General features: G+C 34.7%; 1 pseudogene; it reads left to right on the top strand.

Moving 5' to 3' along the window:
* The first annotated feature begins 15,277 nt into the window (after window positions 1-15,277).
* Window positions 15,278-62,839, top strand: LOC100616948 (ubiquitin-conjugating enzyme E2 J1-like; annotated as a pseudogene).
* The last annotated feature ends 9,250 nt before the right edge of the window (window positions 62,840-72,089 follow it).

Raw genomic sequence — 72,089 nt, 5'->3', positions numbered from 1 at the left:
AGAGGAAATAAACAATTTAGAAATAATATTAATTTCTTAATTTTTAAATGTAGTTTTTTCTATATTTTATTTGTTAACCTTCAAAATGAACAGTTAATATGGTGTTTGGAATAACTAATATAGGACTTTGTTCACAGTAAGTCCAAACTATTGTTTGAATTGAATTATTATAATATGTTATATATAGGTTGCATATAATATATAATATACACTATAGAAATAGATTAAATCTTTCCCCAAATTGGTCAGAAAGACATTATCTTCATGAAACATCCCCTTAAACTCTGTGATACATGTAACATACTTTCCCATAAATACATACAGAGTTTGAAATAAGTGGGTTGAAGCTTAGCTTAGAGAACACATGGCAAAGGGGAAATACACAGATTCTAGTTGCTTGGTGCTATTTTCTTCCCCCAATGGGACTGCTCATGTCATTGTCTTCTATTAAAGTTTAGACTTTCTTCCAGACACTTTATAGATGAGTGCCTGATAATCAACTTGTTCAAATTAAGGAAGGGGATATGAAACTAGAAAGCAGATAAAACAAAGATTTTTGTGAAAAGCTTAAAAGGAATTCTAAGCTCATTATGAGTTTGTGACATTATTTAAAGGTAATATCCTAATTACAGGTTAAACACTATGATGAACATCAGCATCCTTCTGTGAACCAGTCACCTATCTCAAACATACAAAGGAAGTATCAGAGTAAAGAAGGAAAAGAAATACATTTTATGTGACTGGTTCCCCTATCATTAATCATTTGTCAAGACTATTACTCTATGAATATGCGATAGGCTAACAGACACAAGGGAACCATATTCTCCTTTAAGCATAAGCATAACTAAATGAAAATATCTGAGGAAGAGGAAACAGAGATTTTTCTCTGTTCTTCCTCCAGGAATTTTTCTAATAAATAATGCTTTCATGAAAAATCATTTAGTAAAAGCATATAGGAGACAATATAGCAATTGGGCATTCCCTCCTTAAACCTGGGATATTTGCTCACAAATATACACTGTGAGAAAAGTGTACCTGTCAAGTAGATATGAATGGGGAGAAAGACACACACACATGTATACTGGATAAATGGAAATTTTGAGCCTTTTGACTTCATCCTCCAGAAGTCTCTTAATATATCCCAAAATTCCCTTTTCCTGTGACCCTGCATTATCGGTGACTGTATTTAAGTGGCTGTAACTCTTCCCTCTTTCTCTCTTGGACCTTCAACCAGACTGAAGTCAGGCAGTTGTTTTGTTTTAGTTATTATTATGTCAACATGGAAATCTGGAGATCCCCAGTTTATTTAGTTTGAGGGTAGAAACCCCAGGTTTTGACCTTGTCACAGGAGAGTTTCCCCCTGAGGGAAGGTCCCATTTCACCAGACAATAGACATTCACTTCAGCTTTGGTGCAGTAGGTAGTGCATCAGCTTCATAAGCTGAAGGTCCCGAGTTCCATCCTTGAAAGGAGGGTGTGATATACTGGGAAAGGCTTCTGGAGACAAAAGAGCTGCTTGACTTTGGATGGCCTCTACCTTGCACCTGAATGTCTATTGTCTGGTGCAGTGGGACCTTCCCTCAGGGGGAAACCTCTCTTGTGACAAGGTCAAAACCTGGGGTTTCTACCCTCAAATTAAATAAACTGGGGATTTCTATATTTTCATGTTGACAATTAATAAAACTTTATAAAATGTAATATTTGATTATTGATTATTAATTTTAAAACCCACAGTTTTGACTTACCACAAAGCGATTACGAATTCTCAAAAAATGTTTGAGCAGATAGCCTTACGGTAAAGATAGTAAGTTTGCCAGGTCACTGTCCACCATGAGGGTCCAGTGGCAGGGTGTGCCTGAGCTCCTGCCCTGCCCTGGGGTCTGCCGCTGCCTGCTGTTTCTCCTGTCCATCTACTTGGCCATCATCTCATCACTCTCCATCCAGCATGGAGCCTCTTTCCGAGACCAGACCTGCCACAAAAGCCTGCCAATCCCAGCCATTTTTTTCCACAGAGGTTGACATATAAAAATCATTCCACCCCAATCCCTTTCCAGACTCCACATGTGTGTTTCTAGCCTACCATAGCCATTTTTCAGCGTGATGAACCCCACACCTTCTAATTTTCAAGAAGCATTTGTTAAGCCCAGCCTGGACTTCTAGTTTACAAGGCTGTTACTAAAGTTTTTTTCACATGGAGGGCAGTTAGTTCCAAATCAGTAGATTTAAAGTTAGTTCTGGGGAATAAGCCTGATTTTTTTCCCTTCTTTCTCTTGAACCAAAACACCAAGGAGAAGTATTTTTTCTCTCATATGCAAATACACTATTGTTTTCTCTTTCTGTTTACTCTTTATACAAACCCCATTCAGCATCTAGCATGCTTGAAACTCTGAAACAACAGTTTGAGCTGGTAGAGCTAAAAAGTACAGTTTGGATCTGCTTAATTCTTTTCCTGGTACTTTTTATTTTTATTGGAGATTTCCCACTTTATTTCCTTCTCCTCAAGAATATGCCACAAGCTAGGCTATTTCAACTTCAAACCAATCTGAAATATTTTGACCAAGTTCTAAAAGTCCTAATTGCTCTCAACATGCAGAGTGGAGATTTTGCCCTGTGTTTCTATAAGGAAATTCAGACCTCTGACAAACAAAATCTAAATAGAAAATAAATATGGGGGGGGAGGGGAAGGAAACTTTAAAAGAGATCTGGAAGCTTATTGCTAACATTATTTTCCTCGTATAATAGTGAACAAGTCTATTGGGATTGGTGAAAAGGATTTTAACTGCACTGCCTGCACCTTCTTATTGTTTTATTGTATTTACTGAGTGCTTTAAGGTTTAAATTTTTTAAAGTTTATCTGTTTTAATTTAATCAATATCTTTCTGTTATACTGAATCCTTTTAAGCTATGTTTTGCCTATATTGATCTTTAATTTGTACCTTTACCTTTGCTGAAGAACAGAAATAACATTGTAAGCAAATGAACATCTAGCCCAAACCATTTTCACTAGATCCATGGAAGATGACTTGTTGCCTTTGTGTACTGTCACATAGATGATGATAGATGAAATTCATCAAAAGCTATATACAATCTTTAGAGAATTAATAAGCTAAGAATTTAATTGTAATTTCAAGGGGTCTTTAGAAATAGTTTTACATAATTAGTGGCTTCTGAATAGATGGAATTATATATATATATTTATAATAAAGAATGCTGTATTAAAGGTAGAGAAACAAAAAATGTTCCTAACAAGGTGTTTCTATGAATCAAGAAGATGAAAAAAAAAGCTCCTGCAAAACTCTTCATTTTAATTTACTTCCAGAAGAACAATCTAGATTTCTTGATGATGTTCTAGACCCAAATAAGTTTTACTTTGTTTAAAAATATGTTGGCCAAGGTTGAAAGATTTGCTATATCTGTAAAAATTGTGACAAATATCCATCAGTTCATAGGTTTTTTAAAGTCATACAGCAACTTGTGTGAAATGTGATAGTGGGTTTGTTTGCTATTATCATAACTGGGCTATTGTGAATTTGGGGGGCTTTGAATGTGCATTATCTACTGTATTACTATTTTATTCTGAAAACCATTTGTACTCATGCATGGCTGACACAGTAAAAAAATTTAAAACTTTTTAATTATTTTTTTCCTTGCATGTGCAATATAGTATATGCTTTTTATTTTTTCTTTCCTTTTTGTATTTGAAGCACATGCCAACAGTATTGAGAATATTTTTCTTTTTTTAATTTTGCAGTAATATAAATTTTAAATACACTTGTTCTAATATTAATGCATATCCAAAAGCTTTAGACTATAAAAATGATGCCCTTGATTGATTAAAAGAATTATGGAACTTTGCTTCATGATTCTTTCTGATTCCAGAAAAAGGGAATATACACAAGAGCCACTGTACAGTGCTAAAGAAGCACAGAGCAACTGCATAGTGCCTATGGAGCCCAAGGTCAAAGAGACCAGATTCCAGTGGGATTGATGAAATTTTGAGTCCAGAGAAGAGGACTTGAACTTGTTTGGGGTTTGAGGTTGTGGCTATTTAACATGTGTTAAAGGCAGGTCTTCCTTGTCCCACATTCTACCAAGTATCTCAAATTTGGCTCCTACATGGCTCCTATAATGTATTTAATAGTGTGGCAAACTTTCTGTAGTCCTGACTACTGATTGGGTAAATGCATAATTGCTTAAATAATTTTAATTGGGCCCTGATTCAAGGACCTATTATAGATTTGTTTTTCTTTACTTAGATTTGTTTAGACATAAGACTTTTACATTTTGTATTTCATCCACAAGTTATTATTCCCTTTTATTTGGATTTTTTCATGATTTTTATTTTCTTTTGCAAATTGATTCATATGCCTCATAACACAGCCATGCATCCCTGAGTGATCCCTGTATTTGTTATTCTTCACCTCAGGGGGGCCAAGTTATTGTTGTGAACTTTGATTTAAATTTGAGCAATGTTAGGATAAGAAACTTGCTACCTCCCAGAATCCAGAATGTGCCATGAAGATAGATACCTGCAGAGACCACATGCTATTCCAGAAGATACAGAGTGAACTTTGGGATGTGAATTGAACTATGGGGGGTTGAAATGTCTTTGTTTTGAATGTATACTCTTATGCCAAAGTGGACTGCCCCCAAATTGGCTTTTTTTCAACCTAGTAATCTTTGTTTTTGTTTTTTGTTTTTCTTTTTATCCACAAATTATTGCAATTTTTAAGTTGATTATGTTTCTATGATACTTTTGGGGAAACTGGTTTCCCTATAGGATAACAGGGGGAATATGTATAAATGGAGATTTTGAGCCTTTGGACTTCATCCCCCAGAAGTCTCTTAATATTTCCTAAAATTCCCTTTTCCTGTGTCCCCGAGTTATGTGTGATTGTATTTAAGTGACTGTACCTCCTCCCTCTTTCTTGGACCTGTGACCAGACTGAAGTCAGGCAGTTCTTTTGCTTTAGTTATTATTCATAAAACTTTATAAAATACAATAGTTAGTAGTTATTATTAATTTTAAAACTTACAACACACATGAGTTTTGTATCATAAGCTTTCACTTTTGGATTTTTCTGGGATGTGAGCATTTTCTAGACCTCACTACTTGCATTTCCCTTATTTTTTGTTGTCCTCATGAGATATTCTATTTTTTTCATAGCAGTGCTCTGCTGGTTTCATGGTCACTATTAGGTATGACTCTAATGAATAATTATTTATTAAACTCTTACTTACTCCAGGCTTTCATATTCACCTATACTCAGTGTCTTTGAGATCTGCTCTCTCTCTTTTCGCTTAGAGCCCAGAGAATTAAGCTACAGCTACTTAAGTGAAGAAGAAAGGCCCTTTGTAAATCAGATGAAGGAAAAAACAAAACCCTCAGCTATCTTATTTCTTAAGAAGAGTATGCCAGTTTCAAGAGTTCTGGACAGCTTTTCTCCCCAGAATGAAACTGCCTTCAAGGGCCAAGCTCTTTCTAAATACAGAACATGACAGCTACTTAAATAGAAATCACAGAACTTAATCTGTTATGAATTTTACTCTGTCTAGAGCTCTGTCCCACTTAATCTCATATATGGTTAAAAAGTCTTCACAAATTTCTACTTTATCTCTTGAGGTGGTCCTTTCCTGTTAAAATCCATTCTTTGATAGGAATATGCCAAGGAAATATCATAATACTTATGTGGATCTCAAGTCCTGGGGATTTTATTTAGCTACAAAATTTTTCTAGGTTTCTTATACCAATGAGGAGAGGGAAGATAAAAACAATGACAACAGAGAGATAAAAATTTTTCACAAGACAATGTTGACTACCCAAATGCTTGTTACCAAATTCCTGTCTTTATCATATATCTGTGGCCCAATATCTAGTCTTTGAACCCTTTATTATTATTAATTATTATTATTATTATTATTGTTAATTGACAACTTTTTTGTTAAAGGGAACTTAGCTTCCAACATATTGTAAAAGTAAATGTTTTTTTTTCTTTATATATAAATAGATACAACCCATGGCTACCTAATTAAAATGGAATAGAAAAATTCAACCATGTAATGGGATTCTTCAAATAAAAATTTTAAAAAGAGCTATTTTGATCTGAATCACATAATTCTTTTCTTTAATTTTCCATTTCCCTTTGCATTTTGAAGATCTTGATCACTATGGGTAAGGAATGGACAAATAATCAGTCATATATCTGTAAGATGAGAGTTTAAACTACCCCCAAAGTCTCTGATTATTCTTTTCCCTTCTTTTCTCTTACTATATCCTTCATAAGCACTGAATGCTAGATCAGTGGTGTTTAACTTAGAAACAGGGGTCACTAATTGATAGATAAACATCTTTGTGGACCACATATTGACTAAATTTTAAAATGTAATATTGTGTGAGATGGAATTGAGTGAGCTATTCTCAGAATGAGTATTCAGATTAGAAATGCTAGCTAATTACTTTTTGTTGATTGAGGGCTCTGGGAAAAGCTAGGGAGGGAAACTGATAAGAGACAGAAAGTGCAATGAACAGTTCTGTTGCTCCCCTTACCTCACCTGAACTAGGTTGGAAGCACAGGTGTTTTGGTTTGTACAGGTCAAGGCCTGGGGGGATCAGGAGTGGGATGATAGGTAGGGGAAGAAGGGGGAAGAAGGGGGAAGAACCTTGTGTTGGGAATTTATATTTATTGCCTGTTTCCTGCCCAGTCAGTCAGCACGTCTAAGCCTATCATTGAAGGTTTATCTTTCATAAAGGGAATAACAACTGCCTTTTTACTCCTACCTTTTGTTTCCAGGTTTTGTTTATTTGAGTGAGTGTGGCACTTGTGCTTATTTTTGAGTGGGACACTCATTTTGTTCCCAACACAATATTATCCAAATTTATGGTATTTTTATTTATTTTGTGAAAGATTTTCCAATTACATTTTAGTCTGTTTCAGGCAACATTAGTGAGTGTTGGGACCTTTTTTCACACCTCTATTTTAGACAAAATGACCATCAAGATAGTATCAGATTCTCTTTTTCCTTTTATAAAAATATATTGGTGTATTTCCAGTTCCTAGCACAATTTCTGGCATATAATAGACTCTGAATTCATGTTTATTGATTGACCTAATGGGTCCCTTATTCCTCATTCAACATTCTGTCAGTCTCCAGTATTAGAACACTCTCCTTCATTTGTAAAGGGTTAGCCATCTGAAGACAATTGCCCACTATATGGAGAGGCACATTGAATGTTATGACTGTGAAATCTAAAGCTAAAAGTCACTAAGAAGCCACATTGGGAAATGAACCCATATCTTTTCAATATGAACTCAAATACAACTTTCTTACCAGTACTCAATGTTTTTTCTATAAAGTGGGAACATAATAATCCTTTAGGAAAATTATACATATATAATGTCATCAAATAAATTTGAAGTGAATTCTTTTAAGTGTAAGATCTCAGGGGAAACTATCATATGTGGTTTTTCTGACATGTGCTACAGATAATAATTTGATAATCTATTTTCAATATATTTTTAAAATATTTCTCTTCTGAAACTGACAATAAAAGTAGATAGCTTGAAATGGCAACAGAATTCATTGTCATTCCTGTTGTATTTTCAGCAAGAATGACAAAAAAATTACATAAGGCACAGGGACTGAAAAGTGACACATCTATGCAGGAAATACAAAGTGAAGGGTAATCCTGTGAGGAAAAATAATCTGACACAGTTATTTAGTGAGCGCAGAAAGCGATGAGGTAGAAAGAGACCAAAGGACAATAGTAGACAGCCAATTAGAAATGGCTTTTAAATGTGTTTCCTCTTACTTTAGAACCTGAAGTTAATGTCTTGCTTTGGGCAAGAAAAGAAACACCCCATATGGAACTTATTAAGTTTCTTTGAAAACAAAATTATTCTGTAAAGAAACAACTAAAAGGAAGAGGCTTCTGGGTACAGAATTCAAATAAAAAGGAATCAGATTATCAAGGTACTGTCTTGTCAGGTATCTTGTGATGGTGCTATGTACACAAACCCTTCCAGTTCATTCAGCTGTTCACTTACCAGCTACAGTGATTCTGGTTTATTAGTTAGTAAAGGTAATTGGTGGAACTAAATGGCCTGGGATAACTCTGGTATAATAGCCCAACAGAAGGTATGCATTGTGTAATAGTCAAGATACAGTAATATTTGGGCTGATAATTTTGAAGGTCAGGATGACTTAATTTGTCTTGGGAAGCCCAGGCAAAGGGAATTTATAACTCCTATTTTTTGCACCTTTGTACTGGTTGTTTCCTATATTTGGAGTGCATATATAATAGTAATCCCTCTCAGATCCTTCCTTCAATAGTCAAATCAATTCTCAGTCTCTGTAGTGTTAACAAGGATTTTGAGAAGTGACAAAATGGATCTGCAGAAAAGCAAGAGGCTGGGAACTTGGTAAAATGCCAATCAACTGAGATGGAGACAGAATTCCAATGGAATCTTGAAGGGAATAGTTAGGGAAACCCAGCTGCCTGAATTTCACTTCCTTCTCTGACTGTTGGAAAGAAAAGGTGGAAGAAAACCTTTCTTTTTAGTCATGCATTATCTATATGACTGAGTGCTGAGAAGACTTTTGGGTTTAGCTCAGAAGAAACCCATCAACCATTGCTGTTACCATCTCCCTTTAGGGAAAGATAATGTTATTTCCTGGATTTGAATATATCTTGAACTCTTCAATCAACAGGGATAACTTAAAATATATAGGGAGACCCCATTTTCCTCTCACCCCTACCTCTCCCTACCTCCTCTACCCCAAAGAATAAAAAACCTCTTAGTTAAAATATTTGATTGTGGGAGTTAGTTATTAGAGAAAACCTTCAAATTTACCATTTCTGAGAAGAACTTCAAGACAGTTGACAAGGGAACAGGAAGTAGGGTGGGGGGCAGGGAGTGCAAGATCCAGTCTTTCCCCTAGTTGGCTTCCTGGTGATAGAGTTCTAGCATTTCCTATTACCATAATTTTCCTAATAGTGGTAGCTACTACAGTAGGAAGGCCTTATTGTTCTCCCCTAGCTCCTAGTTCCTTTCCCTGTCAGATTACCTTTCATCTTCTCTGCATATATCTTGTATTTGCATAGTTACTCACTTGTCAGTTCCATTCAAATGTAAGGTCCTAGAATGCAAAGATTGGTTTTAGCCTTTTTCTTTGGATCCTCATAATTTAGCATAGTATGTGGCACATAGCAAGTGCTTAATAAATGCATTTTGATTAATTAATAGGCATTTATACTTTAATGACAGTGGTGGTAGATTAACTTTTTCTGAGTACCAACATGTTAGTAAATAAAAATGAGGTGAAATTAAGAAAAAATTATGAATAATAATAGGATTTAAATCTAGTATTTGAAGTTCTCAGTTTACCTTTCCTCAATCGCAGTCATTTAACCAGTTTGGGGGTAATAGATAGAGGTAATAATTTTGGGTTTAGTGTACTTTGGTTTCCGTGGTAACACTTACAGATATTAAAGGCCTTTAAATGGCTATAAAACTCTCTACCCTATGTCCTGAAGTCAGTTTTATCAGCTATCTCTCTTTATCTCTGGGAACAGGAGAAATGGAAGGATAAAGGGAGTTAGTATCTAGTGACAGCAGTAATTTGTCACTTTCCTTTTCCTGAGGACTAAGTAAAAAAAAAAAGACTCACATGGTCCAAAAATTGGGATGTTAGGCACAAATCTATGACTTCTGTTGTTCTTATTTAAAACTCTGCCCTTCTCCTCTGTAGAAACTATGTCAGAAGAGATATAGTATTCTGTGAAGGGTCTAAAGAATGAGTCCCTTCCTCTTATTTCAAACTCCAAATTAATTTCCTTCTTAAATAGCATGACTGCTCAGATGCAAGGAAATATTAGGAACTATAAATTAATAAAATAATCATTAAGCAAGGTTTTGTCCATATTGACCAGAATCATATATGCAAATACATGTGGAGACACATGGAAAGAATAAGGACAACATTGAGAAAAAAACTATTGTTTGATTCAGCATTGTGGATTTCTTTTGCAAAACAATTCTGGCATGTTCTAAAGCTGACAGGCAAAGATTTGGTGGTAGTAAGCCTTTGACACTCCCTATTATGACCACTATCACTCTAAGAAGCAAAAGATTACAGATTTACTCCTGTGCTGCTGGTTGCAACTTAATAATCACTTAATAAATGCTTGCTAATGAATTTGATGGAAGGTGTAAACAATGGAATATTGCCTGGAAACAGAATTAAACTATTGATGATGTGAAAGAGAGAAATGCCAAAAATGAATAAATAAAACTGGATTTGGAAAAGTTATCTAAGAAAAAGATGAGATGGAACTTTGCTGCCATTGGGGGATGGGAATGGAACATACCAGCCAAGTTAAAAGGTGGAACAGTTGGAAAACTGCTGAGTTCTTCTCTCCTTGGCTTGAAGAGGGAATGAACAAAATTCCTTACTGAGAAGACAACCTATATCCACTAAATCCTTTACTGAGAAATAGAAAATCCAGACCATTCATCTATTATATTATTAGGATAGAGACTTTTCCCTTGGGGGAAGGCAAGAGCCTATCCTGAAGAGGATTCACAAAACCATATCTGTAAGACAAGAAGTACCAACATCTTGAGCTCACAAAGACATTAAAATGGTCTGGGACTGCTTCAAATCCCCTGAAACCAGCTATAGGGGGGAAATAGTCAGGGATTTCCTGTTTCCTTTATCCTCATTGATACCTTAACACTTTCCCCAATAAATAGTTATTTTTGTTTTACTGAGGACTCAACCATCTTCATTGTGCTAGAAGGGGAATTACAAAAAATATCAGCTAAAGAAGAAAGAGACTGACTTACCCTTTGGCTCTAGTCAGACCTGACTCCATAGTCAAACAGCTCTACCTGGAAGAAGGGAGAAGTGGTGCTACCTTTTATCTATTCCCTCTTTCCCAAGTTTCTGGCAACACATTGGTTCCTTCTTGATTTCCCCACTAGTACAATGACCCTTCTTGTCAGAAAAAGCTAACAGAAAAAAAGTGTTATACAAGTAAGTACTGTACAAAGATTAGCAGGATGAATTCTAAAGATATTGTAACACTTATTTGTTGGTCTCTCAATTTTAGCAGTTAATCAATTATTGCCTTGCATTCGAATTTAGCTATTTCATGCATTGGGATTAAAATTTTGCTTGAGTATAATAAGATATAGTGTGTGTTCTTGTGAAAGGGACATAATGATAAATCCTACCCAGTCTAGACTTGCAATTGTTTTACCAGATGAGTACATCAGCATCACCACTTTCTCTAAGGCTGAGTTCAGTGAAGATAATTAAGAAAAACAATTATGACTGGTATATTGGAACTACTTGCTACCACCATTCCACCAACACAGAATATTTTGGAGAAAATTAAGAGGGAAAAGGATTCTGTAGGACTCTATTTAGGGAGAGGAAGTATAGTTGTGGTGATACTGGTTCCCCTCATACCTAGGCTTCCATAGATGCATTCATTTATGATATTCTGTTAATACAATGATTCTTAGAAGAATCTAATCACTCAGTCTGTGTGGACATATGAGGCATTTCATTTTTCTAGGGCCAAGTAATACAATCCACATGGAGATGTTCTATAACGTTCACTTCATTTTACTTTGTTTTAAACAGTAATAAGCCCTTACTGTGTGTAAAGGTCTAATGGAAGTGAATAAGTATAGAAAAACAAAAACAATTCAATTTCTACTCCTAGAGGGTTTATAATTCTTATAAAGGTAGTTTAGAGGTAGCTTAGAATACATATATTATAAATATGTACAGAACACAGAACATATGTACATATGTATGTGTCTATATACAAAGAACCAAATATATAGGCAACACAACAGGAGGTAATTTCTCTGGATTATAAACTGAATCCCAGGAGTCTTCTCATCCTGGATACATCTCTGTTCCTGAACTTGTCCTGTCTCAGTTTCTAATGGGTGAACTCTTTTGTTGAACCTCCATTTAAGGAAACATCCAGACCTTCACTTCTTGCTTCTGTGCTTACTCCACTTGTGACTCTAGACTTTTATTAAGACTTTGATTCCACATAAATATCTCCATCCCTATCTGAGTTGGGGGCTATTTTATATTCTAAGAATAATTATTCTTTTATCTTATATTTGTATTCTAGTTTTAGTATAGTGCTTGGCACTTAGTAAGTGCTTAATATAATTTATTTTCTATTTATTCTATTGCTATATCTATTTATCTCAATAAGTAGAGATTATTAACAATTGTAGAGATGTCTCATTAGTAATAGGAGGTACCTGAATTGTGTTTTGAAGCTAGCTAAGAAAGATAAACAAAAGAGGTGAAAGGGAAATGCAATTCAGATGTAGAAAGTACTTGCAACAAGTTACAGAAGCAGAAGGTAGTATATCACATGTGGAAAACAGGTAGTAAGTCAAGTTTAATTGGAACGGAAGGCACATAATATAAAATGATCAGAAATATGAGTGGGGACTGTAGGTTGGAAAGATTTAATACTAGGCTGGGAATTGTTTATTTTTTCCACAGCACCATTAAGGAGACACCGAAGATTTCTGAGTAGGAGAGTGACATGGTCAAATGTCTATTTTAGGAGTTTCAATTTGACAACAATGTGAAAGACAGATTGGAAAAAGGAGAGATTGCTGAATCTGTTCAGGTTATAGGAGATGGAGGTTTTAAATGGAGGAGAGGCTTTGTGAGTAGAAATAAAAGATATAAGAAATGTGATGGCAGAAAAAATAAGACTTGGCAATTGATAAAATATGAAGGCAGTTATGACTCAGTAATAATGAACAATGGACCTGGATTCAGGAAAACCTGATTTCAAATTCAGCCTCAGATACTTATTAGCTGTGTGACTTTGGCACTTCACTTAACCATTGTATGCTTAGGAGGCTAATAGGTGGTTCAGTGGATTTGGATACTAGGGTCAAAAAGACTTGAGTTCAAATTTGGTCTCAGATCCATCCTGGCTATGTCACCCTAGGGAAGTCTCTTAACTTTTGATTATCTGACAAAAGGAGCCATTGGATCCATTGAAGAAAATAGCAAATCATTCCAGTATCCTTGCTTAGAAAACCCCCATGTATAGCTATGGTCTATAGGGTTAAAATGAGCCAGATATGTCTGAACTATGGAATGACAGCAATAACAACAATAACAAAAATATAAAGGTTGATGGAGAAGAAAGAGTCAAAGAACTCAAACCCTTGACAAGATCCTCTATTCTCTTCTTCTTTATTCTCGTCTCTTGTAAAGGGAATGCAAACCAATAAAATGTTCTATTATGATTTAGTATGTAATGCAATAGTAGTTGGCTTCAAAAGGGACATTTTAAAACATTTTGAAATATTTTAAATCTATGTAGTCTATTATTGAGATGAGAGACACCAGAGGGTTCCATCTCAGTAATATGTTTGAGATTGTCTTTCGACATTACAAGGAGAATGTCATTTGACTGGACTGAGTGGAGGATAGGAAGATAAAGGTAATTAATAAATTTCCTTCTCTGGAGATTAAAGTTGCTCAGTGTTCCTAAAACCCTGGGGTTATGTAATGGTTAGTAAAATGGCATAGTTTATCAGTCCATAGTCCATAGTATTTGGAGGAAATTTTGGCAATCAAGTTTCCAGTACACTGTTCACTGAATTAGATCAGTATCTTCGTGGAGTTGGGGAGAAATACATTTTGTGGGGAATCAAGTTTTGATTAGGAGTCTTTTTGTAGTTGGCTGATGATGCTTTGTTTTTATTTCATATTCAAATGTTTGATGGCAAAACAGAGTTCATTATCTTACCATCTAAACATAATCTCTACTCAAAATTCCATTATTTTTTTCTTTTTGGGACAGACACTAACATATTCCCAATAATTTAGGGCTATGACTTTAGGATCATCCTTAACTCTTCAATTTCTTTTACCTTTTTATCTATATTCAGTTATTTGCTGAGATTTACAGATTCAGCCTCTAGAAAATCTCTTGAATCTTTTTCCTCTGTTCAGTCACATCTCTAATTCTGGACCTCTTTACCTATCATCTTGGTTCCTGAAATAATCTTCCATTTAGTGTTTCTGCTTCCAGTTTCCACTTTAATACCTTCCATTCTCCAAATTATTGCAAGAAATCTTACATCAAAGGTAAAGGTTTAACCATATTTGCCTCAGAAACATTCATTGGATCCTCATTGCCTGTAAAATAAAGTACTAACAGCCTCAGATTTAAGATTTAGCAGCCTTTAATATCTGGCTTCTATTTACCTTTGTAATTCCTTTTAATACTATTCCTCTTTATACTAGGCAGATAAATTTTTTGAGTAATCATACAACTCTTTTTGGAAGCCCTTTTAAGGTGATTGATATAATCTTCACTATGATAACTCCAAACATGAATATCTTAAGGGTCTCACCATATAAAAAGAATTGCTTCAAACTATTCATCCTCCAATACATGGGCAAAACCTTTGGCACACAAATATCCCTATTATAAATCTTTTTTGATCTTAACAGTCTAGTGGTCACTGAACAAACTTACCTCTATTAAAGATTTCAAAATTGTGTTATGATTTTTGATATAATCTTGAGGCATCGTATTATAGCCTTAAATGAAACATTTTGTGAGGCAAACTTTTTAATCAACAATGTAGTATTCCATATTCTCTATATCTTGAAGTCAATTGTTTGACAAACTATAATGTGCTCTAAAATAGTATTTGCAAACCAGCCTATTATCTTCTCACATATTTGTGGAGGATTCCCTTAATAAATGCATTTATTTTCATAATTATTTGGTAGAGATGGGAAATAGACATATAGGTTAGTAGTTAATATTTTTAAAGCTTGGTGAAGTTTTGTTTCTTATGTTAGAATGGTATCCCTCCTCCCACTCCCAGCATCATCCCTTATGAATAATAGTATTTTTTAGAGAAAAAAAGTCAGCAGAACTCTTCAATACTAAATCTGAAGATGACACATGCAATGTGTAACGCCCATTTGCCTTTGATATAATTTTCTTACATTAACTTGATTTTCTTGGTAAGTCATTGTTCTTGCCATTTACATTTTTATAGTTACTATTTATATTGTTATCTTGACTCTGCTTAAATCACACTGTATCATATCAATCTCTTCCCACTTGTCTGGATTCATCATAATTTCTTATATTACAGTAATATTCTACTGTATTCTTATTCCACAATTTGTTTAGCCATTCTTAAATTTATAGGTATCTACTTTGTTTTTAATTCTTTGCTATCATAAAAATGTTGTTATGTTTTGGACTTTGTGGGGATGTAGTAGTAGGAGTAGGAGTAGGAGTAGGAGTCATTGTTGTTGTCTTCCATGATGATGATGATGATAATAATGATGGTGTTGATGATGGCACTGGTAGTCTTAGTAGTGGTTTTGTTTTGCCCTCAGGAGATACAGGTTGGTAGATCCATTTCATAATAATGATTAACTCTTGGCAGTCCTGTGCAGAGGTTACTCTGAGCAAACACAGACCTTTCCATAGTTTTCAAAGAGATGACTACATCTACAAATTATTTCTGATCTTTTTATGGATGGCAGTGTTTGTCTAGTCAATCTTAGGGGATTTTTGAGCCAAACACCCCAAATGACAGAAGACGTGGCATCTGAAGGTGATGACTTCTAAGAGGAAAGAAGAAATTTTGCCATGAAGGTGTCTAAGTTACTACCCTACCCTTGAGTACACCCTACCACTCCACTACAGATAACAAGCAATGAAGATCAATATGTAGCCTAATTGATGAGCTAAGAGCACAAGAGAACACTAAGTGGTGGGCAACAGCATCTCAAAGAGTGATGAGGAAAAGCAATACAAGAACATAATGGCATAATTTCTGATTTCCTTACATTGACTAGATTCAGAGAGATCTTTTTACAGACAAAGAATGGAACAATGTGGGAAATATTTGATTGCTTCTATTGGGAGTATCAGATGGGGATGTCTAAAATGAGTTTTTGTAACTCACAGATTTCCTCATGTTTAAAGACTGTTTTAGGCTTTCATGATTTTTTGGGGTGGGGCAGGATCTTAATGTACACAATATTTTAATATTTTAAATAGAATTTATTTAGTATATGTGTTGGAAGTAAATAATTTAATACAATTTAACTATATATGTGTGGTGGCTTCATTATTGTATATTCACATAATTAAGGTCCCTGGGAATGTAATGGGAAAGGTAGAAGATTTAGCTCTGATTCCATCTCTACTGGAAGTCTTTTACATTCTTTCCCCTATACCTCTTCAGTTGCCAGTGTTTTTCCTTTTATACACTATGATTTTCCTTTGACTAAGAAGATATCTCCTATTTATCTATATATTTACAAGTTGGACCCAGTTATTTACATATTGTCTCCTCCTACATATGAATGACACTAAATTTTTTCTATCTTTCTTTGTTTTCCTACTGTTTAAAATGGGGCCTGAGACATAGTAAGTATTTCATAAATACCCATTAATAGACAGACTGGTAGTCAGGAATCCTCTAACAGAAGAGAGATCCACAAATACATAGAACATACCTTGATATAAATGAGATAAGCATTGCCAGTCAGAGAAGGGAAAAGTTAAGTTGTCCAGTCATTTCCACCTCCTTATGACCCCATTTGGGGTTTTCTTGGCAAAAATCCCTGAGTGGTTTATTATTTCCTTTTTGAGCACATTTTACAGATTAGGAAACAGAGTTACGAGACTTGTCTAGTGTCATACAGCTAGTAAATATCTGAAGCCACATTTAAAGTCTAAACTTCAGGCCTGCAGTCCTGAGCTATGTGGCTAGGAGGTCTAAGTATCTAGCTCACTGCAAACCATGGGAATTTTGATGTTTCCTAGGAATAGCCTCTGGTATTTGGTGGAGTACATAACTTCATGGCTACATAATATGGCCATTGACTATGCTATCCACCTTTTTTTTTGAACAGTATCTGATGTTTAGATAGGACAAAACTCATCCACACTTCCAGGCTAATCTGGAATTATTAAAAAGGTGTTTACTTAAATAAATTCTCATTAGTCTGTACTGTGTTGTAGACTTGTACTTGCTCAGTGACCCGCCCCCCCCCCCATGTATTTTACTTTTGTAATTTTGCTTGTTCTTTTCCAGGTTAAATCCTGTTCTAAAACTCTTTTGTATGGAACTCTTTTCTTATTAGTGGAGATGAATGCCCTACCTTAAATAATGAGGGGCAGGCAGATTTGGTGAGTGGGAGAAAGGAATATGGAAAAAATTTTCCAATTAAAATAAAATATTTTTCACTGGGGTGTAGGTATTTGTGTGTGGGGAATTGTAGCCAGTTTTTCTGGTAAAGACCTCATATCTCAAACATCTAGAAAATTGCATTAAATTTATAATAACACAAGTCATTCTCCAACTGATAAATAAGAAAAAAATGAATAGGCAATTTTCAGAAAAGAAATCAAAGCCATCTTTGGTTATATGAAAAAAAATGCTCTAAATCATTATTAAAGGCAAATGAAAACAACTCTGAAGAATCAATGCTTATCAGATTGATTTATAAAACAGAAAAGGAAAATGACAAATGTTAAAAGATGTGGGAAAATTAGGACATTAATAAATTGTTGATATAGTTGTGAAGTAGTTCAAATATTCTGGAAAAAGATTTTGAACTATGCCCCCAAATCTATAAAATTGTATATATCCTTTAATCGTGTAATATCACTACTAGGTCTGTATCAATGGCTGAAGAAAACATGGTATAAGATGATGATGGAATTCTATTGTGCTTTTTAGAAATGATAAAAAAGGTGTTTTGGGGGTGGGAACTTGAGAATACATATGAATCCATGTGAAGTGAAGTGAATAGAGCTAGGAGAACACTGTACACATTAATAGCAATATTGTAAGGTTATTTAACTCTGAAAGATTTACCTATTCTAATCAAGACAATGATTGAAGTTCCAAAGGACTCATGGTAGAAAAGAATCCACCTCCAGAGAGGAAACTGGTGAATTCTGAATGTAGACTGAAGAATACTAAAACAAACTTTATTTTTCGGTTTCATTATTTTTCAATGTTTTCTTTGGCAACATGGCTAAAACAGAAATATTTGTTACATTCCTTCAAATGTATTGTCAATATCAAATTGCTTGACATCTCAAAAAGGGGATAGAGATAGGATAGGACAGAATTTAGAAATAAAAATTAAAAAACAGTTTTAGTTTCTTCATAGCTTATGGAAAATATATAACAAAATATTTTAAATATTAAAAACAAATTATCAAAAAATAAAATAATAAGTGGTTCAGCATGAATATCACTCTATTTTTAAGCTGCCAAAAGCTTTAACTATGGCTTGATACAAATGTAATGCAAATGGAATTATTCGGTCAGTGGACCATGTAACTAAATTGGCTTAAAATGGAAGTATTGATTTTTATAGAGATCTTCCCAATTACATTCTGATCCTGGAACTGTGATTACCCAACTTAAATTTTATTCTTCTCTAAATTATATGCAAATACACTGAGTGATTGGTCTCTTCCAAACTCCTGCTGCTTGTCAATATGTTTTTCCTCATGGTGCCAGAAGAGCAATTGAAAGGCATATCTTTGAAACTGGAGAAATAAAGTTAAATTGCAATGCCAATTATCATGAACTCTGGTAGAATGAGAGTGAAAATATCTAAGATTACTATTTTTACACTCAAGAGTTCATTTCATATTCATACAGTATCAGTCTTAAAATGGAGAGGAACATAATAATTGAACAAAACATTTTTCTTTGTCTGGAAAATAAACATGTTAATTTATATTAGGGCCTCACACTGTGTCAACATGGATATTAAGGTTGTTGTTGGTGGTGGTATAGAATAACTTAGGCAAATGAATAGAAAATGAAATGCCATGAGTATGGATACAAGTAAACTTAATTCAAGGAAAGGGATGAAACTAGAATCTCTTGCTGATATTGCAAATATGAATGAAGAAAATGGAAGACAGGAATCATTTACTAGGTTAGGATATGTATGTATATATATATATGTGCACATATTTACATATATATGAATATGTATATATAAGTGACATATACACATATATCTATAGAAGACCTCTTATCATTGCAAATTAAAATAAGGTATAAATTGAATTTGGGCACAATTCAGGAATCCATTTAATTCTATATGGGGAAATGGCCATAGCCCTTTCAAGTTAAGAACAAGAGAAATAATTTTAAGTACTTTGTTCACAAAATTTGAATCTATGAAATTAACGGAATTATGCTTTGAAAATCCTCTTTCTTTTGACAGAGAAACTTACATTATTCACATCATAGAATCATAGAGTTTTGGTGTTTCAGTTATCCTTATCAATGTCCTAATACTTCAGTTCTTCAGTATTTTATTTCACTCATTCTTGATTCAGATCTTTGACTTTATTTGTGTGGGGTCATACTTCACTAATGGTGATTGCCACTGCTCTCCATGTTTTGTCCAGCCTTTGTAATCCATGCTTAGGTAAGTTGGTTTAAGCTCAAAACCTTCCAGATAAAGATTTCTCGGTATAGTATTTGAAAATCCCCTGGCTGTGATTATGCTAAAATTAGAAACAAAAATTGAAATTTTAGGGTGAACTATGGACCTAACATTGACAGTAATATCAAGAGCCTTTTACAGCCATTTATGATGTTTGTATATAATTCAAAGAAAATCAACAATGATTTTTCAACCTACTTTTAATAACAATTCTGGTCAACGAAAGTACAAAGATGAAGAATCTTCAAAGAATTTGTATTTAATTGGGAAGATGGACAACTAGAGGGACAGCTGAAATGGTTTTAATTCCTTCCTTATGTGAGGAGCAGGAGACTACATCACTATGAACAGAATGCTCTAAGTTCCACCAGGGAGAGGCACAAGTTATGTATTCTTGAGCCAACATTCCCATTTTTTTACCAGAAGAATGTGAAACAATGAGGTATAAAACTGTACTCAAATGTTAATAAATCATAAGTAGCATATACAAGGAGACTAGTTTATGAGTTATATATTAAGGATTTCAATTTGTGAAATAAAATTTATAAATTTCTCAAAGAATGATGAAAGAATTTTAAGTAAATAACAAAATTTTATATTTTCAAACACTTGGTGAATGATTTTGTATTTACATTGCCCTGGTAAGAGGAAAAGAAAGCTAAAATGTTAGAATTCAAGAAGATAGAAAATTGGAGCCTTTAAGAGCATTAGGTAGGTTGCTCATAATTATTTTGCAATAAAATCCATAGAGAAATTCTATTCAATCCTTAGCATTTCAACAAGAAATATCTTTTGCTAAAGATGGAAAAGACAGTTGTGTGTTGCTTTGTCTGGAAGAATTTAAGGTGTAGGTGCTGATAATATTCAAAAACCTTCAAAAGGGTACAGTTAACTTTTTTCAGTATTTCCTGGTAACCAAAGAGATTGACTGAATAATCTTTTCTGTCATTATATAGATAATTCTTACAAACAACAGCAGTTTAAACATGCTTCCTAATTGCTTCCTCTAAGTTATCAAAGTTATCTTGTTGCAAAAATCAAATGAATTACTTCAATACCAAAAAGAAAAGTGAACCTTCTTTCTTTCTTTGCTTAGACAGGGAAGAATGAGGGGAGAGACTTTCATATTTGTTCCATTGAAAATATGTAATGATGTTGTAGTTGTCTTCTTTATAGACACATATCTATTGATAAAAAGAAATCACTGTCCTTTTTCCAGCCTCTCAAAATAATCTTTGTTTTAGAATAATCATTTGCACCTACTAGCTGCATATTATGAATTTTGACTTGACCTTGTCATGAACACAGCATTAATTTCCAATTTCTCTATTGCACTGAAGAAATTGTTTGGTGAATCAGATGGCCACATATATAACTGATATATTTCTAATGATGTTTGAATTTTGCTCTCTAATTGCTTTAATGATGTTGAAAGACATTATATTAGTTGTTTGGTTTATTTGCTTGTTTTGCAAATGCATGGTGACATCACTAGCATTAACATTTCAGATGATTAAAAGAACAAAATAGTTTTATACTATTTTTACTTTCTATTTTAATAAGTAAAAACTGTTATGGGCAGCTAGCTAGTACAGTGGATGGAGTATTGGGTTTGTAAGGGGGGAAAGCATTAATTTTTAAAGGGTTGGACTGCATTATATAAGCATGTGGTCACCAGGAATTTAATTTATTCCAAAGAGATTTATTTATAATTTATTTACAAAATGTAGAAAGAGTGAGGTAAGAAAATCAGAGAGAGGATTGAATAAGATATCTAGCTCAAGCACTAAGTAATTTACTTCTGGCCCCTAGTCTAATCTGTGTGGAGAGTTGGTTCTTAGCTGGCCTCAGTAAATCTGAGGACCTTGGGAAAACAACTCTATCAAGAGGCTAGTGTCTCCTGAGGATAGTTTCTTCAGAAAATATCCAGGAACGGAGTCAGCTCTTTCACTCACCATGTGTGAGTCCAACAGTCTCTTCAGGAACAGGGTCTCAGGTTTAGTCAGGAGATATCTCTTTCAGACTCCACTTCAAAGAATAAAGAAGTGTCCCTCACAAGAAGTGACAACTCCTTTTAAAGATGCTTCTTTTGTGTCACTTCCTGTGTCTTCCCCTAATTTTATGTCTACCAATCACAGTTGAAGCTTTGTTTTAAGACTGCCCTGGGGCAGTTAGTTTAATTCTGATTCATCACCCACTATTGTACACATGGGTCACAGACCTCCCACTTAATGATTAAGTAGGATGTTTATACTTTTGGTGAATAGATCTAAATATGGGGTAGATCTCCATATTCGACTTTTAAGTATGGTGTTTACACTTTTGAAGATTAAAATCTAAAAATAGGCAGGGTTTACAATTTAATCTTCACAGGTTCAGAATGAAGAAGACTCATCTTCATAAGTTCACATGTAACTTCAAATACTTGATAACCATGTAATCCTGGGTAAGTTACTTAATCTTTTTTGTCTCAGTTCTTTGCCTGAAAATGAGAAAAAGGAAAAGGAGAGCCACTCTGGTATTTTGTCAAGAAAACCCCAAAATAGGATCTTGAAGATCGGACAAGACTAATATAACAACTGTGACATTATGTAGCATGTTAAAAGAGTCTTTCCTAAAAGATATCTATGTATTTAAATTATTTTAGAATTCCAGTGACCAGCTAGCAGAAATAATGAACATATTGAGTTCTTATATTTATATGATAAGGTAAAGAAAGGTAAGAATAAAAGGTGTGATAAGAGAAGAAAGGCAAGAAGATTGTTCTTAGAAATGCTGAATACAAATTTGTAATATACATATATAGCTACTGTGAGTTAAGAAGTGCCATTAAAAACAAAACAAAATACAAATGTTACTTTTATAATGTACCTCATGATATGAAAAAAATTCCTATGTATTATCTCAGTTTACTTTTCTATATAAATAGGAAATTAAATGAGATGATTCCTGAGATTCCTTCTGGTTCTGAAATTTTGTGATTTTTCTGAATTATATCTAATTAGTCACCAAGTCCAGACAACTGTAGTTGCAGTGTTTCATTCCCACCTTTTTTTTTTAATTCCTTCAGTTGTCACTATAGTTCAGGTCTTTATTAATTCCCTTTTGGAATAATACAATGGCTATCCTCCTTGATATACCATATTCCAGTCAGTTCTGACAACTGTCCTTGTCTGTATATATTTACTTAAATGAATCTCTAGGCTTATAATCTATTTGTCTTGCATCCATTCCATTCATTTTAAACTCTTCTTTGTCACCTACTAAATTGTAAAGATAAATTTTTAACAAACTCCTATTTTAAAATTTAGTTTTCTAGTAAATACTTTTGGTCCTGGATGAACAAAATCAATGTATAGATCTGTGCCTTAAGAGATGGAGAATAGTGGCAAAATTAACATACCAGCAAAAGACATTTAAAATGGAATGTCCCTTATTATGCAATATTTGAATGATAAAATCACAGAATGTCTAGTTGAGAAGGCCTTGGAGACCATTTAGTTGGTCCAGCTCCTGAATTTTGCAGAGGAAAAGCATATAATTTATGTAATTTCCTCAACATACCTTAGAAATTTGGTAGTAGATCCAGGATTAGAAACTATTTCTTATGAAAGAATGTTTTTAGAGAAGAAAATGTAAGATATGAACATCAAAAGTGACATAACTCACCACATTTAAATTATTTGTTTAAAAATGAATTTAAATAATAGTTTATATGACTTACATATATCATATTTTTTCTACTTTCAGAAAAATTTTTATTCAATAAAGTTTTTTTTAAAGTGGAAGAAGAGGAAAAGTCCAGAAAATTAAAAAAAAGTTTTAAGTTATATTATAAAGATTAATTAGTTAATTAGCTCCATTAAAGAATAAGTACTGGGTAGAAATAAAGATTTTAGCATAGAGATAATTTACATCTTACATGAACTCTTTTAGCAGAGGGAAGAATGTTTGTGGGGTTCCTTAAATGGAATTTCCAGAATCCCTCAGGAGAGGGCAGTTAGGAATACTGGACCCTGTCTGGGAGGTGACTGAAAGAGGAGGTATTTGGAGAGTTTTTCTGAGAACCCTCTGAGAAAAGGGAAGAGACTTGACTTGGAAAGCTAACATCTTGGAAGGTGGGAAGAGAATTATTGGAGTGAAGATCAGTTCTCCAGAAAGGGAGAAGATGCTGCCAATAGGAAGAGCTGTTTTGCTCTCATTGAATCAGTGTGAGGGTCTGATACCTGCTGTGAAGAGAGAGAGAAAGCTATTTTTGATCTCTAACTGCCATTCTGGATCAGTTAGGGAATACATCTAGTTATTATAATTAAAGGAGATTAATAATAATAAGCATATATTCGAATAAGGTAGACAGATAGATTTGGGGGTTTAGTTAATCATTTGAGAATAGTATTAAGGAGAATCACCTTTGATAATTAAGAAGACTTCCCTTGTGGGAAAGATTGGGTTCTGGGTTATTATTTAGATTTTGTAGTTTTAGGGCAATATATCTCCTACCTATCTGTATTTCCTTTTTCTGTCCCTGATCCTTCTAAATTAGTTTAATAAACAGGGTTTTTTGTAACCTGTTTCCAGCAGAATTCATCATCTGCCAGTCTAACAAATCCTACTACCACCACCAACTGAATCTCCCTATCAGTGATAGTTTGTCAATATTTATTGACATCAATACGTAGTAGATCAGTTTCTAACATAACAATATGCAATACTTCACATATTGCCACATTTGGTTTTTGATGACTTAAAAAATCTGTGATTTTCTATTCAATTCTTATTACTCAAAACGTCTGTTGATTCCAGTTCCAAATAAATATCAGTCCAACCTGAAACAGCATAGAGAAAATACAACTAAAGCAAAATGCCAAGATAAATATATATCCCAAATTTACTATCATTGAGTTGACATGAGACAATAAGTAGTTGTAATGATGAGATACAGCAAAGTTAATTAAAATCAAAATTAAATATAGGAACAATGACATGTTTAAAGGTATTAAGCTCTCTCTATATTTTAGACAACTAAAGAAATAGGAACTACAATATTAAAGTAAAAGTTCAATGATTTAAATTGAAAAGAAAAAAAAGGAAAGGCTTTACAGGATCAAACTTTTAGAGCTAATGAGGGCATTAGAAATACCATGCCTGGCACAAAGTAGGTGCTTAATGTTTATTGAATGACTAGAAACTGAGGTTCAAAAGTCTGATATTCCTGACTCTGAATCCAGCAGTCTATTCAGTATAGATTAGTGATTAAGTGTATATTAATTGACTAGTTCAATGAACCTGGTGTCAGCATGGGTAGAGTTCCAATCCTTCCTCAGATACAAGATATAAGACCCTAGTCAAATGACTCAAACTGTTTGCCTCAGTTTCTTCATTGGTAAAGTAGGAATAGTAATAGCACCCATCTCTGAGTGTTTTTGTGTACATAAAATGAGATATTTGTGAAACTGCAAATTTTAAAGCACTCTATTAATACTACCTGATAATGCAATTATTATACCCCTCAGCTCTGAATTCAGCAACCCCTTATCATACTATGGTCAGTAAAGTTAAGGGAATTGCAGACATGAGGAGAATTTAGAAAAAAATGGCATATGTCAGAATTAAATGAAAAAAGGTAGAAAGCATACTTCTTATTTGAAAGCTTTTAAACATTTTTGAAAAATTATCATATCCCTGGGGCACAAAGAAATTATAAATGACTTCAGAAATAAAGGAAAATTTGAAAGTTATCATACCATATCATAACATAATAAATATAGTAATCAGCAAAGGAAATGGATCAAAATAAAGAATTGGCTTTTAATGAAACTTGATATATTCTTTATAGATATTGGAGAACAAAAAATAAATGTCCAAACCTGACCAGATTGTAAAAACAATAAAATGTATTAATGATAATGACAATGTAAATATTACAGAGCAAAATTTATGGACTGTAGCTAACATATTTCTCAGAGGTTAATTTGTATTTGTGAATTCTTATATTGACAAAAGTGAGGGAAAATATGACTAATGGTTTGACTTTTAATTTAAATAAATAGAAAACTAACAGATTAATAGACTATAACCAAGCACAAACCAAACAAGAAATCATTATAAAGTAGAAATGTAAAAAGTTTCTTTTTTAAAAAGGGAATTGAATAAAATAAAGATGTTTAAAAAGATAATTATGGTTTATAAATCTTCAGGAAAACAATTAAAATGATAAAAAACTAATATTGGAAAAGTAGGGGTTCACAATGGATACAGGTCAAAACACATGTCTATACCTATAGATGCATGACAAAAACAGAATGTAAAAGAGGGAAATATATATCAATCTAAAATAATTTAACAGAGAGAAAATTATAGACCAGTTGGCAGGAAATATTTGAGTAGGCCATTAATGAGCACTCCCTTTTAAAAATCTTTCTACAACCAAGTATGACTTGTGACTTGTATCAAACAACAAAATAACAAACATTAAATACATAATATAATAAATTTTGAAATAAAAAAGGTATCTCCACTACAATAGCCAGGGCCTTCACCAAACAAACATGGACCTTTTTTTCCTAATCATTGAAAGCACCTGGAATTAGACTTCATTTAATATAGAACTCTTCATATATTATTTGGTTGAGAATTTCTTCCAACTTATTCAAGATAGTTAAGCATGTTACCATAGCAAAATCTAAAATTACATTAGTGCTACACCTGCTTCTCATCACAAACATTTTGAAGGATCTAAATTTTTTACATTGCTTTTAATTGACTATGCTTTTGCTTTTAATTGCTTTTAATCTTGGATTAAATTTAGGTAGTGACTTTCCATTTAATTTGATGTTTTCTGTAGTTAGAAAGGTACAATCTCATCAAGACTAACTTTTTATTTAGTCTTCTGAATGAAATTTACATACAAGTATTGAAAGACTTGATTGAAATTTATAGTCTAAATCATTGCCAGTTATATATCATTTGTTCCATGGGGTTTTGAAAGCAAATTGTGTTAAGAGAAATAATTCTTCCTTCCATTCTCCCATCTCTTTTCATTTGTATTCATAGCAGTGTTTTGGTCTTAAAATGAATTGACTTTAATTGAAACTTGATATGTTCCTGATTAGATATTGGAGAAAAGGCCCCATAATTAATGATATAGCTGAATTCCTGGAAAGTTTGCTGTGAAATGAATTTCTATAATGTCAATCCTGCATACTCATTGGTCCCCATCATAAAATGTAGCATGAGTACAGCTGTTAAACATTTTTTTCATCTCTGGACTAACAAAAGTACCTTTGCGATTTTAGTAAAAACATTTAAGATAAAGTGAGAAATTATGAGTTTTATAAAATATAAACCATTAGCAACATTGTTGTAATAAAAATAAAATAGCAACTAATGTTAAAGATGCCTTACTATACCTTTCTTATTGTTTCCACAGTCGAGGCACAAGCCCTAAAGCTTTAATAATTAGACAAAGCCTTTAATTCTATATTCAAGATCATCATTATGATTCTTAGCACTTGCCTCATTATCACTTTTTTCATTATGAGCATTAATTATAAAATAATGGATTTGGAGAAATGATATATTCCAAACTCATTTTTACAGATAAAGAATTGAGTAGCATCGAGGTGAGCTAAATTGGTGACAACTATTTAAAGGTAGATCTAGGAATTGAACTGAGTTGTCAACTCCTAATATGTTCCTGTTTTCACTGTTTCACTTGGCTCATGAACCCCTTTAGGAACTTTTTATCTAGTAAAAACTGTAATGTTTACTAAACTTACCAGTAGCTAATAGTACATATGAATTAAAACTTCAAAACTTAAAAAAAATTTTTAAAAAAATTAAAAAAAAAACTTAAAAACTTAAAAAAAATTAAAAATAAAAAAACTACAGTTTCTAAATTCTGCTTATATGTGGAGGTATACTTCAGTTTCATTTTGGGTCTAATTTATTAACTGGCTATATGCAATAGAAAGCTACTAATGGGGATATTGAGACTTTCTTGTTCAGCCATTCCATTGGGTCCAACTCTCCATGACCTCCTGGACCTAATATGCAAATTCTGCCCATGGGGTTAACTTGGCAAAGATACTGAAGTGATTTGCACTTCTTTCACCAGTTTAATTAAGAAAATTAGAAAAACAATTAGGAATTAAGACAAATAGAGGTTAAGTGACTTACTCAGGGTCACATAGGTAATATGTTTCCAAGACTGGATTTCAGCTTAGGTCTTTCTGATTCTAGGCTGAGGTCTTTTGGAGACAGAATTCATGGCATCTATCATTCTAATATGTCAAGGGAATTAATATAGCTGAAAGGAGGGAGGCCAGTTGAGTCTCATGACAAGGATAGGTGGGAGAAGGCAAGGTAGAAATCATTCTCTGAAAGAGTCATCTAGATGCCTCCATGGAGGTCTAGGTAGGTCAATTAAATTCTTGTACTTATTTCCTTACTCAAGCAGTTCTATAGCTTTCCCTAATACAATTATCATGACATTTATAAGGCAGTTTTTAGTCATTTTTTAATTGATAAATTTTGACCCATGTTATAAAGCCAAAGAAGGTATAAGTATTTGGATACCTGTTTGGTAACTAGTATGGAGATCTGAGATCTCAATGTAGGGCAGGAGCTCCATTATGGCACTGGAAGTTAAGCAATGCCCCAGGAGACAAGAGAGTAGCCATAGGGAATTATTGGTTTGATTGTAGCAAACTACCATGATTCATTCCTAAAAAGATAGAAGAGGAGAAGCCTAACATCCAGGCAGCTAGAAATATAGATATTGATTATAACACTTTTCTCTTTTCCAAATATTAGACAAGAGGCTCAAAAAGTTCCAGTATTAGTGAAGCTTGAAACAATAATTCCATAGGAAAAAAGTTATGAGTAGACAGTATATTTTCATTTTATTATGACCTAACTAGGCATTTCAAGAGAAAAGAAGTTGAGAATATTTGATGTCTATAGCTGCATTGAAAAGTCTTTGGGGACAGAATTTCTGACATCTGTCATCCTAAAATATCATTATGTGTATTAACATTTCTGAGAAGGGAAGATCAGGTCAGTCTCTTGACAAGGGTAGGTGGGAGAAGGCATGGTAGAAACAATGCTCTAAAAGAAAAACCAGGATATCTTAAAGGAAAAGAACTCTCTAATATGTCACTTTTTAGCTACTCATTGTTGATAAACCTTAACTATAAAATATCTAGCTACCATTACTGCTAATATTATTAATATGTTATTATTGCTATTGATGTTTTGATTGTTTCACATAAAAATTTATAGCCCTGGTATTTAAGAACCTTAAATGAGTACAAATTATCTTTCAAGCAACGTCTCATACCATTTTCTCTTCAATTTTCAAACAGTTATTATCTATTTCCTTGTCTAATTTTTCCCTCCTAAACCCCAAATCTCTAATCATTGTCATCATTCTACATCATTCTTCCTAGCACAGGAATATAATAAACCCTTTCTACAAGCTTGCTATATCTTTCTACCTACCTACCTACTTACCTATCCATCCATCTATCTATCTATCTATCTATCTATCTATCTATCTATCTATCTATCTATCTATCTATCTGTCTGTCTGTCTGTCTGTCCATCTGTCTATCTATCTATCTGTCTGTCTGTCTGTCTGTCTGTCTATCTATCTATCTATATTTCTATCCTTCTATAAGATTTATTCTGCTGTATCATTTTTATTTCTTGTAGCTTCACTTAATTGTTTGATGTCTAATACAGTTCTGAAACATTGAAATTTTGAAGCCTTTTCACCCATTCCTTTGTCCTGACAATCCTAGGACTGCCCATACATTCCCTGCCCCAGAGCAGCTTCTAAAACTAACATAATTAAAGATTGAGAATATAAAGCCAAGCTTGTCTAATAAACAAAAAACTAGTTTTGGCCAAATATGTATGAGGGGCATCAAGACTGTGTCCTTGATTCCCCCACAAAGATGAACAGGGAAAAGTCTATCTCAGCCAGGGTAACTTAATTTCTTTATCTAGATTAGCAATGATATTGGGATCTTATAACCAGGCAAGGGATTTTCTTTATTATCATGAGATAGATGATCCAGGAGTGACTGGAAAATATTAGTCCACATCCACATTAGATATCCACCAATTAGAGATATTTTGTGCTGTCTATGGGAGAGATGAAAAACAAAGTTCCAAAATTATATCTAATGTCAAGATGCTGAATGCATTTATCTTTCATCACTGAGAGAGATTATGGAGCAATTAATTATTGGTTATTGCTAACCTGATCAACAAATGGATTTTTCTTATCCCTTATTGTCTATCCAGCTATTTTTGTATTATGTTATTTGTATCATTTAGTTGTTAGTATTGTATTTAGTCTATAACCCAAAGGGTCATATGGGCTACTTGGCCCCAACTTGTTGGAGAGACTTCTGAACTTATATTGATCTGATCAGCTACAGTCAGACACACTATATATTGACCCCAATATCAGGATAACATTTTTGTCCTCATCACGTAAAAGGACAATGAATCAGTTGTGTACCTTTCTTTTAGGTTATCAGGTCTGTGAGAATAGGCTCCAATTAGAATGAAAGTACCTGGTGTCACCAGGCATGGTTCTGAAGTCTAGAATATATGAATAAGCTCAGTAGGAAATGAAGACCAGTTTGGTCTCCACAAAAGGGAGGCTTCAGGAGAAACTTAGCAATGAGAGAAGGAAGTGGGCCTTATAGAGGAATGGTGCAAGTTTAGAAGTCTGCAGAGTTGGTTGTTTGTTCCAGAGTGAGGAGGACTTGGGCACTGAGGGAATTTCTAGGATAAGACAGCATAGTTTAGAAGTGTAGGAGCCAAGAATAAGGCTGAGAGAGGAATGCCAACAATTATTTGAGAATTTACTGTCATAGAAAGGTTGCAATCTTTCTTGATGTAAGGAATCTTTTGTGACAAAACCATAGGCTTAGGAAGCAGCCAGGAAGATATTCATTCAGAAAATCTGAAAATTTGTTTTTCTTGGTATTCTATTTTCTTTATTACACAAACTAGTTAATATACTCAAGTGTTCCAGAATAGTCATCATAATTAGCTGAAATTGACTATGCTTTTTTTATATAGAAAGGATTCTATCCAGACAAAAAATGATTGAGAAGTTGATGGAAGGTGATTGTTACATCCACAATCCCGAAAGATACAATGGATTAAATCTCAACGGTCCCTCTAAGGCAGTGATGGTGACCCTATAGCATGTGTGCCAAAGATGGCATGCAGAGACCTCTCTGTAGACATGTGCACCATTGCCTGCCAGAGTTAGTTACTAGAATGGCAGAGGGACTCAGGTGAAGCTGCTCCTTTTCCTTTCTTCACCATAACTCCCTACTGCTATGCACAGCAGCCCAGTGTAAGTAGTTACTTCCTCCCCTAAATAGAGAGCCCAGGTCACTACCCTCCCTTGTTCCCTCCCCTGTCTGGGGCAAGGGAGGTACAGGGTGTGGCATTCAGTCTCTGGGGTTGGGGCATGGCATGACACATGGTCTCTAAAAGGTTTGCCTTCACTGCTCTAGTATAACAATTATCTTTCTATGCTTCTAGGTAGTATTCCTACTTAGTAACAATTTCTAATTAATGCCCTTTGCAGAGCTCACTGAAAAGAATAATTTAGCAAACTCCAATTATTCCATCAGTTAATCACTTAGTGAAAGGGAAAGAGGATATCTTAAGTGAATAAACATTAGACTTTCTAATATGTGTTTAAGTTCATATAAAAAAGAAAGACTTTCCATATACATGGTATTTAGGATTTTTAATATTTAATAAGCATTTTTAAGAATCAACTACCAGGTGCTATTAAGTATTGGCTATCTATTGATCTGCCAATCCAGTATATGTGTATAAACATAAAATGATATGTACATCTATAAATATGCAAATATAGATATATAATTGCATATAAAAGTTTTTGAATTTAAAAATCCATTTTTCTATATTGACTTTAATTTTTAATTTACATAATTTAGTTTTCCTGTCTTCTTTATCATGTTTGTTAAGAGATTATTAATTTTGTTACTTTTTAAAAAGAAAAGCTTATATTTTATAAATTCTATAATCCTTTTATTTCTGTTTCTCTGTCTAGTTTTTAGTGATATTTTCTTTTGTATTTTTAAGGTTGATAATTGTCTGGTTTCCAGTATTTTAAAGTATATAGAAAGTTTGTTGATTCTCTTTTTGCATTGTGTATATAGATATAAATATATTGCTTTCCTCTAAAGATTTTTTATTCTCAAAGTTTTTGAATATTACATTGTTATGATTTTCTTTAATAAATCATCTATTGTCCTTTGTCCTACAATTTGTTCTTTGATCCATAATTCAGAGTATTGTTACTTGTTCTTTGTTTAGACCTTTTGTTCAGATTTATTGTATTCATTTGTTGTGGCTTGTAAAGTATGCATTTATTGAATCATTTAAAAATTTATTAAGATTCTTGTGTTCCGAATCATGTAATGAATTTCTTTGAAATAGCAAAGGATGATGAGAATAATAAGTATTTGTTAATATTTGTACCCCAAAATTTCCATAGGTCATTACATTTATACAGAAATTAATTTAGCTCAATATTGCCCTTCTTGTTTATATTTCCATTTGATTGATCTTTCTTTAATGAAGGAAAATTAGTCTCTTACTATTTGAGGATTTCTATCAAAGTCTTATTATCAGTCATCTACCTTTTCTTTAAAAATTTAATTTCTATGCCATTTAGTGGATATATTTATTTATTTATTTATTTTTCTTTGTTGATTTTGAATATACTTTCTTCTCCCTATTTATCTCACTTGACTATGTTAGTTTAAATGTTTTTCCCTAAGATGTTTGCAAGTACTTTTTTGGGGGAATTACTTGAAGCAAAATACACTTTACTCCTTTCTGAATTTTTATACAGTGTCTATATATTTCAGTCTTTTCTTGTTTGCAGCAAATTGTTGTATTATATTTCCTTATCTATTCCTCTATTCTTTGTAATATTTATTTTGAAATTTAATCAATTTCCATTTAATATCATTGTTAAGTTTATATTTTTATGTAAAGGAATGAGGATGTCTAAAGTATTCCATAACATTTGACAAGGTGTTCTGATCCTATTCTGTATTTTCTCTCATTTTCCATTCTTTCCCCCCCTCATTCCAACATTCTTTCGTGCCTATGAATTCTTGTTTTACCCTCTTAATACCCTGAGAACCAATCACCTTCTCCCTACTAATGGTCATTAACACTTAGCTTGATTACCCGTTATAGAAGTTGTTCTCATGATGTATGCAGGGTGTCCCCAAAATCAGTGAAATTTTAAGAAATTAAAACATTTGTAGGTTAAAATAGTTTTATAGGTTTTAACCTCTAAATTTTTAAGCTTAAAACTGAACTAATGTTTTTGGGATACTTAAAAAAACTCATAAAACCTTTTATAAAACACTTTACAAGTCACCCCAAAAGATTCTGTGCCCCATTCCTTTCCTCTAGGTTTGCTTCATGCTAATGCTAGATTACTCTTTTTGCTATAAACATTCAATGCCTATTAACTCCTTCTGTATTTTTTATTCACCACTTTTATTGAACCCTAGTCACACTTATTGCACCTATCCTCTACCCACCTGAATAACATCGTTGTATTTTTCTACAAGCTATAATTCTATTTATTCTGAGGGAATGAGACTTTCCCTTTCATATATTAATTTACTTCCTCTACTTTCTCTCCATTTTATTTTTTAACATTTTATCTTTTATTCTTCAACTTCTATAGAGAACTGATGCTCTCTTTTATGCTTCACAGTCACTCAAACTGTGTTAAGGACTTTTTAAAGACAAAAATAATGTAATGAATAGAAATCTTTATTATTCCACATTCATATATGTTTGTTGTTTAGCCTCATGACAATCAAACAAAAGTAAAAAAAAACAACTTTCTGTTGCTTGACCAGTTTGAAAGTTAAATATTATACTCAACTTTGGGTTACTTTGAAGAAATGATTAAAAACTTCATCTCCTTTTAACAATCTTCGAAACTATTTTGGAGGATTTTTAAGGGCTTGCATTGTCATTTCAGAGAAGCATGAAGAATATTTTTGTGCTATCTTCATGTTTCTGAGGAGATTTTAACTCAATATCATTGGTTATGAAGTACTTATTAATAGTGATGGGATATTCCCTTTAAATAGTTGTTATTCTACATGGCACAGTGAATCTGAAATCAGGAAGACTTTAATGTAAATTCCACTTCAGGGCCTTACTAGCTTGTGTCTGGGCAAATCATTTAACCTCAGTTGTTTTATCTGATAGCACTTACTTTCTAGGTTTGTTGTGAGGGTGAAATAAGGAAATGCTTGGAAAACACTTACCACAGTTCCTGTAATATAATAGACCTATAGAAACTATCCTCCTCATCATTTTTCTCATCATCTTCATCATCAACGTTTTTTCTGTTCAATGGACTTTTTGTGATTTTGCAATTTTCTGATTCAATATCTTTGTTGATTTTTTTAAAAAATACTAAATTTTTTTAATGGGGACAGATCTAAGAAGATGAAACTTAATAGAGGCTTAGTCTTGAGTTGAAAACATTAATTTCTCAATTGGTCAGCAAGAAATTATTTAGTAACTATGGCAGTCACTGGAAATTTAAGACAGAAATGAAATAATCACTGCTTTCAGAGAGTTTACATTCTATCAGGAGAAAAAGCATGTATGCATGAAAGTAAATACAGTACACACACACACACACACACACACACACATAACTTGAATAAACCAAAGAAATTTCATGATATTGAGTAGTCAGGAAAGGTCTCATGTGAGAGATTGCATTTGAGTTTTGAAGGAAGCTAGGAATCATTATCAATTAATCAACAAGCATTTATTAAGCATTTATGTGCCAGACACATAATAAAATTAGGACAGAACATTAATGTTCTTTAAATTCATTATGAGTCATCTGTATATTATGACTGCCAAAAAAGTTTATACAGTTTTATGCTGAAAATACTACCCTTGTAGAAAATATGCTTATTGCTGATTCTTTCCCTTGAACATTATCAGTACATATGTTCTCTGTAAGCTCTTGCTGTCTATTGACCTTTTTCTCTGACCACTAGGTTTGGGTGTCTACTTCTTTCTGGTTTTGAGGATGGGCACCATTATAAGGAAAGGGTAAGGGAATAGGCATTTACTAAGTATTCATTTTATTTACTAAATTACTTTTTTCATTAAATATTGTTATTTTATTTGCTAAAAATATATTCTTTTCCAGCCACAGTACTAAGAGCTTTTCTTTTCTCACTCTTCTATATTCTAAACATTTTTTGCAACAGTTTTTTCTTATTTCCCTAGTCCCATAGTGGTGAACCTATGACACACATGCTAGAGAGGGCACATGCATCATCTCCCACTAGAGTTTATTCCTAAAAAGACAGAGGGATTTGGAATTGATCTGTTCCCTTCTCCTTTCCAAATATCTTGTGTTTAGTCTTATTTGTGAACTCCAGTTTTCCTTAGTATTCATGTTCCCCCTTGGACCTTGCAGGCTGTTTAACTTAGAAAAGCAATTTCTTAAAATTTTAGTAGTCCCACTCAGGCTTTCCTAAGAAAGATACATATTCATTAGGAGTAGAGGAAGGATCCCAAAGGTTTGCTAATTCTCCAGATAAAATATCAAGCTTGTATTGAAGGGCATCCTCACATAGATGTGAAAGCATTAATTTTGAAGGCTAGTTCCAAAAGCAATATCCATCCAGGTGGCAGGACCAGTGTTGTACATGAACTGTTGGGACTAAGGAGGAGTAGTCAATTTCAGTGACAAAGTCTATTAAAAATGGGCAGCTGAGATTGTCTTCAGACCTGTATTAATTTTCTGTAAGAATTAATTTTGGCTGGTTCTTTTATTTAACATATTGCCATCAGTTAATTTTATCATCTTTTCTAGATTTTTACATATATCACTGAATTTGGTGTGGTCAAGCTACCTCTAAGAAAACTCTACTATCATATTTTTCTGCTATGTCTATATATTTTTTAATTTTGCCTGAAAAACATTTTCCAGTCAGGATAACAAACACATTAGCTCTTGTCTGTCCAATTTGTTATCCACTACTTGATGATGACAGTTTTACTCTCCAAAATCAGACACCAACTTAACCCATCCATAATTTTGAAAGGATATTTTTCAGATAAGAAATGCTTCTCTTGACCATCAAGAAATAGTGCATTTTCAGCAAAATTTCTGAAGTATTTCCAAGAATAGCACATTCCCTATAGAGCTTCTTTCATCATAAAATCCAAGAAACAGAACAATGGAATTGGAAAGTTCCTGAGAGGTCATTTAGTTCAACTCAAATCTAAATGTGAATTCTATTTGAGCCCTTCCAAGGAATTCTCTATTCTCTGTTGGAATATATTCATTAATGATGAAACTTGTTATCTGGTAAGGGAATCCATGACATTTGGGAATATTTTCTTATATGGAATCCAAATCCCTCTAGCTGTAGTTTCTGTTCATTGATTTAAATATACTTTTGCATGGAAAACCAATAAAAATTGGAAGTCTAATGACCTATCCCCAAAATCTCCACTTCCACAGGTCCTTCAACCTATGGATGAAAGGTATACTTTAAGTTGTCCCCACTAACTTGAAAAATTTTATAATTACTCTTCAAAGTTTATCAAAGTCCCTTCCCAAATGTGTCCTTCTGACTAGTACAGTTTTTTAGAAGCTGGGTAATCAGGGTAGATGAGCAGAATTGACTAAAAATCCACTTTCTTTCTAGAGGTAGTATTTATATTAATGAAACTTAAAATAACTGTGACTTCTCTGTAGTCGTACTGACTCATCAAACATAGCAACCATTAAAACCCTTAGCTCTTTAAAACACGAAGTACATTTTAGGTAGAGAATGTATTAGCAATTAAGTATCTCCCAAAACTAAACAGATTCTCTGAGAAGAGAGATTAATCCTCTCTAGTGGTCTTCAAACAGAATATTGAATAATTTCTTGTTAGATTCTTTTTTAGGTATGGATTATATTATGAGCAAGATTCTTAATCTTCTTTATGTGTCTTTGGCAATCTAGTGAAACTTATGGACAACTTCTAAAAATAATTTTAAGTGCATAAAATAAAACACACAAGGTTACAAAAGAAGCCAATTACTTTGAAATATATCTATCAAAATATTAAAACAAAAACAAGTTTCTGGATTCCAGATTAAGAACCTCCTGTGTTAGATTGCCCCTGAGGTTGGATGATTCTATTGAAATATGCATCAAAAATATAAAAGTGAGACAAGTGAGAAGGCCCTTCCAAGTTCTCTCCACTCGCCCTCCTTCACCCTTCCTCTGCCACAGCCTTATGAATTATTTCATCTGCACATTGAACTCCTGATGCTTCTCTTGCACCAAACTGCCAGACTTCTGCAATTTTTCTTCATTCTCACTAACAATTTGGTTGACTAATGATTTGTGAATATCATTCATCTTTAAAAAAAAGCTCAAGAGTTTGGGGGGGCTCTTGAGTCAAGATGGCGGCCTAGAAGGAGCAGAAGTTCAGACCTCTGAATATCCTTCCTTACCAATCACAAACTGAATGCTCCTAGGGGACTGAAAATCAAACCTAACAACAAGACAGAGCCAAGGAACCTTCCTGCTGGACTCAATTCAAAAGGTACAGCCCTCCCCCTCAAAGCCGGAATCCAAGAACACTTGGGTTTAAGAGGAAGAGAGAAGGAAGGTCCCAGGACCCCTCCCCTCCCACCTAGACTGTTAAGCCCCCCAGCAGCAGTGGGAACCTTGGGGCAAGCAAAGGCTCTGGTCTGGATGGTGTACCTTGCGGGCAGAGCTGTGCCAAGCTCAAAGCATCAAGCACAGACAGTGGGGAAGGAGCTAGATGGGAATATAGAGCTGAAAGCCTGGTCAGAGCAATGGAAATCCTCCATATTGCTCCAGCCTTCCAAGAGGTTTTGGCCTCAAAGCACACCCAGCCCAACCCAGCTGAAATTAATCCCATCAAAAGACTCAAGAATTCAGGGAAGCCCAGGCTCCAACACCCTTCCCTCATTGACTGCTGGGCTTTAATTCAATCAATAGCCTCCAGAGGACAGGGAAGTTCAAACTCCAACCACCCTCCCCCACAGACTGCACCAAGAGATCTTCTGTCAATGCTCCAAGAGGGGAGACTGACAGAAGCCCCCAAAATAAAAAAAAAATAAGAGGAGCAAGAGCACAGACAAATACAGGGAGCAAATAAGGGGTTAACATGAACAAACAACAGAAAAAGAAGAAAGAAATTACAATAGACAGCTTCTATTCAGCAAATGGAACAGAAGGGGAGGGATCAGCAAAAGATAAATCAGAAATCTGGATACAGGCTTTGGAAGAACTCAAAATGCAACTCAAAACACAATCAAGAGAGGCTGAAGACAATTGGGAAAAGAACTTAAAAACTAAGAAAAGTCATCTGAAAACAGAGGCATTTCTACTAAAAAGAGAAAATAGTGTCTTGAAAGTCAAAATCAACCAGCTAGAAAATGAGGCAAAGGAGATAAAAGATGAGGCAAAGGAGATGAAAGACAAGGTAAAGAGTATGAAAGATGACCTTCAAAGAATATCAGACCAGTAGGAGAAGGATGACCAAAAATCCAGGGATGAAATCCAGTCTTTAAGAACCAGAACACAACAATCAGAATTAAGTGACTTCACAAGGCAGGAGGACAATACAAAACAAAACCAAAAGAATGAAAAAAATTGAGGAAAACTTGAAGGATCTCATTCACAAAACAGAGGATTTAGAAAATTGTTCGAGGAGAGACAATTTAAGAATCATTGTTCTACCAGAATACCATGACAAAAGAAAAAGCCTGGACATCATACTATAGGAAATCATCCAAGAAAACTACCCAATATTCTAGAACAAAACTACCCCAATATTCTAGAACAAGAGGGAAATATGGAGATTGAAAGAATCCACAGATCACCTCCTGTACTTATTCCCCAACTGACAACACCCAGGAATGTTATAGCCAAATTCAAGAACTATCAGACCAAAGAAAAGATATTACAAGCTGCCAAGAAGAAGTCATTCAGATACCATGGAACCACAGTGAGGATACCACAGGATTTGGCAGCATCCACCCTGAAGGACCAAAAGGCATGGAATATGATATTCCAGAAAGCAAGGGAACTAGGTCTACATCCAAGAATCAACTACCCAGCAAAACTGACTATATTCTTATAGGGGAAAATATGGTCATTTAACAAAATAGAAGAATTTCAAGAATTTGTAAAGAAAAGACCAGAGCTGAACAGAAAATTCGATGCCCAAACACAGAACTCAAGAGAAACATCAAAAGGTAATTTAAAAAAGAGGGGAAAAAGAAAAACATAACAGAACAAAGCAAAAAACCCTTTTTTAAAAAAGAGACTCAATAAGTTAAAATGTTATGTATCCCTATAAGAAAAGAGGTCATTGGTAACTCTAAAAAAACTGTTGTTATCGTCTGGGCAGCTAGAAGAATTACACTTAGAGGGAACAGTGACAAACTCTGTAGGATGAAAGGACAAGACATAAATAGGTATATAGATATATGCATGCATAAATACATATACATGTATATATATGTATATATATATAAATTAGAGCTAAAAAGAGGTTAATACTAAAAGAAATTGGAAAAGAAACAAATGTGGGTAAATTTATATGTCACAAAAAAGCTCATGGTGGGAGGGGGGAGAACATCAATACACTGGAAGGGTAAAGAGATTGGAGATAGGAAATACTCAACTCTTACGCACATTGAAATTGACCCAAAGAGGGAAGAACAATCCAATCAATTGAGGCAGAGAATAGATTTGGACCCTATAGTGGAGTAGAAGGGTAACAAATGGACTGGTGGGGAAGGAAGCAGTACAAGGGAGGGAGAGGGTGAGGTAGTTTTAGAAAGACTACAGGGAAAAAAAGGGGAGGGAATACAAATAGAGGGGGGTAGAAATGGAAGTAAAATAAGGGTGGGAACTAGGGGGACTGATTAAAAACAAACATTCGTGTAGAAGGAAATAGTGAAAGAAGAAAAGGCAGGACCAGGAGTAGAAATCAAAATGCTGGGAAATACACAGCTAGTAATCATAACTCTGAATGTGAGTAGAATGAACTCACCCATAAAACACAAGTGAATTACAGAGTGGATTAGAATCCAAAACCCTACCATGTGCCTTCTACAAGAAACACACATGAAGAAGGTAGATTCGCATAGAGTGAAAGTAAGAGCATGGAGCCAAATCTACTGAGCATCAACTGATAAAAAAGAAGGCAGGAGTCTGACAAAGCCAAAGTAAAAATAAATCTAGTTAAAAGAGATAGGGAAGGTAATTATATCCTGATAAATGGCAGTATAGACAGTGAGGAAATATCTGTACTCAACATGTATGCACCAAATGGCATAGCATCCAAATTTCTAAAGGATAAACTAGAGGAACTCAAGGACGAAATAGATAGAAAAATTATAGTAGTGGGAGATCTGAACCTTCCTCTATCCTAACTAGATAAATCAAACCAAAAAATAAATAAGAAAGAGGTAAGAGAAGTGAATGAAATCTTAGAACAATTAAGAGTTAGTAGACATGTGGAGAAAAATAGGGACAAAAAGGAATATACCTTCTTTTCTGCAGCACATGGTACATTTACAAAAATTGACCATGTATTAGGGCATAAAAACATTGCAAACAAGTGCAAAAGAGCAGAAATAATAAATGCAAATTTCTCAGATCACAATGCAATGAAAATAATAATTAATAAGGGAACATGGAGAGGTAAATCAAAAATTAATTGGAAATTAAACAATATGATTCTCCAAAACCAGTTAGTTAAAGAACAAATCATAGAAACAATTAATAACTTCATTTAAGAAAATGACAATGATGAGACATCCTTTCAAAACCTATGAGATGCAGCCAAAGCAGTACTCAGGGGGAAATTTATATTCTTGAGTTCATATATTAACAAATTAAGAAGGGCAGAGGTCAATGAATTGGGCATGCAAATTAAAAAATTAGAAAGTGAATAAATTAAAAATCCTCAGATGAAGACTAAATTAGAGATCCTAAAACTCAAAGGAGAAATTAATAAAATTGAAAGTCAAAGAACTATTGATTTAATAAATAAGACTAGAAGCTGGTACTTTGAAAAAAACAAATAAAATAGACAAAGTACTAGTCAGTCTAATTAAAAATTGGAAAGAAATAAACCAAATTGACATTATCCAAGACAAAAAAAGAGACCTCACCTCTAATGAAGAGGAAATTAAGGCAATCATTAAAAACCACTATGCCCAATTATATGGCAACAAATAGGGCAATCTAGGTGATATGGATGAATACTTACAAAAATATAAATTGCCTAGACTAAAAGAAAAAGAAATAAATTACCTTAACAACCCCATTTCAGAAAAAGAAATTGAGCAAGCCATCAAAGAACTCCCTAAGAAAAAATCCCCAGGTCCAGATGGATTTACAAATGAATTCTATCAAACATTCAAAGAACAACTAATCCCAATATTAAACAAACTATTTGACAGAATAGGCCAAGAAGGAGTTCTACCAAATTCATTCTACGACACAAACATGGTCCTGATCCCAAAGCCAGGCAGGTCAAAAACAGGGAAAGAAAACTATAGACCAATCTCCCTAATGAATATAGACGCAAAAATCCTAAATAGGATAATTGCAAAAAGACTCCAGCAAGTCATCACAAGGGTCATCCACTATGACCAGGCAGGATTCATACCAGGAATGCAAGGATGGTTCAATATTAGGAAAACCATCACATAATTGACCATATTAACAAGCAAACTGACAAAAATCACATGATTATCTCAATAAATGCAGAAAAAGGCTTTGATAAAATACAACACCCATTCCTAGTGAAAACACTAGAAAGTGTAGGAATAGAAGGGCCTTTCCTAAAAATAATAAACAGTATATACCTAAAACCATCAGCAAACATCATCTGCAATGGGGATAAACTAGAAGCCTTTCCAATAAGATCAGGAGTAAAACAAGGATGCCCTTTATCACCTCTATTATTTAACATTGTACTAGAAACACTAGCAGTAGCAATTAGAGAAGAAAAAGAAATTTAAGGTATTAAAATAGGCAATGAGGAGACCAAGTTGTCACTCTTTGCAGATGATATGATGTTTTACTTAAGGAATCCTAGAGAATCAACCAAAAAGTTACTCAAAATAATCAACAACTTTAGGAAAGTTGCAGGATACAAAATAAGCCCACATAAGTCATCAGCATTTCTATATATCTCTAACCCATTTCAGCAGCAAGAATTAGAAAGCGAAATACCATTCAAAATCACCCTAGACAATATAAAATACTTAGGAATCTATCTGCCAAGACAAACACAGGAACTATATGAACACAACTACAAAACACTTTCCACGCAGCTAAAACTAGATCTAAACAATTGGAAAAACATTGATTGCTCATGGGTGGGATGAGCTAACATAATAAAAATGACAATCCTACCCAAATTAATTTACTTATTTAGTGCCATACCCATTGAACTACCAAAAAACTTCTTTACTGAATTAGAAAAACCATAACTAAGTTCATTTGGAATAACAAAAGATCAAGGATATCCAGGGAAATCATGAAAAAAAAATGCAAAGGAAGGAGGACTTGCAGTCCCAGGTCTCAAACTATACTATAAAGTAGTGGTTATCAAGGAGGATCAGTGGAATAGACTTGGCGTAAATGATCTCAGCAAGACAGTTTATGACAAACACAAAGACCCCAGCTTTTGGGACAAAAATCCATTATTTGATAAAAACTGCTGGGAAAATTGGAAGACAGTGTGGGAGAGATTAGGTTTGGATCAACACCTCACACCCTACACCAAGATAAATTAAGAATGGGTGAATGACTTGAACATAAAGAAGGAAACTATAAGTAAATTAGGGGAACACAGAATAGTATACATGTCAGACCTGTGGGTAGGAAAAGATTTTAAAATCAAGCAAGACTTAGAAAAAGTCACAAAATTTAAAATAAATAATTTTGACTACATCAAATTAAAAAGTTTTTGTACAAACAAAACCAATGTAACTAAAATCAGAAGGGTAGCAACAAATTGGGAAACAATCTTCATAAAAACCTCTGACAAAGGTTTAATTACTCAAATTTACAAAGAGCTAAATCAATTATACAAAAAATCAAGCCATTCTCCAATTGATAAATGGGCAAGGGACATGAAAAGGCAGTTCTCAGCCAAAGAAATCAAAACTATTAATAAGCACATGAAAAAGTGTTCTACATCTCTTATAATCAGAGAGATGCAAATCAAAACAACTCTTAGGTATCACCTCACACCTATCAGATTGTCTAACATAACAGCTATGGAAAGTAATGAATGCTGGAGGGGATGTGGCAAAGTAGGGACACTAATTCATTGCTGGTGGAGTTGTGAATTAATCCAACCATTCTGGAGGGCAATTTGGAACTATGCCCAAAGGGCGATAAAAGACTGTCTGCCCTTTGATCCAGCCATAGCACTACTGGGCTTCTACTTCAAAGAGATAATAAGGAAAAAGACTTGTACAAGAATATTCATAGCTGCACTCTTTGTGGTGGCCAAAAATTGGAAAATGAGGGGATGCCCTTCAATTGGGGAATGGCTGAACAAATTGTGGTATATGTTGGTGATGGAATACTATTGTGCTAAAAGGAATAATGAAGTGGAGGAATTCCATGGAGACTGGAACAACCTCCAGGAAGTGATGCAGTGCGAAAGGAGCAGAACCAGGAAAACATTGTACACAGAAACTGATACACTGTGGTACAATCGATCATAATGGACTTCTCCATTAGTGGCAATTCAGTGTCCCTGAACAATCTACAGGGATCTAAAAAAACACTATCCACAAGCAGAGGACAAACTGTGAGAGTAAAAACACCGAGGAAAAGCAGCTGCTTGACTACAGGGGTTGAGGGGATATGACTGAGGAGAGACTCTAAATGAACACTCTAATGCAAATACCAACAACATGGAAATGGGCTTGAATCAAGAACACATGTGATACCCAGTGGAATTGCGCATCGGCTTTGGGAGAGGTGGTGGAAGGCAGGGGAGGGAAGAAAAGAAAATGATCTTTGTTTACAATGAATAATGTTTGGAAATGACCAAATAAAAATTAAAAAAAAAAAGGTTGTTAAAAGGGGATCCCTTTGCTGGCTTTGGACATATTCTGGTAGCCTTGCCAATGCACAGAACTAGATCACAGCCTTGGGGCATAGCTGCATAGTAAGAAGGAGCCCTGATATTCACTAGCACTTGCAGCCACATGGGAGCAAGGGACCCTGGTCACAGTTCCAGAAGGTAAAGGAGTTTTTGGTGTTACTTAGACCAGAGCACAGCTTGGAAGGGTATTAAACACCCTTCTCCTTACATCACGCCACCTTGGAAGAACTGAAAGCAGATAGATCCCCAGAGCTAGCTCTGAAGGCAGCTGCACAAAGAGCCTGACACTTGGAACAGTGATCCCTTCACCAGTTAGAGAGCCCTACTTTAATGGCGTTTTTTTAAACTCAAAGAAAACAAAAAGGCAGGAAAATGATCAAACAAACAAACTCAGCAAAGAAAGTTATTCTGGTGGCAGGGGAGACTGAAACTCAGAAGAAGATAACAAAGTCAATAATGCAGCAAACAAATTCTAAAAGTTGGAATTCTCCACGATTGGGCAACAAAGGAATGAAACTTCTGCCCCTTTAACAAGGGCTGTCAGTAGTTTGCAATGTAAGAATGAGGATGTGCTTCCTGTTAAAATAGCAAGAGACAGGTTTGGAGTTATCTTGTTCAAAGCAGGGACCTCTCAGGGCTGATTTGAACGTATCTTGTGCCAGAATATTTTCAGGGTTACTCCTAGGTATGCCACTTTTTTTTTTCAGGTTATCCTGATGTTCCTCATCAGGATTTGGAAAGAAGTTGGAAATTCCAACAACACAGAAAATAAAGTATTGGCTTCACCTAAGACCTCTTTGCCCCACTTCCTTGAATATGAAGAAAAAAACAAGAGTCACCAAGTCCCTGTATGATTTAAAATAGTCTTTATTAAGCAAGGACATATATGTGCATGACAGCAAAATTTGTCTAGTACCAGGAAGCACTAGGTATAGCTGACTGGCAAATATTTGTATAATTCTTAGTGAATGGAGGTCTGAAATGGGCTGAAGGGCCTAATTCAGAGAGGAAGCTGGACTGGTATGCTTAGAGAGTTCCCAGGAACAGGATTAGGACTTCCCAGGTGCCAGGGGGAGCAAAGACAGCTCTGGGGCACATCTTTAGCCTAAGTAAGACTATGAAATAACTCAGTCTCGAGGTTGCAGCCATATAATGACCCACTGAGTCTTATGGCCAGATTTTCCTTAGTTGAGACCAAGTAATAAATTCAGTCAAAGATAGAGTCTGGGACCAGAAACCAGCGATAAGAAAGTATGGGCACAAGGACTTTGGATATAGCAAGAGGCGGCTGGTCCAGCCAGGGTGTAATATCGAAAGACAGTTTATTCCAGTTACTCTGGGTCCTAGAGACAATCAGTTTCTTCATATCACTGGAGTCCCAGGGAGGGTCAGTCCTACACTTCTTTATCACACATATAAGGGCAACTCCTTATATCAACATAGTTATCCAGGGCAGCTGGGTGACCCAGTGGATGGAGAGCAAGGCCCAGGGACAAGAGGTCCTGTCTTCAAATCTGGCCTCAGTCACTTTTAGCTGTGTGACTTTTGGTAAAGTCATTTAATCTGTATTGCCTAGCCCTTACCACTCTTCTGCCACATTATTAATTCTAAAATAGAAAGTAAGGTTTTAAAAAAGAAAACAAAATTATAATTATCAAGAATACACAGTATTACTTTGTGAAGCCAAATAAGTATTATTCATGCTTATATCACTCTCAGGCAAAGGAATTCTCTGTTTGATTTAAATGTTTCTAGTTCAGATGTCAAAGAAGAAATGGGATAGCCTTTAGTCCTTTATATTAAGATAATTTTTATCAGTAATGTATATTCTGAAACAAAGAAAAACAGTTATAATGCTGAAGAGAAATCAATGTGTTACAATATTGCCTAAAACAGGGTCTTGATTTCATTTGGAACTATCTAAAATCATTTAGCTATATTAAGAAGGGAGCCGCGGAGAGGAACTTATAAAGCAATGTTATATTCTGATGAACCTTAAAAGGTAAATTGAAAAGTTGAAAAGAAGATTTATCAGAAATGTTTCAAGAAGTAGCATGAGGGAATTATATCCATAATGGCTGATGGCATCTACTTTGACAAGGACCACACTCATTTGTCTATAGTGAAATACTTAATTCTGTTGTTTTTCAGTTGTTGCTCAGCCATGCCCAACTTTTCATAATCCCATTTGGGTTTTCCTGGCAAATGTTCTGGAGTGGTTTGCCATGTCCCTCTCCAACTCATTTTATAGATGAAGAACTGCAACAAAACACTTACCACAGAACAGTGGGTTTTTTAAACATTTTCAATCAGATCTTTTAGGAAGGTGGGTGACTTTTTAAAAAAATTTATCCAGGACACAAGATTTATATTTCCTGTGGCATAAACTCATCAGAAATCAGTCAGGCAACTGCATATCAGAACCCCAGTCATTTTGACAGTCTGATTAGTTGAATGAAGATTCCCCTGCACCCACTTCAGGAAACATTCACAAGGTAAAGAAAACATTGATTCATAGAAAAAATAATACTAAGAAAATAAATATAAGAAAAATAAAATAATATGAGAAAAATAATACTAAGAAAAAAACCAGCATTCATTCAGTGGGAAGTGTTCTGTTTTGGGGATCATAATATCCTTGCTAATAGTTCTTATTCTATATTTATATATATATATCTATATATCTATATATAGATCCTTACAAAATCTAGAGTCAGTATTGCTATGCTCTGTGTTGAACATTGTCAGGCTACCAACAAGAGGCTAAGTAAAATATATTTTTGACTAAGCAACATTAAAAGTAAACTTCCCAAGGATTTTTGGTAGTATTGAGACATTCCTGTTTAATTCATACCCTGAATCTCCCAAGATTATTTTTAAAAATCTACTTAAACCATGGACCAAATATGAATCATAATAGATCCAGATGAATAGAACGAGTTTCTTCTTAATGCTGCACAAAACTGAAATGAATAGAAAAAGGGAAAAGTAATGATTTGAAGAGAATTGCTAAACAATTTGAGTACTGAGGTTACTGATCCATTCCTGATTCCAATTAACCTTAATTTATTTAGAGGCAGAGAAATATCAAATGAATCTAACTGGTCAATTAGTAGTCTAGCAACATCAGTACACCTCCCCAAAGGTGATTTATGAGCAGATCATGAGAACAGAGTTCAGCTCATTCTGAAATAAATAGTAGAGCACTCTTTTGCCATATGTATTAGCTTGGTGGAAGATCTGATATATTTTTGTGTTCATTTGGGTGATAGAAATGACTACATGAAGAAAAATTATGGTGTAAGGCTAGATGTATTTATTAAAGGTAACATGAAATCAGGAAACAATAAGATTCTGTAGCCTTTAAATGGTAGTCTTATTGCTTATTTCTATCACATACCTTGGATTTTCCTCCCTGAATACTGTTTCTCACTGGTATCAAACCTCCTGGAGTATATTAAAGATACTACACTACCATGAGCTGAGGCACTCAAGGATGTATGGTCTCTTTCCCCACATTTGTTCTGGGCACCCAAATTGGCACATAAAGGAATTTACTATTGCTAATTAACTAAATGTGAGTTCTAAGAAAGAGAAGCAATAGTTATCATTCCATCCATCATCCTAAATTGGAGTTGACCAGATATTGGCATGGTGGTAGGGATAAAACTATATTTTATTGGTGTAGAGAACTCGCAGATGAGGAAAGCTATCTATGCATGTCAGTACTTTTTCTAAAATGTATAGTCTTGAAGAACCTTATACTGCTCCATGGAATATTAAGCAGTTAAATAATTTGTTCAAAGTTGCACAGTCAACCTGTATTATTGATTAGGGTGCGAACCTAGGTATTCCTGATGCCAAGGCAAATTCTCAATCTACTGTATTATACTATGCTTCAGATATGGGTGTCAATAATTAGGCTTTTGGCCTGAATAGATAATTCTTTTTTCCTGACATGGACTGGTATGGAACATCTTTAGAGTGGACCCAGAAGCTATAGCAAGTGACCTGTAAGAATTTTCTTTATCTGTGGGAAATGTATGGGTTGGTCAACCAATTCATTGTTGTTCTATGTTGTTCTCCTCTCTTGAATCCTTATCCCCCTTAAAATGATACCCGTTATACCCACCAAATCTTCAGCCTTGGATCACTCCCAACTTTTGTTGCTTTTGTGCCTGCATACATCAGTTGATGAATGAAGGTGAAGAAAACTAAATAACTGTTAAGACTGAATTTTCTACAAAATTATTTTAAATGTCCTCAACTGGACCCTCACTGCTACTAGGCAATTCTACTATATCTTCTCATGAATTTACTATTCTTTTCTTCATGACTTCCCCTCTTATTTTTCAGCTAAGAAACTTTCCTCATATTTTATAGGAAAAATGATCTTATTCACTGTTAACTATCTTCTCTTTCTCATTTTCTATCATTCAGGTGCTTTCTGCCACTTTCTCCTCTTTTTCTCCCTTTTTCACCTAATGAAATGATCTTATACTAAGGCTTGCCCCTGTGAGAAATAATTTGACTCACCCCCGTTCATCTTAAATTAATACTTTTATCCCTTATTCATTAGAAATCCAGCAATAAAGAGGATAAAAAATAAAGATCATATGCCCATGGCTGATTAGCCCATTTCAAAATCCCCACACTTAGCTTACCACCACCACCATGCTGGCTTACAAGCCTAAGAAAAAGCCCAAGAGGACCACCCACTCGCTAATAGCCTCTGTCTACTGGAAGTACATAACAACAGAAAGTCAGTGGGCTACTGGGAAATGTAGTTCTTTTTTAGGGTAACAGATTTTCAATTATATATTCTCCCTTGAGATCCATGGAAGACTGGTGTCTCCAATTGATCTTGTAAACATAACCAACTTTGAAATTACAATAATTTGTGCATAAAAGGAAAAGAGAACAAAACCAAGAATTGCTAGGCACATTAAAAAAAAAGACAGTTAGGGGGTAATCCCATTTGGCATAAGCATATACATACAAAACAAATGCATTCAACCCAACACAGTTCAAATCACCACATCCCAAATTTCACTCTGGATCTTCTGGTGCAGCATGTGGTCTGTGCAGGCATCTTCATGGTGCCTTCTCCAAACAGTTCTTTTTCTGGATTTGGAGAGGTAGCATGTTTCTTAACCTAAAATTATTCTCAAAAATATTTAAACTTTGCTATTTAGAATAATAATAATAATAAATCCCCCCTGAAGAGGGTGTTGAAAACACAGGGATCACTTAGGAATGCATGGTTGAGTTATAAGGTATATGAATCAATTGGTAAGAGAAATCAAAAACATCAAAAAAATCCAAATAAAAGAGAAAATAATTTGTGGATCAAATATAGACTATCAAATCTTATGTGTAAAAATTCTAAGCAAAAGAAAAATAAATTTATAACAGGTCCTTGAATCAGGGCCCAACTAAAGTAATTTCTATTCCACAAGGCTATAAGACAAAATGCAATAATATTTCACTTACCCATTTTCAGCCAAGACTACAGGAAGTGGACATACTATAAGAGAGAAAAGGGACTACATTTTAGGAGCAAATGGGAGCCAGGATGGAGTCAGAATAATCGATGTCATGTATTTTATAGTGTGTGGCACAAGAAAGACCTGCATTTAAAACATGTTAAACAGCCACAAACTTGAGTCTCACACATGATTTAGTCTTTGTACTCTTTGTGCAGAATGTTATCAATCTACATAAGATTGGTTTGGTCTCTTTGACCTTGTGCTCTATTGGCACCATGCAAGTAGCGTTATGCTTCTTTGGCACTGTGCAATGGCTCTCTTTGTATTCCCTTCTCCTAGAATCAGACAGAATCATTAAGCAAATTCCATAATTTTTTTAAAACAACCAGTGGCATCATTTTTATAGTCTAAAGCTTTTCGGTTATGCATTGACATTAGGGCAAATGTATTTTAAATTATATTACTGCAGGATAAAAAACAAATTAAAGAAAATCTTCCCAATACTGGTGATATGTGCTTCAAATACAAAACAGAGAGAAAAAAAAAACAAAACTGAAATGGTATATTGCACATGCAATCAAAAACAATAATAAAAGAGTTTTTTTTTTCAAAAATATATAGCTTACAATCATTGACACACTGTGTCACCTAAGGAAGGGTAGAGTACAAAGGTTTCTCACCCACAAAATGAGATCCATGTCCTCCTTCAAACCTGACCATGATCCACTGTGAGTGCAGAGCAAATGATTTTCACAGCATAATAGTTTTTTTTTAATAAAGAACAGTAACACAATAGGTAATGCACATTAAAAAGGTATCAAAATCCCCAACATTATAATAGCCCATTTAATTACAATAGCAAACAAACCCACTATCATTAGGATTCACACGAGTCTGCTGTATGACATTTTAAAAAATCTTAGAAGCTAATGGATACCTGTCACAAGTTTTTAAGGTGCAGTAATGTTTCAACCTTGGTTGAAGATATTTTGTTTTTTTCTTAAATCTATTACTGCTATCATTACAAAAATGTGGTAGAGGAGTCTAGAAAAATCCAAACCTCTGGACTGTTGATGTTGGGTCTAAAAATGTCACCAAGATTATAGATCATTCTGGTGGAAGGGTATATATCATAAGCTGAAGAGTTACAAATGAGAGATGCTCCCTCTTGGGAGCCATCCAGGGGTACAGTGCTCTGGGTTCAACTTCCCAGCTCCTTTGGTATGACTCTGATGTCCCATCCATTCACATTTTTACAAATATGGGAGGTGGGGATTATAATTGTACTTCACTTCAGCTACTAAAATGTATCTTACTTCTTGTTACAAATAGCTCAGAGGCAAGCAAAATGATCAGTCAGATTTGTTGAAAAAAAAATTAAAAATCATGTCTAAAGATCCCTTAAAACTAATTTGAGTTATTTAGGTCATTAAATTTTCCAAAGGTTATTACACAATTGTAACCAGTTTTGATGAAGTCCATACATAATCTATATGACAATTTACAAAGCCAAAAATGGAATAAAAAGCTGTTTTTATGGGCTTATTCAATAATATTTATTTAGTATAGTTATAGGGGAAAGATAATAGAATATAACAGTAGTTAAAACACAGTAAATTAAAGTGATTCTGTGTAATAGAATAGTATTGAATGCATTAACATATGAACTTAAAACAACAGTTAAATCTTAAAGCAGACAATCAGCAAAATACAATAAGATACAGAGACTTTCACAAAAAATGGAGTCTGAAAAGGATTAAAATTTCCACCTCCAGTCTCCTTAAAGTTCCTTTCTCTATCTGTCCATATTTCTTTTGTCAGAACTGTAGTATTTCCCATAGGGTGGGAGAACATGGGTTTGAGGAATCTAAAACTAGATGAATCTTAGAGACTGGGCAGTATTAGGGAAACCCCAAAATCTTCTTTCCTTCAATTCCTTATCATGTCCTGTCTTCCCCAAATAAACCCCTTACTTAAGATAAAGAAGAGAAAGAATATTTCATTTGAGACATCATAAACTCACACTGAGTTGATTAGAAGAACAAGGGGGAAAAAGAAGGAAGGGGGAAGGGAGAAAAAGGGAGGCTAAAGGGAAGGAAAGAAGGGAGGAAGGAAGGAAGAAAGAAGATAACAGCTTGATCTTTAGTTATCAATTACCATTCAAAATAGTCTCTTAGTACAGCAGGCCCAAGTGACAAAGTGTTGTAGGGAGATGAATTTCTCCCCTGAATCTTAGGCAAGAAAAATGAAAAGATTAGTGCACCCATGAAAAAACATCCTAAAGCTAGAAGCTGTTTGAAATAGGTAATGTATTGCTCTTTCATAGAATGAGCTATGCCTGTAATTTACTTCCTGTTTGGAAGAGTAACTTCCTTCTTCTCCTCCCCCCCCACCCCAAGTAAAATGCTAGTTTCCCCAGCCACATGGAAAGGGAGTTAGGATGCTAATTGTTGCCTAAGAAAAATACACCACAGTTTTTACTGGCTAGTTTGTGATTCTGAAGACACAGCTGCAGCTACCAGCAGCCCAACTGGACTGGGGCTGGGGCTGGGCTGGGGCTGGAGATCAGGAGGAGCCTTCAGAAGCAGGAGCTCCTGGGGCCAAATATACAGAGGAGGATTCAAGAGCAGGATCAGGCAGTATCAGCAACAGCAATGTCAGAGGCAGCAGTGAGGACCTGAGGAACATGAGCTCAAGCAGATGGGTGAGAAAAACACCTTATCTCTTCTGCTTTAGTCCCCTGGCTAAAAATAGCCTTGGCCAGTAGGGAGGGCAATCAGGCAAAAAGTAGGGAAAGAAAAAGGCAGCAGTTCCAAAGCGAGGGTGGGTGGGTGGGTGGGGTGGACAAAAAGCCTCAGCAGGAAAAATGGGGATTAAAATTTATCTAGGCTATCTTTAAAAAATTGAGAGTTTTTCTCATCCCTTCTGGTTGCCCAAAACTATAAAAATTAAAATTAATCTCAAATGATAAAATGGTATATTTTAGGAAATTTATTAATATTCATTAGAAATCAAGGAATAAAGCAGATAAAATAAATAAAGACCATGTGCCCACGGCTGATTAGCTCATTTCAAAATCCCTCTGCTTAGCTTACCACCATGCTGGCTACAAGCCCAAGAAAAGAACCAAGAGGACCGCCCACTACCTAATATCATCTGTCTACAAGAAGTATGTGATGACAGGAAGTCAGTGGGCTCCTGGGAAATGTAGTTATTTTTTAGGGTAACAGATTTTCAATTATATAGAACATACTGGTCATATAAAATGAGATAAAACTGTAATTCCAGATTGTTCTTCAGAATGATTAAACAGTTTATAACTTCACCAAGAATACTTTAGTATCCCTATTTTTATATCCCCTCTACCATTTGTCCCTTTCCTATTCTGTCATGTTAGCCAATCTGATGGTTTTAGATTATACCTCAGTTGTTTTACATTGAATGTCTCTAATAAGTAGTGATTTAGAACATATTGAATATGACTGTAGATTGCTTTGATTTTGATTATGATGCTGTTAATTCTATTTTTATAATTTTGTTCCTTCATTGTCATTTTTTTGTTCAATTTTTCCTTCACCAGTCTTATTCTTTAACACTTCAAGGAATGTTTGTTGGGCTTCTGTCCATTTTGTAATTTTTCCTTCAGGGCTTTGCTTATAATTATTTTCATACAATTGTCTTCTTCTGACTTTGGATTTTGATCTTCTCTTTTACCCTAGCAGTTTTTTATGGTCAAATTCATTTTTAGGCAATTGTTGTTTGTTCATTTTCCAGTCTATTCCTTGGCTTTAATGTCATGTTAAAGTTGTGTTCAGTTCCTATGGTAGGGGTAAGGAGGTACCCTCCCAACCCAGAGCCTTTTTCTATTCTATGGTTTTCAAACCTGGTTCTGGGGATCTGCAAGGTTTTGGTGCTTCAAAAGTGATGCTATCCTGGGAAGATGTGTCTTCTGGTTTTCATTCTTTTTTTTTTTAATCAGGAAGGGAGCCCAATCACTGCTGCTCCAATGCTAGCACTTTTTCTTTTTTCCCCCTTCCCATTAATGTTTTATTTTTTCCAACTCACATGTAAACACAATTTTTAAAAATTCATTGAAGTTCCACATTCTTTCCCTCCCTTCTTCTTTCCCTTCCTGATATGGTAAGCAATTTGCTATTGATTATATATGTGCTATCATACAACACACATTTCCATTTTCATCAAGGTATGAAAGAAGACAGATACAGACACATACACAAAAGAAAAAAATAAAGTGAAGAGTCATCTGCTTTGATCTACATTCAGACTCCATAAGTTCTTTCTCTGGAGGTGGATAGCATTTTTCATCACAAGCCCTTTGGGAATGTCTTTGATCATTGTATTACTGTGAATAGCTAAGTCATTCCCATTTATTCATCTTTTTTTTGTTGTTGCTGTGTATAATGTTCTCTTAATTCTGCTCACTTTGAGATCTTCTGAAAACTGCCTCATTTATATTTTTGACATATATAAATTAGGGAATGGCTCATTTTTTTATTAGTTGGCTCAATTCTCTATATATTTTTAAAATGAGGCCTTCATCAGTGAAACTTGCTGCTAATCCCTCTCCCTCCCAAATTTTTTGTTCTTCTAGTTTTGTCTGCATTCTTTTCTTGGTACCTTTAAAAATTTGTATGTTTTGCCATTTGGTCTTCAACTATCTAACTATCCTTCTGCCTGCCTATCCATCTATTTGTCTATCTATATTTCATTGTTTAGTGTACCTTACTAATAACAAATGCAACTAAATCTATCAAGATATGCATATTAATATTACTATGACTTAAATTCAGGGAATATGAACAGTAACTAATTATATGTTGTATATAGATCCTAGTGTGTTCTTGATGTTCAGCAAATGCTAAAGTTTCTCTATAGTTTCCCTATAAGATAGTATTTTCTTTGTAATTATATGTTTTTTTTTATCAATATCAACTAATATTCATGCCAACTATTAGGTTTAGGTGAAAATAATTACACTTATTTTAGAGTATAACAACTGAAACACTAAGTTGATATCTGGATTTCTTAGAGTATGATGTCCTTCCTGAGAAACCATCATCTGTTAAGCTATTAAAAATTCAAAGAGGTATATCATTTTGGAACTAATTTGATAAAAAATAAACTATTCCCAATCTTTCATTTTACTTAGATGAGACCCAGTGAGGTTAAATACCTTCCCTAAGGTCACACAGTGAGCCTTCCTGACAGGACAAATATGATATTTTTTCTACCATATCTGGATTTATGGTAGCTATGGATAGTTGAAGTGGAGTCCAGCTATCAACATTGCTGAAGCTGAGTTTGTTCTGGCTAGAATTATCCTTTATACATATATTCTGATTATGCTTGTGAAATATCTCTGCTCCTTGGAGAAGTGTGAAGAGAATATGCTGGGTCCTTATTGGGATAGGAGGGGACCTAGTGTGGTCTCAGAATGTGACTGGGAATAATCTACTAATTCCCTCTCTGATAATGACTTACTGTTTATCTTCAGGCAACTCATTTAATTTCAGTGTGCCTCCAGTTTTATCCTGGTGATAATAATGCAGACCTTCTTTCCAAGAGTGTTGTGAAGATTAATTATTTAATGTTTACTAAGTGCTTTGAAGATTCAATGGGGTTGGGGTGCGGTAGAGAGGAGGAAACAAAGCAAAAACTAAGTGTGAAGTATTAAGTACCTGAGTGGAGGGAGGGTAGAGAAAACAACTGGGAAATCTTTCTCAGATGTTATAAAAAAAAAAGGAGATGACTAAGGAAAATGTGTTTCTCTCCATATCTGTGTGGCCCTTGGATGTTTAATTAACTTTCTCCTCTTCTAGTCCTCCTGGACAAAGATGTTCCTTGAAACCCTATCAGTGAGTCCTTCTTTATTGTTTGATTCTCTGCCTAGGTAATAATCATTTACTCCTAATTATAAGTGCTAATTAATGGGAGACATAACTATGCTCAACTTTACTTTTCTCCTCTACATATTAATAATAATAATTGTCATAATCACCTCTCAGGGTTGTTGTGTGCCTTCAATGGGATAACATGAGTCAAACAGCTTAAATTATCACTTCTATGGAGATGCCTCCTATGGATAACCAACTCCCTTCTCTTTCCTACCTGGCCTACATCCTCAAATTCTTGTTAGACAATTCTACATAGAGGTTCTTTTGGCACCTCAAACTTATTTTATCTAATATTTAACTTATTTTCCGTTTTAATCTATTATTTCCATTTTGTCTACTTCCATTTTAGACCCTAAAAAGGTCATATTTCTAGTGACCGGGCTAAAAATCTTGCATTTGTCTTGATTTCTCTGTAGTTCTCATCTTTCAGATACAATTCTATCAAGATTATAGATTTAAGTTCTCTAACATCCCTTGTACTTATTCTGTCACCTGAGTTTTTGCATTTGCACTTGACTATTCATCTGGGCTATTGTAAAAAACTGTCTTTTTTCCAACATTACCATCTCTGTATTCCAACATGACTTTCATCTGACTGCCAAAGTAATCCTCATGCCTCGATCTAGTTCTGTCACCCCTCTGCTCAAACATCTTTTATGTGTCCTTATTGCCTAAGAAACCAAGTTCCTGTACCTGAAATTCAAAGCTTTTCTACAAATTGACACTAGTCTACATTTCCAGCCTTACTTCATACTCAGTAATACTCCAGATAAATTGGGTGGTATTCTTTATCCTGAAAGAAACATACATTATGCTTTGTCATCTCCTTGCTTCTGTCTCTTCATCTGTTGAAGTCCTACCTATCTTTCTGAAGCCTAACAAATATTTCTACTCTTCCCTTTTCTCATCTACCTCGTTGGCAATAACTTTCTTCTTGAGACTTCATAGAATTTGATTTTGAAAATTTAGTTTTAAGGAAATTATCACAAATCATATGTAATAGTTAACCTGGTTTGTGGTGAAAGGCAACTTGGCTTAGTGGATAGAATAATATGCTATGAGTAAAGTAACCTTGAATTTGAATTGCGCCTCAGATTCTTATTATCTCTTACACCTTGGATGAGTCACTTAATTTCTCTTAGACTTGTTTTTCTTATCTAAAAGTCAAGGTAGGGGGGTGGAGTCAAGATGGCCACTTAAAAGCAGCAAAAGTCCAGAACTATGTGAAAACCCTTCCACATCAATCAAAAACAAAGTACTTTTAGGGGGAAGAAAACCAAATCTAACAACAAGACAGAGCTGGGAGACCCTACTGCTCGATTCAATTTAAAAAATAAGTAGAGAAGCCTGAATTCTCAGGTTTAAGGAAAATGAAGAAGGAAGTTCCCAGGACCTCTCCCTTACATACAGTGCTGAGTCTCCTGAGGATGCTAGAATCCAAACTCAGGGCTCTAACCACAGCCGCAGGGAGGCAGCTGGAGGAGAGTCATAGGGGAGAGGGCAGCCTAGTCCCAGCCAACCTACTCCATCTTAGGTGTCTACTTCTAGAAGTTTTGGCTCCAGGTCACATCCAGCTCCACAGATCAGTTTGTATCTAGTCTATCAACAGGGCAGAAAGGAAGTCTTCAGAGAGGCAGAGAAAAATCAATCTCTATCATCCCTCCCCAACCAACTCTGCTGAGATCCTCAGAAAGAATCCATCTGACTTGGATCTTAGGGCAAAGTCTGCAACCAAGATAGAATATCTTGATAACAGGGCAGGAAGCACAGCTCCCTTCAGCCCCCACACCTTCAGCTTCTGCTGCCAACTGAGGAAGATCTGACTCAGGACTCATTAATACTTCATAAGCCTAATCTAGTCAATCAGCAGAGCAGAGAAGAAGCCTCTTCAGGATAGAATAACCCTAACCCATAGATTCAGCAAATAATCAAAGGAGCAAGATTACAGACAATGTTGGGGGTGGGGGAGGGAAGGAAAAATATGAGTAAACAACATAAAAAGAAAAAATATCTCATAATCAACAGCTTCTATCCAGGTAATGGACAAAGAGCAAATGGAACAGAGGAGGACAAAGGGACACCAAGCAAAAATGGAGAAACTGCAATGAATTAGACTCAGGCTTTGGAAGAACTCAAAACCTAATTGAAAAAAACAATTAAGAAAGGTTCAAGACAATTGGGAAAAGAACTTAAAAAGCAAAATAAGCCATCTGGAAACAGAAGCATATGAATATAAACAAAAAAAGTCTTAAAAGCCAGAATTGACCAGCTTGAAAATGAGGCAAAGAAAGTGAAAGATGACTTACAAAGAAAAACAGGCCAGAAGGAAGATAACCAAAAATCCAGGAATGAAATTCTATCTTTAAAAATTAGAATCCAACAACTTGAAGTAAAAGATTTCGCATGGCAGCAAGAGTCTATAAAACAAAATTAAAAGAATGAAAAAAATTGAGGAAAAGATGAAACACCTCATTGATATAACTACAGACCTGGAAAATAGATGCATGACAGACAATTTAAGAATTATTGAACTACTGCAAAATCATGACAAAAGAAAAGGACTGGGCATCATTCTACAGGAAATTATCTAAGCAAACTTCCCCAACAATCTTGAACAAGAGGGAAAAACTGAGATTGAAAGAATCCACAGATCACCTCCTGTATTTAATCCCAATTGCCAGTGTCCAGGAAAGTTATAGTGTAAAGATAGAATCAACTCTCTTTATCTATTTTAATGTAATCTATCAGCAACCTATAACTTAATCAATTAAGAACTCAAAATACTCCTATTTAACACTTAAGTAAGAGAATTCACAAGTCACTTAGTAGAGAAAAGTCTCACCTCCAAAGGGTATTGCTCAACCTAGGGCAAATTGAAAGACTGCAATTGGTTTCTATGAAGATGGGGAAAGACAGGAAATGGCACAGAAAAAGGGGTGTAAAAGCATAGATCAACATAGTCTGGGTCTCTTTCCTACTTTGGTTTTGGAGAGACTGGTTGCTTGGATTCTGCATTGGTGAGTAGAGCTGAAGAGACATACTTTTTTTTCCCTTGTAGTCTTTCTGAATTGATGGAACTCTGGCTGAAGACACCACCAGGACTTTTGGCTGAGAACTACTAGGAAATCGATGTGGAGATAGGGACTTGGTGAAGCCCCTCCCAGGGGCTGAGCTTTACTTCAGAAGAACAGTACTTAGAGCTGGCAGGCTAGACCAGTCTTTGTTTCCTTTCTATATTTCTCACTTTCACTATCTCTAACTTGTTATAAATAAAAAACTGCTAATAGTCATTTCTGATTTAAGGGCTAATATTTTTATTAATGAGGACCACAATATTATTTTTTAGCTTTCATATTTAGCCAAATCAATTTTAATTCTTACAATAGCCAAATTCAAGAACCACCAGACCAAGGAAAAGAAACTACAATCTGCTAAGAATAAACAACTCAGCTATCATGGAACCACAGTTAGGATAACATAGGAACTGAATGCATACACACCGAAGGACTGGAAGGCATGGAATATAATATACTGGAAAGCAAGGGAACTTGACCAACAACCAAGAATCAACTACCCAGGAAAATTATTATATTCTTTCAGGGGAAAGTATGGTCAGTTAATAAAATAGAAGACTTCCAAGCATTCCTAAAGAAAAGACCTCACTTAAAAAGAAAATTTGTTGCCCAAACACAGAACTCAAGAGAATCACCAAAAGGGGATTAAGAAAGGTAGCAAACAAACAAACAAACAAAAAGCTTTTTTTAAGGGACCCAATAAGTTAAAATGATTTTTATTCCTATAAGAAAAGATGATATTGGTAACTCTTAAAAATTGTTATAATCATCAGGGTAGCTAGAAGACATATACTTAGAGGGAACAGTGACAAGATGTATAGCATGAAATGTGCGTATATGATACATATATGTATACATACATATATATATATATATATATATATATATATATATATATATAAACTAGAGGAAAAAATTAAAGAGGATAATACTATGAAATGGGAAAAGAAATAAAATGAGGTAATTTTATATTTCATAAAGAAGTGCATGGTGGGAGGTTGGGAGAAGACCAATACAATAGAAGGGTGAAAGATATTGGAGACAGTCTCTTAGAAAATTTTAGACATTACAGTGGGAATGATCAGAAAGGTTAAAATGGAAGAAAAACTTCCAACTCCAGATTCAATCATCATCATCATCATCATCATCATCATCAAAAACATCATCAACAACTATATCATCATCAACAATATCATCAACATCATCAACAACAATATCATCAATGACAACATCATCATCTATCTAACTATCCATGTTTTCCTGGCCCAGGAAATATTTTTGCTGGGTGGCCTAACCTAATAGTGCTGAATGAGAGCCAAAAGACCTAAACTCTAGGATTGAGTGCCACTATGTTTTCTTTGGGGGTAAAAAGAAAGCCTTCTTTTTCCTGGACTCAGTTTCCTCATTTATGTATGAGTGAAGCTTACCTGGACTCTGCATTACGTTAATCAATTAAATCAAGCAATAAACCATATGCAAATAAGAAAGAAAAAAGAACATATATTTTTTAATTGAACAAGAAAAAAATAAAGAAAAACATTGAGTTCATGCCATGTGAAAATCATTTGAACTGTACAGGAGTATTTCTTCTTGAGACTTGATTTAACACCAGAAGATCTAAAGTTTTCTATCCTTCAAGCATCCATTATTTTTATTTCCTATTTTATTCTACTTATAAGCTTTTTCTTCTTATCCTTAAGCAAACAAATTAGAACATTTAATAAGATTTCATTAGATGTTTCTTACTAGTGGTTATCAGAAAATATAGTTTGTATTTGTTTAGGACATTAAAAAAACTAAAATTCATCAAAAGGAACTCTTCAAGTTCTAGAAGGCATATCTGATGAAGAGTGATTATACTATTCTGAACGACTACAGGGGACAGGACCAGTATCAGTGGAGGGAAATTTCAAGGAAAGACATATTGCCTGAATGAAAGGAGGTAGAGGAAACTTCCTAAAAATATCCAAAAATGGAGTGTTCTATCTTAATATGTGGTAGTCTCTCCAAATTGGAGAGGTCTTTTAAGGATAGACAACAGGTGTTTTTCTGTCAGAAATATTAAGGTAGGAGGATTTTTTTTTTCATTTATAGATTTAACCATCAAGGTCAGAGGTCCATTCTAACCCAAATTAATTTTTAAAATTTTCTGACTATGGAAGGTCATCTTGCTCTCTATGAAGGGACAGAAATGGTGAGTGCTCTCTTGAGGGATAAAATTGACATACTTTAAGAAACAATGGTGTTATTAATCTGCTTTTACTTAAGAAGAGATGTAAAATGAAGGAATGGGTAACTAAGGAGTAGTGGTGTGATGGCAAGTAGGTATTTAAGGTGGATGACAGAATGGGAATACAGCAACATTTGATTGATATAATCAAGGACTGACTAGATTTTGAGGAATATGGAATACTCATCCACCAATCAGAATAGTCTGGCCTAAGAACATAAATTCTAATGTTGAATGGATTAAGTTATTCACAGAATTATCTCTGGATATCAATTCAGAGTCAGGAACTAAGAGCTAATGAGATTATTGACTGTTTTTTTATAAATAAAAGCCTTCCTTATTTTCTCCTTACTAATCATCATCTTTATCAATCTGTAATGGATATACCTAGAGTCAGAAATTCCTTCCTCCTGATATTTATGAGCTATGTAACTTTTGGAAAGTCACTTAATATCTGAAAGCCCATTTCTTTTCAAAGAGGAGTTAATTATCATTATAATACCAATGACACAGAGTTGATATGAGACTCTAATACCTCCTCTTTAACACATAAAGTACTGGCAAATTTAGTTATTGATTGTGTATTATTATTGATTGATAAATATAATTATTAATATGTAGCTATTTGTTAAAACTCTAGCTTGCTAGCAACACCACTCTTCTGCCCTTTTGAAATCCACTTCTTTAGTGAAATTAATTGCAAAATTAGCTAAAGAAACTGGGGCTGCATAGTTCCTTAATTCCTTTTGTCCCATTCCTGTTCTATTGTTTTGAAGTAACCACTAGGTATGTTTTCTTTTTGTCTGTAAAAGTATGTTGATACTGTTGCTCAGGATCTCAGAAAACTGGGTGTGACTGTAGACTCATTAACTTTATATGACTCAAATTTTCTCCCATTCTTTTTCTTTACAGTAATATATGTCAATATTTTTACCATAATCATTATTATTCCCTGACACTTAAATAATGCTGAACAATTTGCAAAGCACTTTCAAGACCATCATGAATATGCACAAATACAATATGTTAAAAAAGCTAAAAAAATAATAATAAAAAGTCAGGGTAAAAGGGGCAAGAACTGGGGCCACCACCAGCGTGGAGTCTAGGAGCAGGAAGAGGTAGGGTGGTGAGGTCACCATGGACATCCCCTACACCTCAAGAGCCTAGCTGTCAAACATTTAATGAAAGAAGCAGCAGCATTGAAAGATCCTACAGATCACTACCATTCTCAGACATTAGAAGACAACCTTTTTGACTGTCACTTCACTGTTAAGGGCTCCCCAGATTCTGATTGTGATGGAGGAGTTTATCATGAACAAATAGTGATGCCACCAGAATATCCTATGAAACCATCCAACATTACTCTATTAAAGGCTAATGGAAGGCTTGAAATAGGCAAGAAAATTTGTTCAGGCATCTCAGGACATCATCCTGAAACTTGGCAGCCTTTAGGGAGTATCAGAACAGTGTTGTTAGCCATCATTGGATTTATGCCAACAAAAAGAGAGGGTACCATAAGATCTCTACTCATCTGAGGAAAGAAGAGTACTTGCCAAAAAGTTACAAGATTTCTGTTGTGAGGGATGTGACTCAGTAATGAAGATCACTCTGCTTTTGCCTTTATCTTCAGGAAGTGATTCAAGCCAGACTGACCAAGAAGCCAAGGAACTTGCTAGATAAATCATTTTCAAGGCCAAAGTCAATTCATCTGAAAAGCCTATCAGTACTATGCCAGATTTAAACCACTCTTTCTCCTTAAATGAGCCACAACAGGAAGGTAGATCTGAAACAACACTCCAGGATATAACAGCCAGTTCTTTGTGTGATTCATAGTATATTACTGCAACATCGCTACAGGAGCCTCTCCATACTGTTTCCAAGAATACCTCCATGAGCCCTCAACAGCGCTGGGTCCAGTAGCAAAGAAGAACATCGACTTCACCTGATATTCAAGACCAACAGCGAACCCCAACACAGATTACACTGGACCAACTGTACTGATCATCATCCTGACTCTAGCATTGGTGGCTTTCATATTCTAATGAATCTATTTGGCCAATGAGTACATATTTGATTTTGAGTTATAACTGCTTTTGTCTTAAGAACTATGACTCAAATGCTTTGTTAAACATTCTGCAGTGGGTATGATATAAGAACTGTTTACAAAAAAAATGTATTTGTCCCTTGCCTCCTTTTTAAATCTTTATAAATGTCAGTATATATTAACACAGATTTTGAGGCTAATTATGTCCATTAGCAGTTATCTAAAGGAACTGGAAGTTGGAAGTCCTGTTGTATCACACCACTAGCCTGCATTATCAGTCTTGGAAAATTACTTATAGTTCTTTATGCCTCAATTTCCTCATGTATAAATTTGTGATATTTTTTTTGTAAAATCCTTTGAAACTTTGGATAAAAAGTGGTGTTTAAATTCCAAGTGTTAAGTACTAGACCTCTGCTTGAGAAGAAAAATATGAGCAGAGGAGAATTGAAGAGAAGCAAAATCTCTTCCTTCTAGGGTTCAGAATCTAGTGTCCTGCTTAAATGTCATTCATAGGAGGTGAAGTACAAAATCATAGGAGGTGAAGTACAATTGACATTTTATGAAATTTATGTGTGTGGGAGAAACTATGTTTTAGTCAAGGTGAAAAATTAATTCCAATAAAAGCACTTAAGAAGAAAAAAATTACCACATCGTGAATAGAATATTGACTAAGAAAAGAGACTGATGCTTTGTAAAAAATTTCTTTTATTCTCCAAATAGTTTCAAATCCCCACAGTCTTTGGTTTTAGCAAAAGGGCCCATTCCAGAAAATAATTTATTTTTCCTTTGAAGTTATATAAGTTGATCTTAAGATTTGAATGTTATCTCTGATTACAACAGTTGTATATCTCATTTTTTAAATTGAAGGTTATATATAATATGTTCTTCTAATTCTTATAAATAAAAATATAATCATTTAACCAGTGCTACTATATTTTATTTTTTTCCAAAATATGCATAATGTATTGAAAAAATATTTTGCCTATATTTTATGAAAAAGCAAGTGATAGAAAAAAGTGAGAAAAATATGTTTTTAAAATGAAGTCAGTGTGAACCGAGCACAAGACTGAAGTCTAAGATAAATTATATTCTCTTACAGGAATATGTTATACAAGTTACTCAGGGTTATTACAATGCCTTATGGGAAAACAGAGCCATGTAAATATTATCTTTCTTTTTTAATACATTTAACTCAATGGCAGCATTGCAGGCAATGACTGGGGCAATATTATTGAAGAGCTTTGATTGTATTTCTTCTTCTTTAAAAAAATTTTTTTTTGAGACTGGGTGTCCCCATTTCACTTGACAAGAAGTGCAGTGAGTACTCAGGGCTTGATCCCATTGCCAAATGATTGGTTTGGAAGCTCTAATTTGCTTCATTTTTCCAACTCCACTCACTGGGGGCTCACCATATTGGTGCCAGACTTAGAGCAAACACCTAGTTAACTTTAGCCTTAACTGTGGCTCAGAATTCTCAGTTTCAAGTCAACCAGCAGCCTCAATCTCCCCAGCAGCAGAGACTAGAGGTGTGTGCCATGTTACCTGGCTGATTGTATTTTTACTATAGGCAGCTCCCAGCTAAAGAAAGGGCTGTATTCTAAAATTTCATTTGAAAGTCATTTATTTAGAACACCTTTTCTTTCCATGAAAAAATAATATGGTCTTTAGAGTCCAAAACTAGCCCACAAAAGACTTTAAATCAGAATGTAACTGATATAAGTTCTTAATCAAGTTCATTATGCAATTTTAAAACTTTTACATTCATAACTTTAAAACTTTACTGACTTAGGTTGTAATTGTGAAACAGTCTGTAAGTAGCATTGAACAGCAAGTTTAATTTTCTCCTTATAGTTTGAGATTGTCTTTTCATTCACAATAACTACTAGCTTTCATTTGTCATAAGATTTAAAATGAGAACACATTCTGTAAATCTATGTAATATGGTTTTCCTGAGCCTTAATAAATTTGCCTTGCAATAATATTTAAAAAATTAAAAATAAATAAAAGGGTAATAGCAAGCTATCTCACAGGGTGGTTGTGAGAATCAAATGAGATTTTATACACACACACAGAGTTTTATTCATCTTGAAGTACTTTTTGAATGTTAGATGCTGTGATCATTATCATCATTATAGAGCATAAGATAAGAGACAATTCTACATGGAGGAGAGACTAGCCAAAGAGAGTGGGGGAGGAGCAAGAAGAAAAAACTGAGAATTCTAGACCAGAATCAGAAGCTTGAAGATCCACCTGGCAACTTCAGGTCTAGCTGGGAGCCAGAGGAGGTAGGTGAATTCCCTAGGCTGAAAAGATCTTTGGAGATCTATTGTCTCTTCTGAACCCCTGAATACCTCCAATAGGACTCTCAGTGAAAGCAGTGGGATTGTGGATTGGGACTTTTGAAGGGAGCCATCCACAGATCCCTTCCAAGGATTTCTCTCTCTGTTTCTCTCTCCCTTACCTGACCCTGGACTCCTTTATTCAAGATTTAGTTAGCTTGAGAGTAGGAACTAACACACAGTTGGAAAGAAAGAAGTTGGAAAGAAAGGTTGAGAAGGTTTGAACCCCCAGACTTTGGAGGGTCAACCTGCTAAAGGGGACAATTTGTAGGGCTTCCCTGTTTATATACCTGGTATCCTTGCCAACCCTTCCCTACTTGAACCCCAATAAATCACCTGATATTTAAGATTTAGGTCGGGGCCAGTCTCTAGACAACATAGTTAAGGGGATTGAAGATTTAGGGAGAGTCACACCTCTCCCCAAAAGGGGATTGACTTCTAGATCCCAGTGTTTCAAGATTACTTGACCCAAGGAACTGACATCTCCCCTTGGCAGTTGAATAGTCATAATACTCTGAAAGAGACTGACAGTTAATATCCCTGGGGGAAGCAGAGGCATAAGAAATCATTTTGCCTCTCAAGTGTAGATTAGACCTCAGGAGCCCTGGGCTCCTCTGAGGGAGGCATCTTGCCATCTCATTGAGGCATTCCCTCTCTAGTCTCCTGTCCTCTATCTCCCAGAAAACATTCTCTGGGGAGACATATTCCCCTTTCAAGGAAACCGAACTTATCTCCCCCCAGAAGGAAGGGAGAAGAATGATCTCTTCACTCTCTCAACTCCATTCCCTCTTTCTCCCTATCATTACCATCTCTTCTCCAATCCCTTCATTACAAGAGGCAATGTGGTATGATGGACAGAAAATTATTATCCAAAGGCTATAATGTTATTTTTCTTGGAAATCATATTGTTCACCTAAAAAGCACAGAACCACCAAAGCAATTACAAAAGAATACATTTATTATCAGGATAAAGAAAATAATACCCTTATGACTGACTACTACACAGTCAACATATACACCACACAGAGTTATTCAGTTATGAGATTCTGGGAACACAATCTCCCAGAAAAAAGAGACTAAAAGATATGATTAGAAATAATGGCAGCTTTTCCTTATGTGGGGAGGGTCACCAACCATAATATCTACAGTGAATGATGGATGGAATACTAGGTGACCCTGAAGGGAGCTACACACCTGAAAAACATACAGAGCAGAGAAATTTTCCTAATGGGTAATAGCTGAAAATGAGATCAACTGGAAAAGAGGAATATTTGAGAGAAATATGATAAGATCATCAGAACACCTCAGTTAACTCTGGAGTATTGGAAATGAGTTACCCTCCACATATGTTCGGATCATGCAAGTTCCCTCAGAATGTTATGGTGCTTGGTTGCCCATGTTCTCTGTATACTGTCTCTATTCATGTCCATTTTTCTCACTGAGAGTATTTGTGTTTGGCAGATGGTGAATTCCATGTTAATGAGATATTTCTAAATCTTTCATATATGTCATATGGGAAACTAATTTTAAACAGATGTCTACCAGAAATAATTTAATAATTTAGATGAAAGAGAGAACACAAAAGACACACTAGTTATCCAAAGTATTTGTCAACCCGAGAGAAATACAGAACTATCAAAGTAGTTATAATAGAACACATCTTCAATAAGAACAAGGGAGACAATGCTCATAAGCTGCTACCACACTAAGCCACTGCTCTCGGAACACTGTCTTAGGAAAGATACTAATCATGTGAATTTACACCAAACTAATGAACTTGAGGATATGTATGTGTGTATACATGTATATGTGTGCATACTTAAGTGTAAATATAAATATAAACACACATACATGTATACTGTGATAAAGGATGAAAGGTTTGCAAAACCTGTTGCAATGATTGACAGGAACATGTGACTAAAGAGCACATGGAAGCCTGAGGCTTGAGATCTGGGAAAATTCTATGCCCAATGGTCCTTCATCTCATAGTCTTCTCTCTTGGAAGGACTTGAGTTTAAGACTTGAAGAAGATATTTTCTCCCGAGTCCAGCAGAGGAAAGAGGTTTTTGGATCTGGTTGCTGGCAGCATCACTAAAAAGATCTCTGGACCTGCTTGGATATCAACCAACTGAAGATCATGGCCCATTTGATTGGACTCATGGTGTGACACTTGGATATTGGAAAGTTAATGTGTAGCTTAATTAGATAGTTTAATTAGTTTATTGATATTAGCTTTTAAGTTATGTATAAGTATAGTTTACTCCTAAAGCCCCTGTTCATTCCTACCCTTCCAACCAATAAATTTGAATTCATTTATTTGTTTCCTCTTGTTCTTTCCTCACCCCAAATCCCATCATAACAATACACATGCATACTTTAGGAAGTATAGGCAAGGAAGAATAGTCGACTGGTCACATAGAGGCATAGGAAGGAGGATATAGCCATCAGCTAGAATGCCTGTGAGTGGCCTAGATATAATAAGAGAAACTAAAAAGACAAAAAGGGTATTTAAGATTAGATTCCATCTGCTAATTGTATGTAGGGTGAGCAGTGGGTGCTTGAATGTTGATTGTTCAGTCTAGGACTAAGGTCAGCCAAGAGATTTCTTGAAGCACAGTTATCAAGGACCAGGAACGGTTTGTGGTTTCATAAAATAAGGTTGTCAGTTCTAAAATATCTTAATGATTAATCAGTTTGGATAAGGACTCATGGTATTCTCAAAACAATAAATGAAATTAAATAAGATCAAACAATTATAGAGTGCAAGGTAAAGTTCACTTAACATACTTACCCATCAAACAGGACAATTGTCACAACTTTCATATTATCCCTGGAGAATCATTTTTATAAAAGTATTTGTTCCCTCTATAACCACTTCTTTTAAGAACTTTCATTTTCAGATGGTCAAAAGGGAATTCAAGTGATGCTCCCTTTAACTGAAGTGATTAGAGACTTACTTAATCTGTTCCTAGGTGTATCAGTCAAGGATGTTATTTCTTTGTCTGATAATCCACCTTTTTATTTGAAAGATGAGTACTTAGGCTGATCAGTGGAGAGAAGGGAACAGAGCATTATTTTAGAAAAGATAGTTATATAGACTTGATAAATTTACTCCTTTAGATTAGTTCAATCTCTTTAGATTATGGTGATTTAAAATCTATCTTAAAACTTTAAGATAGTGGGCTGAGATGGGAGAGCAGAATGAGGAGAATTTTAGTCTAATTTTCAAAGTTTTTTTTACACCTCTTTGCATTGAACTAAATGTTCCCTTCTTCTGTTTGACAAGGAAAAGTATATATAATAAAGAAGTTATAGTTTCAAAGAGATTTTGTCCTGCAAAAGATCTAGAACTGGGAATAGTTTTCTAGGGATCACAACTATTAGAGGAACTTTGATGAAAAAAGGGGCAATTGTTACTATATTCTATCAGGGATTTACTGAAAATAAAACAAAGGGAAGTTCTTATATAAGGTATTCTTATTCTTCTGGCTTGTCTGAATAAGCCTACAGTGATAGTAATAGTCCTTTTCAATAAGCATTCAAGCTGCTAAGGAAGGACAAAGGCCTTAAACAAATATGTAAGTTCATTTCATGCACTTCTTTAATTCTCAAACTGTCCAAAATATATTGGCAAGGAGCACCCTTCTACCAGTACAAATGACATCTGTAGCTAGCAGGGACAAATTCCACACTATCTCACCAGGGACTCAGATATGAGTCTTTTGTCTAGTCTTCCCTCTGAAATGGGAAAATGGGTAAAATGACCAAGTCTGCAAGTGATCCTCATTTTTATAATCCTCTATACAGGAATAGCTCTGATGCTCAATAGTATCAACCAGGCAATTCATCCTACTTTGAACCACAGTAGTACAATTCAACCCATTCATGTAACTGGCAACAAAAGTCCCAAATAGTAATTAACCTGGAAATGAATCCATCAAGTTCATGGGAAGAGTTCCCTTCATCAATCCTCTCTGAAGAAAAAAAAAAAGCCTGGATTGGAGAGGTTGTCATACATGGAAATATGGGTGGGTGGGGAAGTACATATTTCATTGAAAATATAAGTACAACACTAGAAAGGATAAGAATAGAAGGGTCTTTCCTAAAAATAATAAACAGTATATATCTAAAACCATCAGCTAACATCATCTGCAATGGGGATAAACTAGATGCATTCCCAATAAGATCAGGAGTGAAACAAGGATGCCCATTATCACCTCCATTATTTAACATTGTACTAGAAACACTAGCAGTAGCAATTAGAGAAGAAAAAAAATTGAAGGCATTAAAATAGGCAAGGAGGATACCAAGCTATTGCTTTTTGTGGACGATATGATGGTCTACTTAAAGAATCCTAGAGAATCAACCAAAAAGCTAGTCAAAATAATCAACAACTTTAGCAAAGTTGCAGGATACAAAATAAACACGCATAAGTCATCAGCATTTCTATATATTTCCAACACAGCTCAGCAGCAAGAATAAGAAAGAGAAATCCCATTCAGAATCACCTTAGACAAAATAAAATACTTAGGAATCTATCTCCCGAGACAGACACAGGAACTATATGAACACAACTACAAAACACTCTCCACACAACTAAAACTAGACTTGAGCAATTGGAAAAACATTAACTGCTCATGGGTAGGATGAGCCAATATAATAAAAATTACCATCCTACCCAAACTTATTTATCTATTTAGTGCTATACCCATTGAACTTCCAAAAAAAAATTTTTTACTGAATTAGAAAAAAACCATAGCAAAGTTAATTTGGAAGAACAAAGGATCAAGGATATCCAGGGAAATAATGAAAAAAAAAATACAAAGGAAGGTGGTTTTGCAGTCCCAGATCTCAAGCTCTATTACAAAGCAGTGGTCATCAAAACAATTTGGTAATGGCTAAGAGACAGAAAGGAGGATCAATGGAATAGACTTGGGGTAAGTGACCTTGGCAAGACAGTCTATGACAAACCCAAAGACCCCAGCTTTTGGGACAAAAATCCACTATTTTACAAAAACTGCTGGGAAAATTGGAAGACAGTGTGGGAGAGATTAGGTTTGGATCAACACCTCACACCCTACACCAAGATAAACTCAGAATGGGTGAATGACTTGAACATAAAAAAGGAAACTATAAGAAAATTAGGTGAACACAGAATAGTATACATGTCAGACCTGTGGGAAGGAAAAGACTTTAAAAACAAGCAAGATATAGAAAGAGTCACAAAATGTAAAATAAACAATTTTGATTACATCAAGTTAAAAAGTTTTTGTACAAACAAAACCAATGTAACCAAAATTAGAAGGGAAGCAACCAATTGGGAAACAATCTTCATAACAAAGACCTCTGACAAAGGTCTAATTACTCAGATTTATAAAGAACTAAATCAATTGTACAACAAATCAAGCCATTCTTCAATTGGTAAATGGGCAAGGGACATGAACAGGCAGTTTTCAGCCAAAGAAATAAAAATTATTAATAAGCATATGAAAAAGTCCTCTAAATCTCTCATAATCAGAGAGATGCAAATCAAAACAACTCTAAGGTATCACCTCACACAGAGCAGACTGGCTAACATGACAGCAAAGGAAAGCAATGAATGCTGGAGGGGGTATGGCAAAGTTGGGACATTAATTCATTGCTGGTGGAGTTATGAATTGATCCAACCATTCTGGAGGGCAATTTGGAACTATGCCCCAAGTGAGATAAAAGACTGTCTGCCCTTTGATCCAGCCATAGCACTGCTGGGTTTGTACCCCAAAGAGATAATAAGGAAAAAGTCTTGTACAAGAATATTCATAGCAGCACTTTTTTGTGGTGGCCAAAAATTGGAAAATGAGGGGATGCCCTTCAATTGGGGAATGGCTGAACAAATTGTGGTATGTGTTGGTGATAGAATACTATTGTGCTCAAAGGAATAATAAAGTGGAGGAATTCCATGGAGACTGGAACGACCTCCAGGAAATGATGCAGAGTGAAAGGAGCAGAACCAGAAAAAATTGTACACAGAGACTGATACACTGTGGTACAAGAGATCGTAATGGACTTCTCCATTAGTGTCAATGCAATGTCCCTGAACAATCTACAGGGATCTAGGAGAATAAAAATACTATCCACAAGCAGAGGACAAACGGTGGGAGTAAAAACACCAAGGAAAGGCAACTGCCTGACTACAGGGGTTGAGGGAACATGATTGAGGAGAGACTCTAAATTAACGCCCTAGACAGATGGCTTTCAAGCCTGGATTTGGACTGCCTGTACAAGCATATGTAAATATTTTTCAATAAAGAAGTCAATGTACATAACGGCAGCTACCAGTTTAACTAGAATGGATTTTAACAATAAAATATTCCATTGAAATAGCTATATACTTCCAAGCTAAGGAGGATTCCAAGCTAAGGAGGATTCCCAAACCCCCTTTATCATACAAATCTATGTCAACATCTAAAATGGCTTGATTTTGTATTATGAAACTTCCTCTACATTGCACACAAAGTCCTAATTCAAATGGAAACTTCATAAAAATTGCCAGAGTTCACCCACTCTATTGGTTGAAGGTGCTATACTAATATAGTATATATTATATACCATATAAATAATAATATCCTCTGGATTCCAATTCCAATTCCACGAGTGCTGTAGTCGTCCCCATTACAAAACCAAAAATTCAGCCTTTTCCTCAGAACCCCAAGTTCAAAGATTTAATGAGAAATGATTGATGATGATTAAGTGCAGATTAGTCTAGTGAATGCTCATGTACAGTCCTTTGTTACTATTGAACATTTTAATATTTTTTCTAATAGCATGAAGTCATTTTTAATGTTCATTTCTTAAAATGTTGAGTTTCACATCATCTATCTTTCTCCTTCATTCCTTCCCTTTCCATTACTGACTGTCCTAGAGGTTGGAACAAAGACCTCTAAAAACTGAATGATTCAAATGGATTATTAATAGGGTTCACCTAGCTCCTAGAATTTTCCCCTCTGACCTGAAGAACTGAATTTGTAAGAAAGTACTTAATTTTAATTTATCTCTCTGGGCACCCTAGATAATATTAACTGATACAATCTAATCTTTCTGTCATATCTTATATTGTATCTAGGCCAATCCCAGGTACCCTACCTTTGGTTACATCATTTGTAACAAGTCTTATGGAAGAGAGATTGGAAAGCATACAACAAGAGTTTGGAGCAGCTGAGTGA

This window comes from Monodelphis domestica, chromosome 6 (assembly GCF_027887165.1).
Source record: "Monodelphis domestica isolate mMonDom1 chromosome 6, mMonDom1.pri, whole genome shotgun sequence".
Taxonomy (NCBI): Eukaryota; Metazoa; Chordata; class Mammalia; order Didelphimorphia; family Didelphidae; genus Monodelphis; species Monodelphis domestica.
Note: the sequence above shows the minus strand (reverse complement) of the source record. Positions and strands in the feature narration are given on the sequence as shown.